The following is a 51,292-nucleotide window of genomic DNA, read 5'->3' as shown; positions in this document are numbered from 1 at the left end:
CTGGTGAATATGAGCCTTGCTCTATTTGATCACCCTAGATCCTTGATTTTAATCATCATTCTTTTATTTTGTTAATTTTTTTGCTAATTTGACCTAGAACTGGAAATCTTGCTTTTAGGTCCTGAGTGCTGGGATTACAGGTGTGCACCACTATGCCTAACTTTGATGATTATTCTAATATCCCTAGGTCCACAGTGCATATTAACCTCTACTGTAAACAAGGCTGTAACATCCAAGGAAGCTGGAGTGAATACTAGTTTTCTTGGTTGAGAATAACCCCAGTGACCCCTTGGCCTCAAGCAGGTGCACCTCAAGACTCCTTTCTAGCCCCCAGCACCTGTGAGTCAATTAGTCCATCACTGGGTCCTCACAGCGAACTAGCAATCTCCGGAGACCACAAATCCTCTGAGGTAGATCCCCTTCCCAAGAGGCTTCTCACCTCCCTGTGGTGGCATGGGATACAGGAATGAATTCAGTTTCCTGTGATAGCCTTACATTCTAGTTTCCGGAACTTTCCATGTACAGGACTATCACAAACTCTCCCAAGTAGGTACTTAGTCTTAGAACTGCACATCGTGCCTGAAAGAGTCCCAGGATCCAAAGCGCGGATATGTGCTATCCTAGGGCTCCAGCAATGGCCCTTTGCTTCTGTGCTCAGTGACATGAGAGAAATAATAGCAGTAAAAATGCACAGGAACAGCTTATGTGACAGTGGTCTAAGCACTGAAGATGCATTATTGCATCGGGTCCTCACAACCATCTTGTAAGGGAGGTCCTAGTTTTATAAATGAATGAAATCAGAGGGTAGCTGACTTGCCCATGGTCATGAGGTTGTGATTGGATCAAAGGTCCTAGGTTTCCATCTTACTATCTCCTTAGTGTCTTCCCAGCAGTTGCTAGAAGAAAACACTGGGAGGCAGGGCTGTCAGGCAGCTCACTCATCTTCCAAGGCCAGGGAGGGCCACTCAAAGGCCTCTTCAAAGTGAGCCCACAGTCCCCTCTACTGGCAACTGCCCCTCACTGCACCTTCTGTTTCTGACCTCGAATGGCCTTTATTAGTTAAGATGCCTTTGGTCTCAGGCCATAAGCAAACCAACCCTGGCTAACTTAAAGGGAAAAGGGTTGGAGGTTGAGTGACAAAGGCAGGAGAGCTGGGGATGATATGTTAGAAGGTTTATGGGATATCTCTAGGAAGGGCTGAGCAGGCAGGAAATTGTCGCAGAAGAGAAGCACAGCAAGAGATCTTAGGACTTCCTAGAGGAACACCATCTGTGTGATTCTGTGCAAATGATGAGACTCTGCCTCCCATTCAAGTTCCAGACTCCTACCAGGTAACTTGAGGGGACAAGTGGGGTTGGGAGAGATATGATGGAAGGGGTGATATCAGTCAGGATGCATTGTACTCATGTTTTGACATGTTGAGTTGAAACCCCTTTTTACAACTATGTTTTTTATTTTTTCTTTTTTTTCTCTCTCTCCTCTCTCTCTTCTCTCTCTCTCTCTCTCTCTTTCTCTCTCTGTGCTCTACCACTTGAGCCACAGTTACACTTCTGACTTTTTCCTAGTTAGCTGGAGATAAATCTCAGAGACTTTTCTGCCCAGGCTGGCTTTGAACCTTGATCCTCAGATCTCAGCCTCCTGAGTAGCTAAGATTACAGATGTAAGCCACAGCTTACATCTACACCTACAACTACTTAAATAATAATCATTTTTTTAAGTTCTAGACTTCCAGGACACAAAGTCTAATCTGTCCAGCTTGAACCAAGCTGGCCTCTATGTATTTGATCTACTCCTGGATTCCGAGAAGCCCTAGGGAAGTCTTAAGAGAACATTATGTAACTGTCACCCCTATGTATAGCACCTTTATAATAATAATAATTTTAAGAGCTGTCAGACAAGCTAGGGTGTGTGTGTGTGTGTGTGTGTGTGTGTGTGTGTGTGTGTGTCTGTGTGTGTGTCTGTGTGTGTGTGCACAGAGATGGCCACCATCCATCTGAGGCTAGGATAAAGGAAGGAACTAAGTCAGAGACTGCCACGGTGGGCAGGAAAAGGAGTCAGCAAGGAAGTCTGCACCAGGGCCAAGCAAGCTTACCCATCCCCATCCCAGTCTAACATACATAATTTCAATGTTGAAGTATACAGAAATATCCAATAAGTTTTCAATTTCACATTCAACTACAAGTTCTTTCCTGTACCCATCCCATGAAGGGCAGACTTGAGCTCCTGTGGCTGAGGACAGAATGGGGTTCTTCCACATTCACCCCAAGTTGTAGCTGCTTCTCTGGTGTGGGTTTTAGGGAGGAGGGAAGAGGCGAAGTGTCCGTCATGTGACTGCCTGCCTGTGGTGAGTCGGGACAGATGGCTTCCTGTAGGTCATAGCAGCCTTCTCCTGCATGACTAACCACATATCCCAGGCTGCACTTGCCATACTCAAGACCAAAGATGTTCCAAATAGTTAATGACCAGAATGGCACGGGCACCAACACATCAGAAGTCACTGGCCTGCAACAGTCCTGAAAGCTCAGTGCAGTGCCAGATCCAAAGCAGGGTGCTGTAGAGACTATTCATTAGCTCAAAAGTCCAAGGAGTCCTGGCATAGGAACAGAGTGGCTGGGTAGCAGGAGACATTTGGAGAGGTAGGTGCTTACCAAGTACAGAAGTGCTTTCAGGACCTTAAAAATCAATGTGACTGGTTTGATGGGAATTTCAGCCCCCTCACTGTACCCACTAATCCCAATTTATTATCTTTACACAGAGCCAGCCATGAAGTCTTTGTAGGCCCTTCTCATAAAGAGATTAATCCCATGCCATTCTCTTAGGTATTGATGATCCCTTGAAACGTAAATATATTTATCTGTAGATCCTTAGTTGGCACTACACCATATGCTCCTTGCCAAGGGTTCCAGAAAGCTGACAGCTCCTGATCTTCTCTCTCTCTCTCGCTCTCACTCTCTCACTCTCGTTCTCTCTCTCTGTGTCTGTCTCTGTCTTTCTCTTTTCTCTTCATTGAACTCAGAACTTCACACTTGCTAGGCCAGCACTCCATCACTTGAGCCACACTTCTTTTTGCTCTCATTTTGGCTTTTGATAGGGTCTTGCACTTTTTTTTTTTTTTTTTTTTTTTGGCCAGTCCTGGGCCTTGGACTCAGGGCCTGAGCACTGTCCCTGGCTTCCTTTTTACTCAAGGCTAGCACTCTGCCACTTGAGCCACAGTGCCACTTCTGGCCGTTTTCTGTATATGTGGTGCTGGGGAATCGAACCCAGGGCCTCATGTATACAAGGCAAGCTCTCTCGCCACTAGGCCATATCCCCAGCCCCGGGTCTTGCACTTTTGCCCCACTTGGCCTTGAACTTCATCCTCTTATCTCTACCTCCTGAGTAGCTGGGATTACAGGCTGGTCCTACCATGTCTGGCCTTCCAATGTTATCTAGACTCTGTACCCTGCCTTTAAGGTCTTTTGCTACACTGTCCAAGCTGATAACCCAGTCTATACATGACACCTATTTGGCATCAGCATCCTGATGATACAGTACGTTTGTATTTCTGTAAACTTAGCATCTCCATGTTTTTGCCACCCAGCATTAGTTCACCTCTTTGCTGATAGGAGAACCTGCCTGCCCTACTCTGACTACACAGGCTTCGGGAAGAGTTGACCCAATTCTAAGAGTAGGCAATGGGCCCAACCTGGCTAATCAGGACAATACATTCTCCTGTCTTTAGTGATGGATTTTGAGTTCAGCATGGATCCCAAATCAGGGCAGTGAGAACCAACCGAAGGCTTTTTGTAGTTACACTGGGAAAAAGAAGTGTCGTGTGTGTGTGTGTGTGTGTGTGTGTGTGTGTGTGTGTATCCAAATTGTAAGTATGCTGGCCTAGAGTTGCTGGCAGATATGGTACCTTCATATAGCTCCCAAGAATGAAGCCAGTGTTCCAGAGAGTAAAGCCAAGCCCAGCATAGGTCAGATATTAATCACATTGGTTAAGCCCCTGAATCCAACAATCCTTAAAGTCTTGGAAATTTTTTCCTTTCTTTCTACCCCTCCCTCTTTTTCTTCTTCACTTCTGTGGGCTGGATTTTCTGTCACTCGTAACCAAGAGTGACAACTGATAGAGAAATTGATCAGTAAATTAAAATCATGTATGTTCTTTGCAGGCAAATAGAAACCACCCCTCCATAACCTTGGGGAGGAGGGGGGAATGTTTGAGAAGCATATGGAAGTAGCTCACAAAAGCAAAAGAAAGCCAGAAAACCCAGGTTTGGGAAAGAACATGTGCCAGAGTGACCCGGATGAATAAATGGTGGTGTCATTAGGGCACTGTCCTAGACAAAACCAACACGAAGCACCTATTACCCTTGAGATACTTGCTTGCGGCTCAGATTGGGCTTGGGGGATGGGGGATTTTCATAATCACATTTTCAGAGACAGAGTGATTGACTTTTTTTTTTTTAAGGGAGCCAACAGGGGAAAGAGAAGGAATTCAACTCTGATAACCTGACTATCCCAGCCCCCAAGGTACAGTGAGGTTTCTAGGACCCTGGGGATTTCCAGCTGTCACCAGTCTGTGCAAACCAAGGTGGAGAAAACCCAGGGAATCTGATAGAAGCATTATCCATCATACAAGGCTGGACAGCAGCAAGGAGGACAGAGCCATGCTAGGCCTTTGATGAACTAGTCGAAGAATTGGCCACAGCTTTGTCCTCACTAGAACCCTGCTGGGCTCAGTTCCCACCGTGACCCTTTTGGCGATCTCCTGCATCACAATCCTTCCACACTGCCCCCCTCATTCTACAGGGAAGAGACGGTGGCCAAAGTATAATACTGGAAATAGCAAGGCCCTGATAAAAAGCCCAGAATTTAAGCCACTGTCCTCTGTGGTTTTGCCTTCAGCCACATAACAATAGGAGCTCAACCAAGTTATGACTACTACTCCTTCCTAGATACCCAGGCCAGCTAGTGGCTAAGTGTTTTGGCTCTGGAATCAGACTTGGTTTGGAATCCCAGGTCTTGTTGCTAATAAGCTCTCTTACAATAGATAAGTTGTCTAACCTCTGTATCATGAAATAAAATAATGATACACAGAGCTGAAAGCCTGCCCTTGTGCAGATATGGGTGAACTGATTGTAAAAACATCCAAGTATTTCCAGATTGATTGGCAAATATATAACCTTAGCTTTTAGCATTCACTTCCCTAGCTTCTCCCTACTTGATCCAATAATGTGTTAACTGTAGCAGAACAGAGAGCTCTTAAGGCCTTGAACTAACACTAAGGCCACCAGGTTATTCTACTGCCTGAATGTTTTAGATGGGGGTGGGGGGCACATGTGTGTGTACCAGTCCTGGGGATTGGGCACATCCCCGAGCTTTTTTGTTAAGGACTACCACTCTACCACTTGAGCCACAGGTCCACTTCCAGCTTTTTTCCCCCTTTTGAGAGTTCATTGGAGATAAGAATCTCATTGACTTTCCTGGCCTAGCTGGCTTTGAACCACAAGGCTCAAATCTTAGCCTCCTAAGTAGCTAGAATTACAGGCATGAGCTATAGGCACCCAGCCAGTGTTAGATATTTTTAAGATTATCCCTAGCAGTGGTCATTTTGGGGTTAAGTGAGAAGACACAGAGAAAAGACCTGGTGGAGAATCTGGTTCACAGTGAAGCAACTTAGGTGTGGTCAGCTGTTATTGCTTTAAACATCCAGCCTTAGGGGCCCCAGGTCTCAGAGTAAAGCACCATAAACACGTGCAGATGGGTTATGATTGGCAGTCAAGGAACTGCCAGGTGGCATGGGTGGTCCTGACTTGGTAACAGGGATGGAGGGGTGGCCAGGAGAACTATATACCAGTCCCCTTGCAGTTCAGGACTTAAAATTTTCACTACCATCCCTACTGTGATGCTGGTATCCCATGTCTTGTTTCCCTGGGACAGAGAAGCTGCTGCCGGCCTTTACTTTTTTAGTGACTTAAGGAATCAGAAATGGATATTCCAACCTAAGGACAGGTTATGGGTAAGATATGAAGTGTTGAAGGCTAGGTCCTTAATGTAATGTTCAGAAGTGGGAAATAATTAGAGCATGAAGACTGTAACTTAATCAATGGATCGATCTATTGATGTATTCATAATGGAATGGACTGTTGGGAAGTGGTGGAAACTCTAGATGGTAAGCTCTGCTCGAAGGACATAGATCACTGAGAGAGAGTCTTTGAGAGATATAATTTGTCCCCCGTCCTTTCCTTGCTGTCTTTCTCTGCTTCCTGGCTATCATGAGCAGAGCAGCTTTGTTCCAGCACAGACTTTCTTGCCATGATGTTCAGACTTAACTTAGGTCCAGTACAATGGGGCCCAGTGGCCATGGACTGAAACCTATGAAACAATGATCCAAAATAAATCTTTCCTCTTTATTTAGGCCAGGTATTTTATCACAATGATGGAAAACTAACTTATGTGCTAGGAACGTAAGTTCTGGAGTCAGATGATTGGAGTTCAAATCTCAGTGATGTAAATTTACTTGCTATGCAGACTTGAACCAGTCACTTAACTACTCTGTGCCTCCATTTCCTCATCTATTAAGTGCCTCATAGAGTTCTTATGGGAATTAAATTAAATAATACATATTTAGGTAATACGTTAGGTAATGCAATCCTTGGGGGATGTATACTAACAGTGCTCAATGGATACCTGAACCTCAGATACTATCAAATTCTGCAATGGAATGTCTTTTTCATGTTAACTCAGTCATGACTTTAGTAGTCTGAGGTATGAAAGTAAAACTAGCGCATATTCCTTTTTGTTTTTTATAATTTTCATGGAAACAAGATAAATTCTTGGGCTGGGGATATGGCCTAGTAGGCAAGAGTGCTTGCCTCGTACACATGAGGCCCTGGGTTCAATTCCCCAGCACCACATATACAGAAAATGGCCAGAAGTGGCGCTGTGGCTCAAGTGGCAGAGTGCTAGCCTTGAGCAAGAGGAAGCCAGGGACAGTGCTCAGGCCCTGAGTCCAAAGCCCAGGACTGGCCAAAAAAAAAAAAAAAAAAAGATAAATTCTTACTATAAATCCTAGCAATCAGCATATACTTTTTCTTCTTTATGTAAGTCAAGAGCTTTCATCTGTTTCACTTAACAGAAAGACTTTTAGTACTTCTTTTCAACCCACCCAAATTGCCAGCATTACTACTCTGGTTGGGGTTATCATTTAGTAAGATGGGGGCTACTTGAACACAGTAAGTGGAAGAGCAGTATAAGAGCAACTGTAAGCCAGGTGTTGATGGCACATGCCTGCATCCTAGCGACTCAGGAGGCCAAGACCTGAGGATCATGATTCAAAGCCAGCCCTGGCAGGAAAATCCATGAGGTTCTTATCTCCATGTGGTAGAACACCAGCCTCAAGCACAGAAAAGCTAAGGGATAGTCCCCAGGCTTTAAGTTCAAGCCCCAGTACAGGCAGCAAAACAAAATGTCATACCCAGTAGAAGATGGAGGGTTGAAGAGGAATGGTAGGAAATTTTATCAGGCTACTCAGAATAGTCCACAATTTAAAACTTACAAATTCTTTATCTCTGGAATATTCTATTTAACATTTTTGGACTGTGACTAACTGCCAGTAACTGGGATTGTGGAAAGCGAAACCACAAAGAAAAGCAGATTATTATAAAGTTCTAGACAAGCCGCCAGCATAAACTAAGCACTCAATATGTAAGCTATTGCTAGTGGCTCAGGAGTCTAGGTGAAGCCATCTGATTCATGCCTACCTCACTCTACCACACGTGATGGCTTCTTTATCCTTCTTTTTGAAAATGTTTTCCCCTTCTCTACTGCATCTCCTGTACCAGCTCCCACATTTACAGACAGGGAGATCCAGAGTGAGAAAAGGTGTTGCCTAAGGTCATGTGTGGAAACACCAGCAAAAGTACCACTCCCTTTTACAGTTTCAGATACAGCTTGCAACAACCCACACCTTGTGCCTTGGCTTGGAAAGTGTAAGCAAGATAGTTTCTCTACTCCCCCCCTGCACCGCACCCCCCCCCCTCTGTCCCCAGAGCTCAGAACAGAGAATCTGCTTCGGAAAGTTTGGGCTGTCAAACATGTCTCTTGAGGCATGGTTCAGATGATCCAGTGCCAGCCAATGAGCGAAAGCGTCCGATACGAGTTCGAGTCCTGGTCTCAGACAAATAAAAATCTCTCACGAGTCACCAGCCAAACATGTCAGGAATGTCTATCTGGAATGGTGGGTGCCATGGGTCACCCCCTGCCAAGATCCCAAAGGGGAAATTAAACCCTGTCACCAGGAAGGAAAATGGAACAGCAAGATCGGTGCATAAAGAAGAGGGACACGCACTGTTTGCTCTCCAGCGAGCCTAACCTAGGAGTTTCTGGGACCAGACTTCCAAGCCCGACCTTCCTGGGTAACAAACAGGGCTGTCCCCAACCCCCGGTACCCGGGCCCCCAGTCCTACATTTGTAGCTTTGACAGAAGGCCCACCCACCTCTCCTCTGTTGCTCTACAGCATCCGTGATCCCATCGGACCCATCTGCAGGTGCCCCGCCCGCACCCTCGATGCATCCCGTGCGGCCTCTTCTATACACACACACACACACACACACACACACACACACACACACACACACACACACACGGACCCCGGATGTCCGCTCCACTTTCACCAGAGTTTGGCCTAAAAGCCCCCTTTTCGCCGCCCTCATACACCACCCCAGCCCCGGCTGCAGGGCCGGGCTCCGGGGAGACCCCCAAGTTGCCTCGAGGAGGTGTTGCTGGGGCCCTGAAACCTTCCAGACCCGCTCAGTGTAAACCGCCTCGGGTTTGTGTCAACATCCGAGGCCGGAGTCTGGCGGCGGCTTGGGGACCAGCTCCCTCTAGGAGACACCCGCGCGGGAGGACCGGGAGTGGAGGGGTCCCCCGGGGTGGGGGTATGGACGGATCCTTCCGGGAAGAACCCGAAAGCCCTACTGGGGATCCTGGAGAAAGAAGGGCAGGGTCTGTCTGAGAAGGGATCCGAAGTAAGGGCCCTAGAGATGCGGGGTCGGCGCCCACCCTCCTCCGGGCTCCCGCGGCGTGAGGAAGGGGGACGGGCCGGGCGTGTGGAGGCGGGAGCGGTGGCCCGCCGCCGCCCTCCCGCTCCGGGTTCGGGTGGGATATGGGTGTGGAGGGGTCTGAAGCGGTGAGTCATCCCCGCTTCCACCTCCACCGCCGCTGGGACCCGCGAACAGGAGGCTCGGCGCCTCGGCGGTGGTTCTCCCGTTTCCATAGCAACGGCGCGTTTGTTTTCGTGAATCCCCCCTCCTGTCGTCGGTACTTTGGGCCCCCAGACCGTGGTTGGTTCTGAGCCTTAGAATTGGGGGACAGGGTGGGGGGGAGGGGCAGTCCTGCCCACATCCTGGGGACTCGAGGAAGGTTGGCGAGGGCGGGCCGGGAGCCCTCCCTCACCCCTTCCCCACCTGAAACCCCGCCTGCCACTCAGCCCCAGAGCAGCCAATCCACGAGCAAACTCCCTGGGATGGGGCGGGGCTTATGCAAATAGGCCGCCTGTGAGAGACACTTAGTGATAGCCGAGCTGGGAGGCGGCTGGGTCTCGGGCGCGGACCTGGTAGAGCACAGCCTCCCGCCCGCGAGACAGCTCCATCCCCGCCGCCAGCCGAGGCTCGGAGCCTTCCAGCAACCGGCCAGCGGCCTCAGGTAACGCGGGTGGGGCTGGACCCTAAAACCAACCCGGCAGGGCGGAAACCCAGGTCCCTTCCCCCCTCCCTCCCACCCTCATCTCCTAGCCCCTGCTCCATCCTCCCGACGGATCTGGAGGGCCCGTCCCTGGACAGAGCTTTCCGTCCACTTCAGGTAGCGCTCCCAAGTCCAGAGAAGAAGATAGGGTCTCCTTCTTACCCTCAGCTCAGGTAAGAGCAACCAATGCTCTGCTTACCGCCCCCCCCCCCCAAGGGTATGGTGTCTGGGGCTAGAGGAAACATCAGTCGCCCTCCCGCCTTGTTGCCCTCGGAGATGGCTAGTCTGCCGAGCCCCAAGGCATCCTCCCACATTGTTCCTACTTCCCACCCCTCATGCTGACAGATCGCAACATACCTGAGGAATGGAAGACAACAACTCCCCCACCCTCAACCCCGAAAGATTTCAACTCATGGACACCCCACAACCAGGCAGAAGCACCATATTTGGTCTCCCTGGCTAGAGGATAAAGCAGAAACTCCACTAGCCAGCAGACCACCCATATACCCTCTTAGTGGCTGCCAAGGCTCCAGCCTTCACACCTACTTTCTCTTCTTTTCACTGCCAAAGCACCAAGTCCTCCTTGCAAACATCTTTTAACCCTTACTGTTTGGACATTCTTAAGCCTAGTTGCTCCCTCTCTCCCATCTTCCTGCTGTTCCCCCTGGATTGTACTAAAGCTCCATGTGGACAATGGAGTTCTTTTCTCCAAGGTGGCCTAAGCTTGGAAACTGAAGAAGTGGGTGAAAATCTTATCTGTGTCGCCAAGGCTATTTGACTTGGGCCACATCTTTTCCTTCTCTGGTTCCTTGTGAATGGGGAAGAGAGCAGGACAGCATGGTATAGATGTGTCCAACACGGACACATTCTGGTTGGATGCTTATGGGAAGACAAAGCTCCGAACTTTTAGGACATTTCAGAATGGGGCTCCAGGAGCTTCAGGCCACAGTGAAGAAACATTGCTTCTTCTCCAGTCCTAGATACAGGCTACCTCTCCTTCAGGCCCCTTCTCTTAGGAGTCTCTCCTAGACCACCAACCCACCCTTGCATAGATGCTCCAAGTTGGAGGTAGTCAACAGGGCTCACCCTTTGTCACTCCCACTCTCGCTGAAGATGGGGAGAAGATCTGACTGTTATTGAGGCTGCTTGGAGAAGAGCAAAGGGAGGAGAAGAAAGAGAAAATCTCCTGACCAGGGAGCTATTGTCACCATGGCAACTGCCTCAGCACCAGCTCCTCCGAAGCTGGGCGAGGGTGTGGGATTATTGCCTTTTCAGTCCCTCCCACCCTTGCTGCTACCTCCCCACTCAAAGCCCACATCCTTGCCCCTTCTAGAAAACCCCCTTGAGCAGAGAGGGCAGAGATTTTGTGCCTGGTGTCATGCCAGCTCCTTCTCAGCTGGAGGACAGCCCTCCAGAGGCTACTCCAGAGGCTAACAGAACATGCCCCTAGCTACGTTCTGGCCTTCCTTTTGCTGCTGCTGGACTCTCGTTGACCTTGGGTGAACTCTTTCTTTCCCTGGCTCTTGATTCCATTGTCTCCGAAGTGGTTGTGATAGAAAGAGAGCACAGATAAACAAAGCAAAGCATAGTTCCAAGTGGTGGTGGGGGTGGAGAGCACTGTTCCTCTCAGAATCCTTGAGACAGTTACTGAACATGGCTGAGTTCTAGGCTCTGACTGTGGCCTTCTTGCAGGGTGCTTTTGTGTTGGTACCAAGGAGGGAGGGAACAGGTGGGTAAACTCAGAAACAGTGGGACAAGCACTTTTCCTAATGTCCGCATGTTTGAAAGTCTGAGCCTTGTTAGGAGAAGAAAGCTGCTCTTGCCATTGAGCAAAAAGGGCTAGAGAACCCCTGGTTCTGGCAGAGCTTGAATGCACAGGCCTCTGCTGGAAGCCTACAGCAACAGGTGAGGGGCAGAGAAGTATGTATTTGGGGAGTTCCACATGGTTTTCGGTGCCCAAGGTTTTGAGATGTGCTGCTTGGCTAACTACTCAGACTGGAAAAGGTTGGTTACAGGAAGCAGAGGAGAAAGGATGAGCTGGAGGGGAAACTAAGCAGATCGGTGAGGGACATTCTGACTGTGAGAAGAATGGCTTGAGAGGAGGAATAGGTAGCCGTTGGGAAACCAGTTGGAAGTGAGACTTGATAGATTGCACCTTCAGATCAGATTCTAGAATATTCTGGAGTTTCAGAGGGCCCACAAAACTGTAATTCACAGGAACAGGGGCAAGCACAAATCCTCTTGGAATAGAGTGATCAGAGGGAAGGCACTTTCTGTGGAGGAGGTAAGCCCCGTAGGCCTGGTCCTTCAGCTTTGCCTTGGCCACAGACACAGTATAGTTTCGAGGAACACTTCAAAAGAAACTACAGGACTTTCTGGTGAGTTGAACTTGGATAGTGAAAAGGGGAAGGAGCATGTATATTTTTAGAGTGTTTCCTTCCAGCTCCTGGGATGAGGAAGAAGATGAAGGGATAATGGAGGTACATTGTCTTGGGTTGAGGGTGAGTCTAGCTGTTCACATGCTTATTAAGAGATGCACAAGCATCAGGTATACAGGCAGCAGGATGGATATTTCCTGGGTATCTGGCTTTGGCTTGGTACTCAAGTAAGATGGGACCACAAAGGCCAAAGGGAGGTCAGAGTTATTTTTTCCCAGAAGGCCGGGTGGGTGGAGAGAGACTTTGCTAAGCGAGAGCCATGGGGGGAGCTGTGGCTCAAGTGGTAGAGTGCTAGCTTTGAACACAAAAGCCCAGGGACAGCACCCTGACCCTGAGTTCAAACCCCAGGAACAACATCAAAATAAGTAAATCATCAACCATCAAGGCTGAATGTAACAATTAAAAAAAAGAGTAGCCATGATGTGGATTTTCCAGACAGGTGGCAGAGATTCAGCCTGGTGATCATCAGAACCCCTCTACTGACTTGTTGCGTACACCTGAGCCACTGTTCTTCTTTCTTTCAATTATAGAATGATTTTATAACAACTGCAACTCATGAGAATTTCAACAAATATTCTTAATAAATAATGAGAATGCCCTACCGCTGATAGGTCTAATTCTAGCAGCTACTGGTAAATCAGCTCAGTTCGGTCTACACCCCTGACTGCCATCTGCCATAGAAGGCCCCACACCTGTATCTGCCCTACTACACTCAAGCACTCAGTTTTCACTAAAATATGGGGATATTCTCAAAGGGCACTGCTGACTTTGGCTTTCTTATTAAGCGCAATAGTGGGGATTAGGAGAAAGCAGAGGGGGGCTGGGACCAAATAGGGACAGGTAGCTGGTTAGGCCCCAGGAAACAAAGTGTGGGGAAGACAGAGTAGGGTAGGGAGGAGAAAGGGGATAGAAGGAGAGGGCCACACAGACACCACGGCACACACAGACGTGCGCACGCTGACAGATTTGCAGCCTCACACGCTGACACCCTCCCACACACAGACCCAGCCCTTCATGCAGACACGCAGGCACATCCCACAAAAGACACTGCAGGAGAGGCTGTTCCTTCCTCCATCAGCCCCCTCTGCCTCTGGGTTCTGCTGCTTCCTTACAGATATACCCTGGGCCTACAGAATCTTGCACTTGGGGTGGGGCTGGCTGGGATAGACCCTGCCTCCTGCCCCTAGGTATTGTGGAGATACCATTGACTCTTCCTCAGGTCCTCCCTCCCTGACTTCTCCCCAGAGGATCAAATTCCTGATCCCCTGAGAGTACACGGTTCTGTGATCTTCCTCAAGGCCCTGTGGCGGAACCTAAGGCCCAGTGATACACAATATCCTGTACCTAGCTTAAGGCGGATGGAACCAATCAATCCTCAATCACATAGTTTAGGATGTTTCCAGTAGTAAAGATTAGGAAAACCACTGGCATAGAGTCAAAGGCAGCTCCTAGGTGTCCTGGAAAATCAAACTCCATGGGAGCAAGTAAGAGTGTCTCTCCAGCCACTGGTTTTTCTAGTCAGGCTTCTGGATAAGAGCCTGTATCACCTTCAGCAAGTGTTTCTCCTGGCAAAGGCCAGGAGGGCTCCCATTCCAGTAGGAGGCTACCTTGATCTTCCCCCAAGCCTCCTTTTCAGTAACAACACCTCCATCCACTCAGCCGCAAATCTGGATGTCTACCTGGACTCCTGTTCCACTCTTTCCCCTAGATCTGGTCATCCAGTTATGCTAGTGCCCTCTCCTAATGCCTCGTCCATCTGCAACCCAGTCCTAACAGGATCATCTGGCACCTGAAACGTTTAGCAGTCCTGCCCTATTCCACCCACTTCCTCCTTCCCAAGTCATCTTGCACACTTGTAGCCAAAGGGGAAAAAAATTCCAGAACCTAGATCCTGTAAGTGCTGTGTAAGTGCTATGGGATGAATGCTAGTGTCAAAGCCCTTGCTTTGAAAAGAGCCTGGGGGTTCTGTTCCTGTGGGTGAAATTCAATCTCCTTGGTGTAGGTGCAAGGCCCTATGTAGTCAGTCATCTGCCTCTGACCCTCTATGAGTTGTGGAAGGTTGGCTTGTATTGGCATTATGTCCATCCCTAGCAAAAGCTCAGAGATGCTCAGGGAAATAACGAGTTAATGAAAAGCAGAATGTAATCAGGGTCATCAGTGCTCCCGGCTAAGATTTCTACTTAGATAGAGGAGAAAGGCTTCCTGTTGGAGCAGCCCTGGAAAGACCGGAAGAAGAACTTGGGAGACAGCACCTGCCCAGGTTCCTGGTAGGAGAAGAGCCTAGCCGGGAAGGAGAGGGCTGAGTGCAGAATAGTGGGACTATGGAAGGAGGGAGTGGAGAGAAGAGGATGAAGGGGCATGCTGCAGCCACTGAGGGGGTGCTGGAGATCCCCTGTGAGGAGGGGTCTGTCCAGGATGCAGGAAGTTGTGAGGAGAGAGGAAGTCCTGTTATGGGGGAGGGTCTTGAGAAGGGACTGTCCTGTGTATGGGGAGGGGCAAGGCTGATTCCTATGGGAAGAGGTGGGTGAGGGAAGAAGAGCCCTGCTTAACAGTGGAGGGTCTTGTCTGGGTGGGAGCCCAGAAATGGGGGGGCGGGGAGAGACACCCAATCTGGAAGGAGGGATTCTGGTGGTATGAGCATCATCTCATTAGGAGAGATGGTGGAAGGTGAAGAGGAGTTGGGGAACCACTGCTGAGATGGCACTTTGCCCTGGGCTTTGTTGAGGGAGCTCCTTGTCTCCCAGGCCCTGCCATGGGGAAGACCAATAGCAAGCTGGCCCCCGAGGTGCTGGAGGACCTGGTTCAGAACACGGAGTTCAGCGAACAGGAGCTGAAGCAGTGGTATAAGGGCTTCCTGAAGGACTGCCCCAGCGGCATCCTCAACCTTGAGGAGTTCCAACAGCTGTACATCAAGGTGTGTGGTGGGGACAGGTCCTGGGATATCCAGGTGTCACAGTGGGACAGGGAGGGGGAGGCACTGCAGGAGGTGGAGGGTGGGGAGGCGGTGAGATTGCAGCTTCACCCCAACTGCCCATGCTTGCTTCAGTTCTTCCCCTACGGCGATGCCTCCAAGTTTGCCCAGCATGCCTTCCGCACCTTCGACAAGAATGGAGATGGCACCATCGACTTCCGGGAGTTCATCTGCGCCCTGTCTGTCACCTCTCGTGGCAGCTTCGAGCAGAAGCTCAACTGGGCCTTTGAGATGTATGACCTGGATGGGGATGGGCGCATCACGCGCCTGGAGATGTTGGAGATCATCGAGGTGCGGTGGGAATCGGAGCCTGCAAGGGCTCGGTGGCTGCCCCGTCCTGTCTCCCCGGGTTCTAGGAGCCTCCTGGATGCTCCCTTGCTCCTCCCTACACACCAGCTCCTGGGATTCTAATGCAGGCCCACTGCTCAGTGTTTTGTCCCTAAGGTAGACACTGTCAGAAACCCTATTTCTCAGATGAGGAAAGGATAGAAAGTAGAGGCTGATTTAAGTCCAGGGAGCTGATTCCAGAGCCCAAGTGCACCAGTTCAGGAAACCCTTTCAAGAAATAAGTATTGGCCAGACACCTGTGGCTCATGCCTATAATTCTAGCTACTCAGGAGGTTGAAATATATAAAGGATCAGGGTTGGGGCTGGGAATATGGCCTAGTGGCAAGAGTGCTTGCCTCATATACATAAGGCCCTGGGTTCGATTCCTCAGCACCTCATATACAGAAAATGGCCAGAAGTGGCGCTGTGGCTCAAGTGGCAGAGTGCTAGCCTTGAGCAAAAAAAGAAAAAAAGAAGCCAGGGACAGTGTTCAGGCCCTGAGTCCAAGCCCCAGGACTGGCCAAAAAAAAAAGGATCAGGGTTTAAAACCAGCCCAGGCAGAAGAGTCTGTGAGGCTTATCTCTTACCAGTAAAAAGCTAGAAGTGGAAGTGTGGCTGAGGAGGTAGAGTGCCAGCTTTGAGAAAAAGCTAAGGGATAGGGCCCAGGCCCTGAGTTCAAGCCTCAATACTGGCACACACACACACACACACACACCCCTCGCACACACAAATGAAAGAAAGAGGTAAAGAAAAGAAAAGGCAAGTGTTTACTGCCACGTGTAGGGCATTGTTTAAGGTTCCTGCTTGAGATTCTTCCTGGGAAGGAAATAAATGAAACTATCCCTCCACAGGCAATAGACAAAATAAACAAGGGGAGGAGAGAGACCATGATGAAGGAAAAAAATTTTATACAAGGTGGAAATGAGTATCAGCTTGAATAAGGTGAGGGAGCTAACCCCAGATGCCATTAAAGGGAGCATAAATGCCTGGAGATTGAGTCTGCAGGGTTCAAGGAGGGCCCCTAGGCAAGGGGAATAGGAGAGAGTGACCCAAACCTGGTCTGATAGGGAACCAGGATGCTTCACTCAGCATCTCAGCCTGGGGTATGGAGACTTGGAGCTTAAGCTGGGTGTGAATAGAAGACAGCAGGGCGGGACCAGTGAGGAAATGTACTTAACAGTCCGGGTCAAAGCTGGCGATGGCTGCCTTGGTGAATAAGCTATGGAAGTGGTAGGAAGCATGTGACTATGGGATCTACTGCAGAACTGAAGCTGGCAAGTAGAGTGTGAGATGGTGGGGGGAGACAAGAATGGCAGCACGTAGGAGGTCGAGACCGGAGGATGGGGCCTTTTAAACTAGCCTGGACTATACACACAGTGAGATACCTCTCTCCCACCCCAAGAGGACATGAGGTTTCAGTCAGAACTATAGCAGAATGAAGTTGTTGCTTATTGAGAGGGAATGCCAGAGGTAGAGCAGGCAAGGAGCGAAGACTTGGGCTTGAGACATGATTCATTTGATGCACTCATTAAATAGCCAGTTGTAATGACCATGTGTCACCTTCCAATATCCACATCACCTCCACCCCACATCTCTCTTATCCACTTACATTCACACCCTACTTCCTTGCCCCACCAGGCTATCTACAAGATGGTGGGTACCGTGATCATGATGCGCATGAACCAGGATGGGCTCACACCCCAGCAGCGTGTGGACAAGATCTTTAAGAAGATGGACCAGGACAAGGATGACCAGATTACACTGGAGGAATTCAAGGAGGCAGCCAAAAGTGACCCGTCCATTGTATTGCTGCTGCAGTGTGATATGCAGAAGTAGAAGCTGGTGAGGGGCAGGGCCCCTGGCCAGGGGGGCCACACCACTTCCCAACCTGAGGCCCTCTCTGGTTGGCCTTTCCCCAGAGGGAGGGGCACTCCAGCCTCACTCTCTAGCCTACCCCCTTCTCTGCCTTCCTCCCTACAGTCAAGTTCCTCGAGGGACTTTCTCAACCCATAGAAGAGACAGGTCCTCAGTAGCCTGTCATCTCGCCCTACCCCTCAGTCTTGACCTCCAAACCAACACCTACTGGGCATAGGGGAGTTGGCTTTTGCCCCAAGAAGCAGGGTTAAGGAGGAAGGCTAGGGTCTAGGTTGGAAATGCTCTTGATCATGTTTCTGTGGTTCCAAAGAGCCAAATTGGCTCTGTCCTCTCCTAAGGACTCAGATCTCTTCAAGGTGGTCGGTGCCCTGCCCCTTCAACTCTACCTGGCCTCTCTGGACCCAGCCTTTGGAACATTTACTCACTCTTTTCTTCAGCTAAGGTTTTGTGAGCACTTGTTCGATGTCAGGCACCTTCAAGGTGCTAAGAATATGATTATTTTACAAGCCCCATACTGTGCCCAGTGGAAGTTCATGGGGAGGTAACAGAGCAACTTCCAGTGGGTCTCACATAGGGAGACAGGCACAGCTGAGGAGAGGGTGTAGGCAGGTTGGCTAGTTCAGGGAGCTATTGCTTTGTCCAGCTGAAGAAAAATGAAATGAAAGCACTTGGAAGGTTAGGTGTTGTGTGAGTGGAATTTTTAGGGAAAAAAATAGAAGTTTTATGTAATACTTATTTTTTAGCACCCTTTAAAAGAGCTAACGTCATTTTATTAGGTTAAAATATTAAAATATTCTCTGTATCACTTGGTTTCTTATATTTAAAAAAAGGATTAAATGCTAATTATCGGGGGGGGGGGGAGGAGAAGAAAAGCTGGGATCCAAAGGGGAAAAATATCTCACCAGGCTTAACAGATATCTCCTTTTTTCTTGTCAGGCTGAGTCCTGAGCTGTCACCATTTGCAGTTTTCGCTGCTTCTGCTGCTTCTTTCATTCATTATTATCTTCTCCAATTCAACAAGAGATTCTCTATATTGCACTTACTCAGGTCAGATGCTTACTTCCAGAGGCACAAACAACAGGTTTGCCAAGAGTAAGACAAGCCCAAGTTCCCACATCTTGGTAATTTCTTTCTGTGCGTGGTTTGGTTTTAGGGATGGGCTTAATCTTTCACTGCTTCAGATGCAGAAGGAGCTAGAAGAAAAGGACCACCAGGCCAGGGTCACTGTTTAGGCTTTCAGGCTGCATTTGTTGGACCAAATACCTAAGTATGTACTGGGCATGCTCCATTTGAAAGGCTCCTTCCCCACCCCACCCCCATCCTAGGTATTACTTTCTAAGCATTGCTTTCTGATTTGGGATCTGTGAGCTATACAGCTGCATGCTCTGACTGCCGGCAGCGGGGGGCGGGGGGGGGGGAATCTTGCTTCTTTAAGTTGTTCCTTTTCCTTTTTCTTCTGTACTTGTGATAAAAAACAATTGCTTTGATGTGCAGTGATAAGTGACTTCCTTATGAACTGCAAGTGCAAACAGTATTGTATATAGGTGCTGTCAGCCCAGGGTGAGACTAAGAGGATGATTGCAAAGCCAGGACTTGAGGCAGTGGGAATGGCATCTGCAGGAGAGAGGTGCTGTTTGCCGCTTATGCTTGAAAGCTCACCTGTCCTACCTCTCCTCAGGTGGGGACTCTTGGAGAAGTTAACCTCTGGTCCCAGCTCTACTAGACCATCCTTTCTGTGGCCTATCCTGCTTATGACCAAGACACATGGCGAGGCTGGAGAATTCACATTCTCAGGCAGTAACCAGCAGGAATTTATTCAGTAATGCCTTGTAGGATGCTCCACTGCTCCTTGGCAAGGCATGTCATGTGCTACCAGTTGGCATCCATAAATGCTCCACCCCCTAGCTCAGCTGGGACCTGAGTCTTCTGGTAGAAGGCTCTTCACCAAGTGGGGCTCCTTTCCCACAGAAGGTTGAATCTAGCCTATTGCACAATCACACAGAATTCCATGGCTTCAACGGCTTGCCATCTACTCCATCTTATTCTGTCTTCACAGCCCTGGGAGATGGGATTTTCATTCCTTTTTTCCTGAGTTGGATCCTGAGGTTCAGAGAGATGGAGTTCCTTGTACAAGAGTACAGAGTCAGGAGGTGAAACAATGCCAAAACTTGAACCCAAGGCTCTTGAAGAGAAGGGAAATGCTTCTCTGCTCTGCTCATTTCATGTCTGATTGGTGCTGAGGTTGACTGGGGGACAAGCCACATTGACTTTTGCCTTTGATATGTATCCTGCTGAGAAGTTCCCGAGGCTATGGTCTTCCATACAGGAGGAGGAGCTTGAGTGAAATCCCTACATTTCAAGTATCATGTTTTTTGCTTCTAAACAGTTCTGCTAATGGGTCAATGCTATCCTGGGAGCAAAACCCTGAACCTGATCTAGAACCCAGAAGCATCTTACATTGTCTTTACCACCATTTTCTTCCCTTAGGAGAGCTAGGTCTTTATAGGCCTGCACGTAAACCCTGCCTATGAAAGCATGCCAGTATATCCAGGTTTCTGGATATACCCAGGGGTGATAGCTGCTGGTCAGGCAAAGCGCTTCATGTCATGCTCAGCCCAGCAGAGCAAACATGTAATGCCAGGCTAGGACCTGGGACTTCATTTTTGCTGATGAGAAGAGCCACAGGCTTGGCTCCCACATTCTCCTGAGTGTCCCCAGGAATATAGGCTTTAGGAGCCCATGTGGTAGAGCACCGGCTTCCCCTGGAGAAGAAAGAGAGGTCTCCCACCCTGCCCCAGACTTGCTACAAAACACTAAGTTAGTATAGATGTATGTATGACTTACACACACATACACAAAATGTACACACAGTTAAATCACTGACATATTTTTGAAATCCAGCATCTTCTTGTAGCATCTCTGGATTGCGAGGCTCTAGGCCTCTACCTCCTGACAAATTCTTCCCTCATTCATCCTTTTGGGCTAATAAACCTCTTATTTCTGAAAAGAATCAGCACAGGCTACTTCAATAGCTACTCCAGTCCTCAGAGCTGTAGTAGAGCTTATTTAGCTTACCTTTAAACTAAATTTAGGAAGAAGTAAATTCATAAGCAAAGGGACCAGATCCTTTTTATTTCTTGGTAATTACAACAGAGTCCCTAGTGGTGGCAATTCATCCTGCTGCCTAGAGAGAAGGTAGGGGTGGGAGAAGGTAGGGGAGGAAAAAAAGAAAGATCAGAAGGGAAGAATCTGGTCTTTCTAGGTGGAGAGTAAGCTGACACTGTACATATTTTTACACAAAAAAGTTATTAAAGCAACAACAATTTCCTGAAGATCCACCCTGGGTGAGGCTTTGTGTTGACTTTAGAGCTCACAGTAGGGGAACAAGAATTCATTTCTTACATAGTTTATTCACTGTTCTTAAAGAAAGAGGCGGTTCATGGTGTCAATTTAAAATTTTCAGAAAAATTGGAGATTTTTCTTTCTGATATATTCAGAGTTTTCTTTTTATCTTCGTCAGAGTGTGGAGGCAAGATGGGGGGACTCCTGGGATTTGTTTCTGCTTGGTTGAGGCTGGCCAGCCCCGGGGGCCTTCAGAGCAGCCTGGGGAGGGAGGAGAGCTGGATGGCAGAAAGGTCTGTGATTCGCCACGGGTTCCCCAGCGTAGCCCCCGTCCCCTCTAGACATGCTGCTTCTGGCTGTGCCCACAGTGACTGTCCTCACCGTTCAACCCTGTGCTGTGTGGTGTGGTTTATTTTTCCCACTGACAATGAATAAAAGGTGTGACCATGCGGTGGACTCCTGCTCTTCCCTCCTCTGGGCTCCAGTTGGGGAGGAGAAAGGGAGAAGGGCCCTGGAGGCATCTCAGGAACCTCCTTGGGGCCAAGGTCCTTGCTCTGGCAAGAGACTGTTCACAGGCAGGAACCAAATCCACTTAAGGGGAGCAGATAACAAGGAACCTAAAAGATGGAAAATAAAAAATGATTGGGCTTCAAGAAATGGACCTAGGTGCTCATCCTCTGGGCAGTGTGGGTTCTTTCCCTTGGTTTCTCCTTTCTTTCTTTCTTTCTTTCTCTCTCTTTCTCTCTCTCTCTCTCTCTCTCTCTCTCTCTCTCTCTCTCTCTCTCGTGTGTGTGTGTGTGTGTGTGTGTGTGTGTGTGTGTGTTGGTGCTGGTACTGGGTCTTGAACTCAGATCCTCACTCTCTTGCTTTGCCTTTTCTACTCAAGGCTGGCACTTTGCCACATGAGCCACAACTCCACTTCATTCCCACCTTCAGACTCCTTGATCTTGCTGCACAAGGTGGCTACCCTCTGTATCAAGACTCATCAGTGACTGGCATTTCCCCTCTGTCTCCCCCCACCTCTCTCGCTCTCATTCTTTCTTCCCTCCTCCTCCTCCTCCTTCTCCTTCTTCTTTGCCAATCCTGGGGATTGAACCCAAGGCCTGAGCACTGTCCCTGAGCTTTTTTTTGCTCAAGGCTAGCACTCTACTACTTGAGCCACAGTGCCACTTCCGGCCTTTTTTGTTTATGTAGTGCTGAGGAATTGAACCTAGGACTTAATGCATGCTAGGCAAGCACTCTACCAATAGGCCACATTCTCAGCCCCTCTTTTTCCCTTTTTCATTCCCCTCCTTGAGACAAGGTTTTTCCATAGAGCCCAGACAAGCCTTTAACTCAGCATCCTCCTACTTCATCCTCCTGAGGGCTAGGATGAAAAGTATGTACCACCATACCTGGTTCTTAGTTCCAGTTCCTGAGACAAAGGATCTATCTATTTGGTTTAACTTGGCTTCAGGGCTCAAAGGGAGCTAGGTTGGGTGTCTTCCCTTAACCTAGTGACCTAAAGCCAATACTGAGTGCCAGTGGCTCACACCTGTCGTCCTACCTACTCAGGAGGCTGAGATCTGAGGACTAATGTTTGAAGCAAACCAGGGCAGACAAATTGGAGTGATTATGATCATCAATTAACCAGAAAAAAGTTGGAAGCGGAGGTATGGTCTGAGTGGTGGAGCACTAGTCATGAGTAAATAAACAAGGAAAGAGTGAGACACTGAGTTCAAGCCCTGGTATGAAGCAGGAGCATGGGGGTATAACAGTCAGCTTCCAGACCAGACAGAGATACGTGGAGCCTATGAACAACACACTTCCTCCAGATGAAGCTAATCCCAGCGTGTCCCTCTCTGTCAAGAGAAAGCATACTAAAAGCTCAAGTGAGTGGCCAGTGGCCAGTACAAAGGAAGGCCAGGGTGATAATTAGTGCATATGTTGTCCTCTGTACAGACTGGGAAAACACATGCTTCTCAGAGGCCTCATAAGTGTGTGGGTAAGTAGTAGATAGCCCCTTCAGACTAATTAGCAAAATATACCTCTCACTTCTGTAGAACTACAACCCAGAGTGCTAAGCTTAGCAAGTAGATTTCACCCCCCACCTTGCCTTGCTGGTCAAAAGATACTGTGTTTCACAACTGCAGAAACCCAGTGCTAATCCTGAGATCCTCTAAACTGACCCAAACTTGAGAATGAGAGTTAGTGAAAAAGTGCTCCTCACTGGGCATGGTAGCTCATGCCTATAATCCTAGCTACTCCAGAGGCTAAGTTCTGAGCATCACAGCTCAAAGCCAGCCCAGCAGGAAAGTCCAGGAGACTCTTATCTCCAATCAACCACCAAAAAAGACAGAAGTGGAGCTGTGGCTTAAATGGTAGAGCACTAGCCTTGAGCAAAAAGTTCAGGGACAGTGCCCAGGCCCTGCGTTCAAGCCCCAGGACCGTGTGTGTGTGTGTGTGTGTGTGTGTGTGTGTGTGTATGCATGTGTATGCATGTGTGCACACGTGTGCAAGGAATTGGAGTTGGGGGCTGCTGGAGGTTCCTGCTTCTTCTGAAACGCTCTGTTGCTTTGACAAGGATTTTCTCAAGGACACTGGGAGGGAGCAGCTTGCTTGACGGGAAGCAATTAGGACAGAGGAGACGAACTGGGCCTCCGGGTAACCATGAACCTGAGGAGGTGACTCAGAGGCCTGAGAAGTTGGGATTCTGTTCCCAGCTGAAGCCTTGTGTGGTGTGGGCGGGTGGGTGGGTGGGGGGATCAGGGGAAGGGAAGTCTCACACCTTTCTATCTTGGCATGCAAAGGTACTGGGGTGCCTTCTCCCCAAATCCCTCACAATCTCTCACTTGGCCGGCCAAGGGGGTCACTTCCTGCTTTCAGCCGTGCCCTCTGCCTCACCCACCTGCCATTAACAAGCCAGGACTGGGGGCTGGGAATATGGCCTAGTGGCAAGAGAGCTCGCCTCGTATACATGAAGCCCTGGGTTCGATTCTCCAGCACCACATATCTAGAAAACGGCCAGAAGGGGCGCTGTGGCTCAACTGGCAGAGTGCTAGCCTTGAGCGAAAAAGAAGCCAGGGACAGGGCTCAGGCCCTGAGTCCAAGCCCCAGGACTGGCAAAACAAACAAACAAACAAACAAGCCAGGACTGACCATGTCAGCCTCTTCAAGGGCTCCCTTTCCTCCCGGGATGACTTGTGCCTTTAATGTCCTTCAAAGCCCTGCACGGTCTGGCACCAGCTAACCCCAGGAGCCTCATTCTGCAGCTCACATTCTCCTCCTGCACCCTGTACGTGAGCTACCTAGAAGTCCTCTCCCTTGTTTTGTTACAGGGGCTCTTAGGCTTCTGTCTCCGTATACAAGTCATTTCCCTTCCCTGGACTATCTTTTCCCCTGCCTCAGTGATCTTCTCAGTGAAGCCTTCCCAACCCTCCAACAGCTGGCCCTCAGAGTCATAGTCCACTGCAGTCAACAAACCTTCTGTGTGTTTCCCTACCTACCCCCCCCCCCTTCCTTTCTGAGATAGTCTCGCTATGTAGCCCAGATTGTCCATTTTCCTGCCTCAGCCTTTAGGATGCTGGGATTACAGGTATGCACTACTATCTATACCCAGCATTGTGGGTTGTTGTTTGTTAGTTTAGACAGAAAGAAAGGAAGTCTCACAGAATAGTAAATCTGGGACTTGAACTCAGGGCATCTCCTACATCAAGGTCATTGCTTATTGTGCTTTCTCAGTCATGAGAGTGAGTCATTTTTGTTTCTCTCACTCTCTCTCTCGCTTGCTCACTCTCGCTCTTTCTCTTTCACTGTATTTTTTTTGTCTTTTTTTTTTTTTTTTGGTATTGGGGATTGAACCCAGGATGTGGCACTTGTTAGACAAGCACTTTGCTACTGAGCTACATCTCAGTCCTTCTCTCTCTTTCTTTCTCTCTCCTTCTCTCCCTCTGACTCTACTGTTCTTCCATGTTCTTTCACCTGCCACAAGAAAGATGGGTCTCCAGCTCATATCAACACCACCACCATATTCTGGTCAAGGGCCAAGGGGCCCCTGGCTCCATGAAGAAGGCAGCATGAACTAGAGGATTTACTAAATATATGTCAACAGGGCCAAGAATGCTGCAACAGTTTGCTGTTGAGCTTGCTGTCAAGGCAAACTCAAAGGCAAAGGGGTCTGCTCCCGGCTTCTTCATCTGAAGAAGTGTGGGACATAGAAAGTGTTGATTAGAATCTAGAAATGCAGAACCGAGGAATCCCTGAACCTAACCAGCTATCAAGGAACAAACTGCAAGCCAGAATGAGTGGCAGAAACTCGGAAGGGTGGAAAGAACAGCTGGGGATCATTGATTTCTAACTCTTCCAGAGTGAGACTAGGGAAAGTTCTTAGAGGGAATAAATCATGAGTCCGGGCAGAGGACAATTTGATGGCAAGACACAGAGGCCTACTCCTGTCACAGTGAGGAAAGGGGAATGGATTAGGCAGGACTTGGTTATAAGTGGGCAAAACCTAACTCTAACAAGCGGAAGCAAACCACTGTGCCTTTGGGTTCACATCATTGGGAATTTCATGCCCTGCGAGATCCAGAAGGTCAGTGTTGTGACATCTCTCCTTCGACCCACCCTCCTCCCGTCTGGTTTTCGGAACTTGTAACTCAGTCACCCCAACTCAGCGCGTGGGACCCGAGGATGAGCGCCCCTGGTGGCCGACGAGAAGGCCGGCAGAGAACGGGGTTCAGAGTCCTGGAGCCTCTGAGGCCTGCGAGGAGGGGAGCTACAGTCACCTCAGAGCCCCCCTCCACCTGCGTGTGCCAGGGCTTGCCGTTGGATGTCGAAATGCCGGGTCCAGGTTGGGGGGCAGGCCTCGCTGATCGTGGGAACTGGCCATCGGTCCTCGCGATGGAGGCGGATCCGGGTCCCAGGTCCTGGCATCCCAGGGGCCAGAGAAGAGCAGTTGGCTTTCTTTCTTTTTTTGGGGGGGTGGGGTGGGGTGAGGGGGTGACTAGTTTTCCACTCTGTTTGGGAGGTCACCGTGGAGCGGGGGTCGTTAGGTCTCTCCTCCCTCGGTGCCCTTGAACGTCATCCGCAGCAGCCTAGGAAGCCTGGGCGCACACCCCTCTCCTCCAGGAAGGTGGACACACGCACACGCGCGCACACGCGAGCACACACGCACACATACACACACACAGCCCTAGCCGCTTCTGGCGTGCGTGGGGTCCCCCCAAAGCACCGCGGCCGCGGCGGCAGCACAGCAGCAGGGAGCGCGCGAGCCGCGGCTCCGGGGGCCCCACCCGGGCGCGCACCCCGCCCCCAGCCGCCCGGCCCTCCGCACGCCGGGGCGGACGCGCCTCCCTCCGCAGCCCGGCCCCGCCGGCTCCGGGTCTCCACCGCGCTTGCATCCCGCCAGGACTGGGTCCGAACCCGAGGAGCATGGAACCTGGGGAGCCCCGGGAGGTCCGGGAACCCGGACCCGGGGCAGAGACCACCCCGGCGCCTCGTTGGGAGGAGGCCAAGACTTTCTACGACAACCTTACGCCCAAGAAGAAACCCAAATCGGTAACAAGTCCGGCATAACTGAGGGAGGGTTGGAGAGGGGGTCATTCCCAGGAAGGGGGGCGCAAACCCTTTGGGAAGGGGATCCGTGGCGCCCCTCCCGGAGAGGACACAGCTCTCAGCCCCAGAATGCAGCCGCTCGGTCCCTGGCGCGGGCTCGGGGTTATTTTGGGAGCTCTGCTCTGGGGCTGGTGGTGTTTTGTTTTGTTCTGGGGCTCGGGTTCCATGCCAGCATCCCCCTCCCCCATGCTGTCAACAGGCCCCAACCCCCCACCCCCACCCCCCAGGCGAGGCGGGCACCCGGGCGCGCAGCCCTTGGCAAAGCTGCTCTGTGGCCCCGAAGCAGCGCCCGGGCTGCCTAACCCGACTCTGGAAACCCAGCGCCTCGCGTGGCTCCCGGGCTCCACGATCCCGACACCCGGCTCCAGTCTCCAGCCTCTCTGGCTTCCGACTCTGGCTGTGGCCCCTGCAGCCTGCGTCCTGCGCCTCTGGTTCTGGGCACCCCATTCTAGGCTGTGCACCCCAGATCTGAGCTCTGCCTGCCCAACTTTTCAGTGGACATTAGCACCCCTGTGACTCCATGGTGGTGTTAGCCCTGTAGAACTTTTCACTGGGGAAGGAACTTTTGGGCATCCTCCATGGTGGCCTGGTCTGCCCTTTGCCATGTTCATTTCAGCATCCCAGATCTCAGATCCTAGAAAGGGACAGAGCCCCCGCCCCCCCAGTAGACTTCCAGTGTGACCTTAAAGTATCCAGCTGCTTTTCTCCTAAGACCCTTGGGTCCCTAGGAGACCTTGTCTGCCAACAGTCTCTAGTTGGCTACCTCTAGACCTTGGCTGATCAGTGGGGTATGATGTGCTAACCACTGTGCCCACTCTGAGGAGTTCACATGTGGACATGAACTGGAGGTGATTCTGGAGATGGTTGGTGCTCAAGACAAACAACCCTATGCTCCCTCTGTTCAGGGGAGGAGAGGGGACAGGGTAACTGCCCACCAGTAAGGCTTTTCAGAGATGGCATCTGAGCTGATCTTAAAGCCTGAGTAAATGGCAAAGGGCCAGGGGGAATGTCACTGGAGCTAAGGACTGTGCTCCAGAATGCATACTGAGTACTGAGGGGGAAAAGGAAGGACTGTTGGGGGGAGGGGGTGGGATATGTGGGAGGTCTGGTGTTCCGTGGACAGTAATGAGTGCCAGGATTGAAACTTCCAGACTGGGTTCTGTGCAGTCCAGTGTTTCGGTAAGTCTCGGGACATGTGATCCTATTTGTTTTCTTCTCTTTCAAACTTTATTTTAACTGATTAAAAAATGTGTAATAAAATCCAACTCAAGCAAGGCATAGTGGGCCATACCTGTAATCCCAGCTACTGGTGAGGCAGAAGTGGGAGGATGGTAGTTTGAGGCCAACCTGGAGAAAAGCTCAAGACCGTGGCTGTAAACAAACTCTGGAGGTGTGGTTAAAGTGGTAGAGCACCTGCCTAGCAAGTATGAGGCCCTGAGTGCAAACCCAAGTACTGCCAAACCAAACCAAACCAAACAAAAAACAAGGCAAAACCGAAAAAACCCATCACAGAAATGTGCCTGTTGGACATTTCATCACTTTGGAGACCACTGGCATACTGACTTATGCTGTGGGTTGATGATTAAAAAGTTGTGTTTTTTCTTTTAAACAAACCTCAGAATAAAGTTTTTCCCTGAGGTCTGTTTAGTAAAAGAGGATCTTGAGATTGCAAGGACTGTAATTGAAAACAAAACAAAAAATAAACAAAAACATCTCTTCTCATTTGTTAGTGGGAACCAGGCCATTCTTCGTACTGTGAAACCAATCAACCTGGAGGGCGAGCCTAAGTTCTCTCCCCCCCGCCCCGCCCCCATCTTCACCTCTGATTTCAAATTTGTTGTCATGGAAACACCAGTGTTGTTTTCATCATTTGACTTTGTAATACATACATTTACATATATAAAATGTTTGAATTTTTAATGACGGACTGGTACCAGTTCTATGTGGCAATATCTGGCTTGTATTACATATTGAGATTCTGCCTAAGAGTTCATTTGAATAAAAGGTCAACCTACTTTCTAAAATCTACAAACCATTACTGGAGCTATTGAAGGATTTTTTTCAGCAGGGATTAACCTGGTCCCATTTTCATTCTAGAAAGATCATTCTGGGCTGTTGGGAGGTGGATTGGAAAGGGTGGGTCTGGCATGGGGTATACCTGTGGGAAGGCGAGACTAGATTGTGGCTTGAGAGGAGAGGGGTGCTTGGAGACAGGCGCAGTGAGTGCTTCAGTGCTCAGAATCCATTTCTTCCCCAGGCACCAAGGAACCGGAGCACTCTGGCCTAGGGGTCAGCCATGATCGCTTGGTCAGTCCCTGACCCTCATAATTCTCTAGGAGGCAAGGAACCTACAGGCTTCCCAGCTTCCATCCCTCCCTGCAGTAGCCCCTCTTCCCACAGGCTATTTTGGGGGCTTCAGGCCTCATGGGCCCCATCAGGGTCTAGCCTGGGCTTCTGCTCATTCCCAGGAGCCTGAGTGAAATGTTTAAGCCAGTGAAGGCCCATCGGAGGTCCTCCCTCCTGGGGTCAGAGGACTTCCTCCATCAGAGCTATCCTGTTCCCTTCTCCCTGAACAGCTCTCACTCTTACTCTCCCCCCACCCTCCTTTCTCTCATCCCTCCTTGCAGAAATGACAGCTTTGCTTTTTTGTTGTTGTTATGTTCCTATGTTGGTTGCAATAAGCAGAATCATGCTGACCTAAGCAGGAACTCTTCAGGCAGGCTGTGTGGGGCCAGGCTGGAGTGATAAGCCTGTGCCTTGGTCTTAGGGAAAGCAGAGAGCTGGCAAGACCCTGGCTCCCATAGTCAAGTGCTCCTAGGCTGAGCCCCTGGGTGGTTCTGACCCAGTTCTAAGTGTGGGGTCTGGCATCGTTCGGATTTCGGTGCATCTCACAGCCCATTACTCAGTGTGAGTGACCCGGCCAGGCATAGGAGGGTTTCTAAGCAAGCTCTGGGCAGACCTCTTTGCCTCTTCCTCTAGATCTGCCTGGAGCTTGCACGCACAGTTGTTTATCTTCTCCAGCTGGAACCCTCATTTCCTACAGTCATTTGTACCCTCTAGGCTCACCCATTCCATTTCATTTGTGCTGTCAGAGCAGAGGCAGGGTCCTCCCCCTGAAGCCTCCATTCTCAGAATGAATGGTGCCCTGCGCCTAGACACTGCAGTCTGAAGGTGTTGACTCAGCATTTCTCCCAACTCAGGAATAGGAGGCTAAAGAAGGTATGCCAAGTTGGGCACTGGTGGCTCATGCCTGTAATCCTAGATACTCAGGAGGCTGAGATCTGAGGATCGTGGTTCAAGGCCAACCAGGGCAGGAAAGTCTGTGAGACTTTTATCTCCAATAAACTACTCAGAAAAAGCTGGAAGTGGAGCTGTGGCTCAAGTGGTAGAACACTAGCCTTGAGCACAATGAAGCACAGAGACAGAGCGAAAGCCCTGAGGTCAAGCCCCAGGACAAGAGAAAAAAAAGTATGCCAGATGTACCTTCTTTTTTTTTTTTTTTGGCCAGTCCTGGGCCTTGGACTCAGGGCCTGAGCACTGTCCCTGGCTTCTTCCCGCTCAAGGCTAGCACTCTGCCACTTGAGCCACAGCGCCGCTTCTGGCCGTTTTCTGTATATGTGGTGCTGGGGAATCGAACCTAGGGCCTCGTGTATCCGAGGCAGGCACTCTTGCCACTAGGCTATATCCCCAGCCCCCAGATGTACCTTCTTCAGCACTAAAATAAAAGAGGTTGACATCTTCTAAAAGCTATTGAAGAGGGCCATTTGAGAAGGACTGCTATGTGGGCAAGGGTAAAACTGGAACATCTTGACTCTGCCTTGACTTTGATGTGTGTCCTAGAGTGGTATTCTGGCCCTCTCTGGGGGCCATTTCTCCTATCTGTAAGAGAAGGAAGTAGAGCTTCCCTGGGCTAAGGCAGAAGGCTTCTTAGATTTAAGTAGATTTCCCCACCTTCTCTAACCCCATCCTTGCTATCTTTGCCTCTGCTCCATCACCCCCTCATATATACTTTTTGTGTGCCAGCTGGTGCTTGAACTTGGCCTTACACTCTCACTCACACTTTTTTTGCTCATGGCTGGTGCTCTAACACTTGGTCCATGACTTCAGTTCAGGCTTTTTGCTGGTTAATTAGAGATAAGAACCTCTGGATCTGTGGGCTTGGGCTGGCTCTGAACCTTGATTGTCAGATCTTAGCTTCCTGAAGAAGTAAAGTTACTGGTGTGAGCCACTCGTGCTGTTCAGTGTCAATTCTTTTCTTTCTTCTTCTTTTTCTCCTCTACCTCCTCCTTCTCCTTCTTCTTCTTCTTCTTTTTTTTTTTTTTTTTTTTTTGGCCAGTCCAGGGGCTGAACTCAGGGCCTGAGCACTGTCCCTGGCTTCATTTTGCTCAAGGCTAACACTCTACCACTTGAGCCACAGCGCCACTTCTGGCTTTTTCTATATATGTGGTGCTGAGGAATCAAACACAGGGCTTCAATGTATGCTAGGCAAGCACTTTAGTACTAGGCCATATTCCCAGCCTTCAGTTCTTTTCTTTAGGGCTTTTGACTTCAGCCTCTTTGTTTGAAGGCTCCCATGTGCTGGTGGGACTAGGAGGTGCCTACAAGACACACAGGACACACAGGCCTACAGGACACACAGTAGGGCCCAGATATTGAACTGAGCCTTGAAGGAGGGGCACTTGCTCCTGCCTCCCATTGACCCTGCTGGATACACATATACTATCTGAGTTGCGGTTAAGTGTCAAATGCATTGTGCACAGCCATTAGAAAGAATCATATGTCCTTTGCAGGGAAATGGGGTGACCTAGAACAAATCATGTTAAGTGAGGTAAGCCAAGCTCAGAGAGACAAATGGCACATGTTTTCTCTCATGCGAGGAAGCTAGATCTAAAATAGACTGGGACATGATAAATGATACAGGACTCTAGGCATTCACACACCGCAAGACCAAAGGAGGCTCTTTGTAGAAGAGGAACACAAAGGCACAATGCCTGTGTGCATCTGATCATATAAAATAATGTTTATCGAAATAAACTCCAGGAAATGGTGGGGGGGGGAGGGGATCCACATGCAAACTGAGGTCAGCTGCAGGATTTTCGGGATTCTTTGATTTTCCCAATCCTGTTTTAAGGTTCAAAAGCCAAGTAGCCACTAGTCCTGTGAAATGAAATGGGAATATCAGGTTTTCAGTCTCACTGGTCATATTTCAAGGGTGTTCCAGAGCCCCCCTGGATAGCACAGGTCCTGGAATCTTTCCGTCATCATAGAACATTGCCCTAGACCATGGTCTTTTAAAGGATGGCATGAATCTCTGCTTTGGCAATGGGTCATTAACTCCCTAAGGACAAGCATCATTCCTGTACGATTTCCTGCCATGTCTCCAGCCAAGTGTCTCTCAATGCTCTCAACTAGTTGGAGCCCAGGCTTGACCCACAGAAATAAGTGGGGCTGAGCACATGGCCCTCAGGGCTGCTGGGAGAAGGCAGATGCGTCGGCCCAGTTATATATATATATATATTTTTTTTTTTTCTGTCAATCATGAGGCTTGAATTCAGGTCCTGGGCACTTTCCCCAAGCCTCTTTGTGCACAAGTGCTCTACCACTTGAGCCACAGCACCACTTCTGGTTTTTGAGTGGTTAATTAGAGGTGATAGAGAAGGGACCAGGGATGGGGTTTGGAAGTGGAGAAAATGGTGAGAATTCAGCTTCCAGCTTGGTAAAACCCGAGTGTCTGTTAGTGTGACTTGGGCGGTTAGATATGCGTGTCTGGAGCTCAGGAGATTTCCTTATGCAATTTCCATGTTTCTGGGGACCAGTTTCTTCCTACAGGCAGAGAGCTCTCATTTCATAATGGACACCATCTGGAGACCATATCATGCATCCCATCAGTCATTTGCTGTCCTCATGCATTGTATTCATTTTCCTGTTATGTCCAGATGGACAACTAGACGGTACACTCCCTGAGGGCATGGCCCTCCTTCAGCCCTCCCCCCTGACTGGAGGGAGCCCTCCTGCAGCTCAGCCCTCAGCTGAGTCCTCCATGATTCGGTCCTGCCGTACCTTTCTTGTGCCCAAGGATGAGCCTTTGAGGCAAAGAGACTGGATCCAGGCCTTTGCCACACCTCCAGTTCCCAGAGGGCCTTGCACAGGAGTAGCTGTCCCAGGGTAGGGTCTCTGTGACAGTCTCTCCGCCTGTCCTGCAGCCCAAACCTCAGAATGCCGTCACCATTGCTGTGTCCTCCCGCGCCTTGTTCCGCATGGACGAGGAGCAGCGGATCTACATGGAGCAGGGTGTGGAGGAGTATGTGCGCTACCAGCTGGAACACGAGAATGAGCCCTTTAGTCCTGGGCCGGCCTTCCCCTTTGTGAAGGTGAGTGGACACTTCCAGAAGCAGCCCACACAGTGCCTTTGGATGCCTAAGTAAGGAGATGCACCCCACCCTGGCCCCCAACAGAAGCAAGGGATTAACTGGGAGGCAGAGTCTTGTGAGAAGAAGAGGCCATCCTGGGAGAAGGACCCTGCTTGCCACTCTAGTGGTCCCCTGAGCCAGGAGCCATCCACAGGACAGAAGAGCAGAACTCAAGAGGAAGTGTGTGTGATGTGTCTCTTCCCAGCCTGCCTGCCTCCACCTCCTCTTCCTCCCTTATTGGATCTGGGGCCACCAATTCCTGAAACCCATCCTTGGGGGTCTGAGCTGAAGGGTGCCCTCTCCTTTCCAGGCCCTGGAGTCTGTGAACAAGAAGCTTCGGGAGCTGTACCCCGATAGTGAGGACATCTTTGACATCGTCCTCATGACCAACAACCACGCTCAAGTGGGAGTCCGTCTCATCAACAGTATCAACCACTATGGTGAGCAGGAGGGGTCTGACCACAGGATGCCCTTATAGCACCCCTGGGGCACAGGCCATAGCCCTGCAGGGTCAGGTTGTGTGGATTGGGCTGCTGCTAACCTCGGGTATGGGGTGGGTAGCCTGGCACTTTAAGAAAACAAACAAGCCAGATGCCAGTGGCTCACACCTGTACTCCTAGCTACTCAGGCGGCTGAGATCTAAGGACCGGCCACACGAAGCCAGCCCTGCCCTGGCAGGAAGGTCCGTAAGACTCTTGTCTCCAATTAACGACCGAAAAGTCAGAAGTGGCGCTGTGACTCAAGTGATACAGTGCTATTCTTGAGCAAAAAAAGCTCAGGGACAGTGCCCAGGCCCTGAGTTTAAGCCCCAGGATTGGCACAAAAACAAAAGCAAAGAAAAACAAATAAAACTCTCATTTGAAGTATTACCAGTTTTCAGGTATAAATATTCCTACTATGGTTGATTTCAAGCTACTAATGATTGAACAACATAACTGGCTCACAGAATGTCTGAATCTTTAACCCCTGGCTCTTACAAGCTGGCACAAACCAGCTCCTGCCCACACTTGGCCCCACTTATCATATGACTGAGGCAAGCAGGATATTTACTGCCTTGATGCCTCAGTTTCTCAACCTGTAATGGGATAACAGTTCTCATAAGGTTGCTGACAGTATCAGGAACAACTGTCAGAGTCAAAAGGTTCTGTGTCTCATCCAAGCAGAAAGTATTAGATCCTCCAGAGTGAGTTTGTGACAAAGGATTTCTTTTTACATTCCAGAGTGGCTCAGAATCACAGGGAGGGGAGTAATTGCACAGGACAAATAAGTCCTAAATCCAAATATTGAAAATATCTTTTTCTTTCTCTCTGAGCCTTATGGGCCCTTATTCAATCCTTTCCACCCTCCCTTTCTCCAGAGTGGATCTCTCTGCTTTTCTTGTTTTTATATTCATAAAAGCAGAGAGATCTGGTTTGAAGAGAGAGAAGGAGAGAGAAATAAAAATCTATCTTTATAAGTTTACAAGACCTTGTTTTAAGCAACTAAGAGAGGCCAGCTGGCTTTATTTTATTTATTTTGGGCACTGGGGATTGAAACTAGAGCTTCACATTGGCTTATAAGTGTATGCTGTGCCCCTGAGCTCCACCCCCAGCCCTCAGCTGGCATCTTAAAATACTGATTGCAAGTTTCTGGAAGCAAGGGCGATAGTAACAATATTTAACCACCTGCATGATGAGTACTGAGCTATCAGGACAAAATGCTTGGTGTAGCTGGAGCAGGACCCAGCGGGGCCAGACATTACCCACTTTTGTGGTGGCATTGAGGGCATGGGTACTGCAGGTAAGGGGCTGGGGCATTTAAGGGCTCAGGACAGCAGTCATTTGCCAACCAGCAATTATTTCTACCACCTAGGCAGCCATGAGGACTTACTGTTGTCCTGGGTGTGGGGAGAATCTGGTTGACTCAGCTAGGTCAGAGTAGGCTCCTTTCCAATGAGCTATGGTCAGAAGGGTGGGGTCACCAGCTGGAGAACCTACCTTTTATTGTATTGTGATCCCCTGACAAAAAGGGCTTCCAAGCAATTTCTCTAGAGACTTGATCATGACTACTCTATGGATGAAGAATGGAGGGGCTCAGAGGGGGAATACTGACCTAAATCACAGACTCACTGGGCTTCCTCCTCCACCACTCACAGCTGAGATGGCACTCGGTAGGCACAGAGAATCAATTCTTCAGGGTTGACCCTGGCCTCACCTGAGTACTCTCGACCTCCTTCCCAGACCTATTCATCGAGAGGTTCTGCATGACAGGTGGAAACAGCCCCATCTGCTACCTCAAGGCCTACCACACCAACCTCTACTTGTCAGCCGATGCAGAAAAAGTGCGAGAAGCCATTGACGAGGGTAAGTCACAGTGAGGAGAGAGAACACAGCAAGTCCAGCAAGGAGTCCCACAGGTAAAAGGATGAGCCTCTCAACAGGTGCTGGGGGGTTGCCAAGGTCACAGGATGGCAAGCTTGCGTAAGTTCCTATGATCTGTCATATACACTGAAAACAAGACCCTACCTAGTCCATTTTCCTACCTCCTGCCCTACTGTGTTAAGGATGTATTTATTCATTAGCATTGTGCAGACTTCTGTTTCCATGGAACTCCTTTTACAACCTAGAAAGCTACTATTTTCTAAAATTTGTCTAGGTCAATATGTAACCAGGAGTTCTAGGCCAGGGACTCCAACTCCAAGGATTCCACATGTCAGGTCTAGCCACTTGCTAAAATTCACCAAGTAAAGACACAAGAAGTAGTGAAAGACGGGGAAAGCAGATTTATTACATGGCACTAAAGGGAGAGGCAAAGTAACCATTTCAGCTCATCTTCAGGACACAGAAGGTTTAAATAGAAGAAAACTAAGGGCAAAGGACGAAAGTGTGCATAATTACTAAACAGTTCTGGTCACAGATGTGGCCCAGTGGTCAGAGATGGTCAGAGGTATGGTCCAGTTGAGTATCATCTATGTCAATACTGGGCAGGAAAAGCCTGATCATGATAAGAAAATCATTGCATATGGTGGCTCATTCTTGTAATCCTAACTACTCTGGAGGCTGAGATCTGAGGATCAAAGTTCAAAGCTAGCCCAGGCAGAAAAGTCTGTGAGGATTTTTTTTGTTTGTTTTTTTTTAATTTTTGCTGGGGGCAGAGGGGAGATCAGGGGGCTTGAACTCAGTGCCTGAGCACTGTCCCTGAGTTCTTTCACTCAAGGCTAGTGCTCTACCACTTTGAACCACAGTGTCACTTCCTGTTTTTTGGTGGTTAATTGGAGATAAGAGCCTCATGGACTTTTCTGCCTGGGCCTGGCATCCAACTTCAATCCTCAGATCTCAGCCTCCTAAGTAGGTATGGAGGTGTGATCCACCAACACCTGGAGATATTGTTTGTTATTTGTTTGAGGATTTGATGCTGGTCCTGGGGCTTGAACTCAGAGCCTGGGCACTGCCCCCTGAGCTTTTCTCCTCAAGGATAATGCTTTGCCACTTGAGCCACAGCTTCATTTCAGGCTTTTTGGTGGTTCATTGGAGATAAGAGAATCATAGACTTTCCTGCCGAGGGTGGCTTTGACCATGATCTTCAGATCTTAGCCTTCTGAATAGGTAGGATTACAGATGTGAGCCACCAGCACTGAGCAGTCTATGAGATTCTTATGTCCAGTTAACCAGCAACAAGCTGGAAGTGGAGCTGTGGCTCAAGTGGTAGAGCCTCAGCCTGGAGTGAAAAAGCCAAGTGAGAGTGGTACTTATTAATAAACAGTAACTTTATAATTAAAGGGGTTGGGAATAGGGCCTAGTGGTAAAGTGCTCGTCTTATATACGTGAAGCCCTGGGTTTGATTCCTCAGCACCACATATATATAGAAAAGGCCAGACATGGTGCTGTGGCTCAAGTGGCAGAGTGCTCACCTTGAGCAAAAAGAAGCCAGGGACAGTGCTCAGGCCCTGAGTTCAAGCCCCAGGACTGGCAACAAAAACAAAACCAAACAAACTTTATAATTTAAAAAAAAAAAAAGGGGCTGGGGATATAGCCTAGTGGCAAGAGTGCCTGCCTCGGATACACGAGGCCCTAGGTTCGATTCCCCAGCACCACATATACAGAAAACGGCCAGAAGCGGTGCTGTGGCTCAAGTGGCAGAGTGCTAGCCTTGAGCGGGAAGAAGCCAGGGACAGTGCTCAGGCCCTGAGTCCAAGGCCCAGGACTGGCCAAAAAAAAAAAAAAAAGCCAACTGAGAGCATGAGGCTATGAGTTCAAGCCCCAGGACCAGCACAGAAAGAAAAAGAAAGAAAGGAAGGAAGGAAGGGAGGAAGGAGGGATGAAAGGAAGGAAGGAAGGAAGGAGAGAGAGAGAAAGAAAAATAGGAGGGAAGGGAGAAGAAAGGAAAAGAAAGAAAAGAAAAAGATAGTCAGCGTGACACGTGTTAAAAGATGTTACTAAACAGAGAGAAAAAGAAAGTATTTGTTTTAATTAGGAATTGCAATTCCTATGTGACCCTGGGCAGCCTCTGCCCCTCTTTGGGCCAGTGGAGAGGAGGGTGCATAGCTATCCCAGCCTGAGCGATGGCCTCTGAGCAACGACCAGCGTCTCTAACAGGTGGCTGGCCAGTGCTGAGAAGGCTAGGAGCCCCGGCTGCAAGGACTGGCAAAGCAAAGTCCCTTCTATATGCCCTTGTTAAAGGCAATGGGGGGGCGGGGGCGGGGAGCTATTAACGCAGACAAGACAAGGGCAGCCTGAGATAGCCTCTCCGATACCAGGGAGAACACCCCCCTGTGTGGCCTGACGGCAGATAATTCTTGCCTCTCTCTGCCCAGGGATTGCAGCTGCCACCATCTTCAGCCCCAGCAGGGATGTGGTTGTGTCCCAGAGTCAGCTGCGCGTGGCCTTCGACGGGGATGCCGTGCTCTTCTCGGATGAATCTGAGCGCATCGTCAAGGCCCATGGGCTGGACAGGTTCTTCGAGCATGAGAAAGCCCACGAGAACAAGCCTTTGGCCCAGGTGCTCTACATGGTCCCAGACCCCCTGAGTGGAATAAGGTGGTTCCCCAAAACCTGCCCTTGACCTGAACTCCCAGCCTACAGCCAAACCCTGGGCTCAGTCCAGACCCTCACCCTCTCCCTGGCCCCTGGCTCCCCTCAGTGAGCATCCACCCTTCACTGGTCCCCACTCCCATGAAGTCCAGTCTTCCCCGTGAAGCTTCTAATGTCTCTCTAAGCCCCTCTTCTGAAGCCTTTCTCCTCCTCTGCATCTCCAATCCTCTTTCTGAGGTCTCAATCCCCATTCTGTAGCCCCACCCTCCTTTGGAGACTCTTCCCGCCTTCTTGGAAGCCCTCATTCTCTAAGTTCCCGCCCCTTGGGTAAAGTCTGTGTCCCTCTTGGGAAAATGTCACTTTTCTCTCTCTGAAACTATTGCCCTTTCTCTGAATTCCTCACCTCCTCTCTGAGCTCCCCCACCCTGGGAGTGAGCCCCTACCCCTCAAGAAGGCCCTGTTTCCCCTCACTAGACAAGAGGAAGAGCTGGACCAGTTAATCCCACTGGTGCAGCTGAGCATGGGCTTTGGGAAAAACCATTTTGATTGGGCCACTTCCTACTATGCCTTGGTCAGGGGGCCGAGATCTTCACTTGCCCTCAAGTAAGTCAGTGGCTCTCTGAGAGCAGAGTATGTTTTAGAATTCGGTGGTGAAAATTCCACGCAGTTTGGAGCTGTGGGATTATCTGAGCCCTCCTGAGAACCCTAATTGGAGTTTTTCAAAAAAATCCATGTGTGGGGGCAGGGCAGTTTTTCTCCCAAGGGTCTGGCAGTACTGAGGGACCATCGCTCTCCCTAGACCTTCCCAACAAGGGCGGGCCTCCAAGATCAGACACCCACTTTGCCTTCTGTGCAGCTGCTTCTGAATCACTGCTCTGGCTCTTTATGCACATATCTTTCATTGAGCATCATTGTGTTGAGGGGCTGTGAGATTAAATCCTTTCCCTGATCCTAGCGACCTTTAGCTGGGGCCATCTGTATATCCACAGGCAATTGCATCTTCAGTAGTTAGATACTGGCCCATCTGTCCCACATGTTTGCAGCTGGCATCCATTCTGATTAGCGGGTGCTCATGCCATCGTTACTAATTTTAATATCTTTTGTGTTGCTGTTGTTGATGGGCACAGAAGGCCACACTTAAAGAGCTGCCAGAGATGGGGACATGAGTGGGTATGCATAGCAACAGTTGTCCTGGTACGGTTATTCTGACACAGCTCAAGTGACAGGAAAACAGACCCCAGAGTGCCCAGGATGCACACAGAGCAGGCAGAGCAGTGCTACCCAAGAGAAGTTTCGCACTCCAAATGGCAGGACTCATGCCGGCAGGAGGGAGAGTATGTGTTTGGCAGGGCCAAGCTCACAGTGTCTATTTGCCTTCTTGCAGGGCCCCCTGAAGGGCTTTCTGGAAGCACTGGGTAGGCTACAGAAGAAATTCTACTCCAAGGGGCTGCGGCTGGAATGCCCAATTCGTACCTACTTGGTGACAGCGCGCAGTGCAGCCAGTTCCGGGGCTCGAGCTCTCAAGACCCTGCGCAGCTGGGGCCTGGAGACTGACGAAGCCCTGTTCCTAGCTGGAGCACCCAAAGGACCCCTCCTGGAAAAGATCCGCCCACACATCTTCTTTGATGACCAGATGTTTCATGTGGCTGGGGCTCAGGAGATGGGCACTGTAGCCGCCCACGTGCCTTACGGTGTAGCGCAGACACCCCGGCGGACTGTACCCACAAAGCAGGCCCCGGCTGCACAGTAGCTGAGCCACCTTGCGCCAGGCTCTCTGTTACATACTTCAAGGCCTCATCTGGTGAACCCCTCTAGCTCCTCACTGTCTGCCTTTCTGCATGTCTGCTGTTATCCCTTTCTGTGCAAGGTTCTTAGGGGAAATTCTGCAGACTGGGCCAGCCTTCTTACCATCCCTCTTTCTGGGCAAATACTGTGCCATGATTCTAAAATTAGGCCATGGGACTGTGTAGGACAGGGTGCTTGGATTTCAGAGAGATGTTGATGGGTCTGAGAGTGGGCCTGTTAGAGAATCCAAGATGCCAATAGGGGCTTGGGATAAAAGTGAGCTCAGGGTAGTAAAAAGAATTGCCATAAGGGCTGGGATGTAGCTCAGTGGCAAAGCACTTGCCTAGCAAGTGCAACGACCTGGGTTCAATCCCCAGTACCAAAAAAGAAAAGGCAAAACAAAAAACAAAAAAACCACTTCAGACAAGAATTGCCGTGAGAGAGGAGGGACCCGGTATCTAAGCTCTTCCCTGACATGAATTGAATGACCTTCAATGTGAGTTCCCCCGTTTCATGGGCCTCAGTTTCCCCATCCTTTAGAAAGATTTTCAAGCTCTTCTTTAGCCAGAGAAGCTTGGTTTGTATAAGGTTTCCCTTTGAAGGAAGTGTTGGTCTAGATGAATGAATTAGGACAAGACAACCCTTCTGTCCTGACCCAGACCCCTGCTGAGTTACAGTAGTTTGGTTAACAGGACATAGCTGGATTTCAGCCCTTACCTCCTCTCAGTCCAAATAGGGAAACACACATTATTCCACAGCAGCCCTGTTTGTAACTTTCCATGCTTGGAAGCCACTGGACAAGGTGACCCATCTGCTTCCTGTGATTCAATCACCAGAGCCATCAGGGAAGTGGAAGGGGAATCATTTAACCTGCATGCAAATTCTCCACCCGCCAGCAGGGGGCATTGCAAGCTCTTCCTGGGAAGGGGAATTTAGTGGTTGCCCATCCAAGGTTTCCTTTGCTTCAGCTCTTGGCCAAAGTTTAGCTGCTTTGCTTGCCAAATCCCTCAGTTACTGCATCTGCCTGGGGAGTTCCATCATTGGGGAGAAGACAGAGCATATGTAGCCCCAAAATGCAGGGAGAGAAATCAGTGTCTGAAGGGAGCAGTTGTCCAGGTAGTGACAAGTATTTGGAGAAGTCTGATTGGAGGAGGTCTGACCGGACACTAAAGTACCAAAGCAGTGATCGCTTGGAGTGGAAGAAGCTGGATGTGCGCTAGCAAAACTCTCCCACTGTGAGTAGTGAGCAGGAGGCCGGCCAATCAGAGCCACCCTGGACAGCAGGGAGCGGCCACTGGGACGCGATGCAAGGGATCCTGGGATGGAGTGTCCTCCCCGAGATGCAGCAGGGACTCCTTGGCCTTTGCAGGAGCCTCTGCAGCTCCTCCTTCCCCACTCCCTGCCCTCTCACTCGCCGGTGGTCAGCCTCCTCCTTTACCAAGCTCTTGGAAGAAAGGTCAGTTCCCTGGAAGACCAAGAAGGGGCAAGCAGACCCCTGGGTGCACACGGATTGCTCGACTCTGCAAGGATTCTGGCTGTGCAAATCACCAGAGGGGGCAGCAGGAGGGAGATGAGGTAGGAGAGTGAAGGACAACCTGGACAACGGCGACCTTTGTCCTTCCGGGCGCTCAGCCCCAGGTCTGACTGTGCTCAGGCCCCATGCATTGTGGCATAGGGTAGCAGTTGCCGAGAGGGAGGAACAGGAAGAGCCAGGAGTGTCTGGAAGCGAGCACCAGTTTGGGCCAGCAGAGAAGTGCTAGACTCGACCTGCGCTCCATGTTGAAGGCCCACATAGGCCGTTCCTGGGGAGGCAGGGTGAGATCAGGCAAGAGTGTGAGGCAGACACACACCACTGCTGCTTTCTCAGGGGCCACTGGCATTATTGCACGCAGCAAGACATGGATGGAGGTGTTCTTTACATCAGGTCACGTCCATTGCAGCAGGGACTCTCCTGTCTACAGAGGAGGCCTTGGGGCAGAAGGCCTGGTCTGGAGCTGCTTTTCTCAGCAGTGCTCCAAGCCTGGCCAGAGATGCTGCCTGGCCTAACAACAGCTGAAGAGGGGAGGTAAGAGAAGAAGCTCAGCCTCAAGGTCACCTTCCATCTTGGCTGGACCTCACAAAAGCCCTGGGGCCATAGTCACCCCTTGGGAGGAGCCTCGAGGACTCAAGAGTCAGTGGCCACCAAAGACTGTGCAGAGCCCAAGTTCACAGATGGCAATAGGCTGCCTAAGCAGGAAGGACCTGTGGCCAACATCAGATGTCACCTAATTAAGATAAACTCCAGGGATTCTGGGGCCTGTTAGGTACAGCCCCCAGGGCCTCATGATGAACACTACAGCCCCTTTTAGGTCTCTCAGAAAGCTGGGAAAGGTGATGCTAGAAGCAGAAAGATAAGGGGCAGTAAAAACTGTGGGTTTCACTGGATCTACTGTTAATCAATGAAGACAGATTGTGCAATGGAGAGACAACCAAGGTCCAAATTCTATTACTGAGGCCACAAATGAGCATCTCATGTCTAGGGGGAGGGGGATAGTTTTCAGGGGCTGGAATAAAGGGCCACAAGGCCTAAGGGCAGGCCAGCCTAGCCTCCGGATGGTCTCACCGCACTAAGAAGGAGCCTGACAATGAAGAAGGTTGTTTATTGTGTGTTCCTCCAAATTCAGAGGATGGATGAGCACCAAAGCCTCAGGCTCAGCCTCAGACTGAAGGACCTGGGAAGAAGAGGCATGGGAGTGAAAGGTCCCCTCCCCAAATCCAGTAGAACACTGACTCCAAGGATTGCATGCCCACAAAGTCCCAAATCCAACAGAACCGCCATTCACCAGAAAGAAGACTTGTTCTGTGAAGCACGGAGATTTGTAGCATTGCAAAACAATCCCTTCCCTGACACAGATCGGAGTCATGGGACTGTCTTGGAATTTGCCAGAAAAAGAAAAGACAAGAAGCCAGCAAGAAAGTCCTATCCAAGATGGACTCCACATTACAATGATAACCCACTTGGTGTGCATCTTCAGAACACACTGATGGTCAAAATATTGAATTGCCTCCATATCAAGCTGGTCAGTGGCCCTGCCCTGAGCCCCAAGTGTCCCTTGGTGACCTGAGCTGCTCTGACCCTCCACTGGGAATGTCCCGTTTTCCTACAAACCAGCCTCCTGGAGTGGCACAAGCACTGTAGCCAGTGTCCACATCCATAGTGTCCTGTTTATACTGGCTCAGGGAGCTAAAGCCACTTACCCAAAGCCACCCAGCTAGGAAGTGGCAGCCCTGGGACTCCAGCATGATGCTGTGGCCAGGCTGTCCCTGGTTTTGCATCCTGCTCCTACGCATGCAGGGCAATGAGAAAGACGCTCCATTTGAAGTCTTCACCTCCCTACCAGCTAACACGCTGCTTTCCTGCATGAACAAATGCCAGGACATATTTGAATGAATGTGTCTTGGTTAGAGATTCCTAACCAGCTAACAACTTCAGTTAGAGTCAAACATTTGCAGATCCCGGCAGCACTTCCAAACAATCCCGTGTTCTGTGGAGTTCAGTCTAAAGACCCCTGATTTAAGCTAATGCAAGATTTGGCAAACTAGAAGCCCTGGGGTCAAATCTAACCTACTGCTTATTTTTTTTTAAAAGAAAGAGGTGTGTGTGTGTGTGTGTATGTGTGTGTGTGTCTGTGTGTGTGTGCACGCGCCTGTACTGGGGCTTGAACTCAGAGCTTGGGCACCGTCCCTTAGGTTTATTCACTCAAGGTTAATGCTCCTCCATTTGAGCCACACCTCTAAGTCTGGTGTTTTGCTGGGGACTTTCCTGCCGGGGCTGGCTTAAACCATGATTCACAGATCTCAGCCTTCTGCATAGCTAGGATTACAGGCATGAGACACCAGTAGCTAGCTAGCCTTGTTTATTTTAACACAGCATGTCCACTAATTTACAGATATCTGTGGCTGCTTCTGTCATGGCAGAACTGAATGCAACAGAACCTGCAAAGACAAAAACATTTATTAGCTAACAAGAGCAAGGCTCTGAGTTCAACCCCCCTAGAAGACTAGGGACAATAAAAAAAAAAGTTTGCTGATAGGACGGGGGGAAGAGGCTCAGGTGGTAGAGAATTTGTCTTGGAAAAGTTTGTTGAAGGCTGGGAATGTGGCTTAGTGGTAGACTGCTTGCCTATCATGCATGAAGCCCTGGGTTTGATTCCTCAGAACCATATAAACAGAAAAAGCTGGAAATGGCACAGTAGCTCGAGTGGTAGAGTGCTAGCCTTGAGCAAAAGAAACTCAGGGACAGTGCCCAGACCCTGAGTTCAAGCCCCAGGACAGGCAAAACAAACAAACAGTTTGTTTTTTATTTTATTTTTTTGGCTAGTCCTGGGCCTTGGATTCAGGGCCTGAGCACTGTCCCTGGCTTCTCTTTGCTCAAGGCTAGCACTCTGCCACTTGAGCCACAGCGCCACTTCTGGCCGTTTTCTATATATGTGGTGCTGGGGAATTGAACCCAGGGCTTCATGTATACGAGGCAAGCACTCTTGCCACTAGGCCATATTCCCAGCCCCGGTGACTTCTTTTCTTTTTTAAAAAAATTTTTAAAACAGTTTGTTGATCCCTGATCTAAGGCAAACATCCTCAGGCCCCACCTCAGTGGAATGAGCCATGACATCATGTCATATCCTTGGGGTGGAGGGTATGTCATATCCGTAAATATGGGGGACACTTGGCTTCACTGTTGAGGGGGAAGGCCAAGCAGGCACCATGCCCACCAGACCCTTGCCTGACATTTTGAGGGTTGTTTGGTTTTTTTTTTTTTTGCAATCGTCGGCTTGAACTCAGGGCCTAGGCGCTGTCCCTGAACTTCTTTGTGCTCAAGGCTAGCGCTCTACCACTTGAGCCACAGCGCCACTTCCAGGTTTTGAGATTAGATAAGAGTCTCATGGGGACTTTTCTGCCCAAGCTGGCTTCAAACCTCGATCCTCAGATCTCAGCTTCCCGAGTAGCTAAGATTACAGGTGTGAACCATTGGCACCTGGCTACATTTGGAAATTTAAGATTCAAAGTTTTAACTATTTTTCAAGTGACCTGTGGCCCACTGTTCTTTGCAATTTAGTTGATGCAAAATTTGACTTACGTCAACTTGAGTTAACCCTACCAAGTTGCTGGGGGATGGGAGACCCCATGTCTGCTCGGTGTAGCTCTGGGTTCCCAGCCTGTGATTGGCTTCATGGGATCTTTGGACATGTGCTGGTATATGGATGGCTGGGATAACATGAAATACTCAGTGTCGACTTCAGTGGCTCAGCACTAACAAGTTACCTGTATGCATTCCCTTAAAGCAACACGTTCTTCATGAGGAGGGTCCTGAGGAAGCTTAAAGTGGCTCAGAAGTTGATCAAGAGAAAGCTTTCTTATGGTTATGAAGGTATGAACAGCAAACAGCCTCCCAATGGAATTGTAGATCAGAAGGTTCCAGAATCCATCTTGCATGATGGCCCATGCCTATAATCCTAACACTTGGGAGGCTGAGGCAGAGGATCACAAACAAATTTGAGGTTAGCCTGGGCTATATAGTAACTTTCAGGCCATCTGGGGTTATGTAAGGGAGACCCTGTCTCAAACAAAAATAAGGACATAAAAAGAAGGCTCCAGGGTCCACTACAAAAGTATCGAACAAGGAAACTGTTGTTGCTACTGCTATACCAAATTAATCTCTGCTAAGCCCAGACCTGCTTGGCCCCAGAGTCCTCAACCTCCATTCCAGGCATGCACTCCCAGTTGGTAGGAGGTAGCAAAAAGGTGAATGCTATTACCATCTCTCTATGTGAGTATCTAACATCCAGAAGGCATGCAAGGGGGGAGAGGAGAGGGAGAGGGAGAGGGAGAGGGAGAGGGAGAGGGAGAGGGAGAGGGAGAGGGAGAGGGAGAGGGAGAGGGAGAGGGAGAGGAGATAGTTGAGGATTTCTGAAAAGCAGTGTTCTGGATTTCACAAAGCGAAGTGCAAAAACCCTCCTCCTGCCAATAGGTGGCGCTGCAGGATGGCTCTCAGCTACTGCCACGATTCTTGGTTTGCTTTTCTTTCCATGCTATTTGGTATTGTACTGGACTTTGCTGTTAAGTAGCTCTAGAAGCCAGAGAGGATCTCAGGTGCCCTGCAAATGTTTGCTTAACAGATCTATGTGACGAACTGACTGCTGCTACCAATCATCCCTGTGATGGTGTGTCAGATGTACATGTGAGTGTGCAGCAGGATAAAACCTGTGTTTGTGTATGGGATGTGTGTGAGGTAGTGATGACTCTGTGATGTGTGTGTGATCGCATGTGCACGCGCACACATGCGCGCATGCGCACATGCACACATGTGCTGCTTGCCAAGAGTATGTACAGGTCGTTATCCCTGGGTCTTGGGACTGGTGGTATCTATTCCCATCATCTATTCTCATACACTCTATGTATGTAACTGGGGGGGGGGGGACATTCAGACCAGTCCCCTTAGTCTTCCTCTCCACCTTCCAGATTCTGGTCTCTTAACCCTGTCTCCCACTGATACCCTCACAGCCTTGGGAGGGTAGGAGTACCTCCTCACTATCTCTCCCCCCCTTCCTAACGGTGCCTCTGCATAGTACAGATGGGCACATGATGCACTGCAGAAAATCACATGGGTGGTACCTACCAACCGTCCCCAGATGCCCTGGCCATCACAGAGCCATAGCTGGGAAAGTTGCTGTGCTTCCTGTCCCCCTGGTCCAGCCCCAGCCCAGGCTGGGATTCCTTCCTCTGTTTGGGTGTTCTAGTCTAGCTAGAAGCGACTTACCCATTTAAGCTCTGGCTTGGAAATGTCTTCCTGATGGGCCATATCCCACTGACTGGGAACCCTTCAATTCATCACCTTTACCCAGTAGGAGGCCCTCTAAGGCCAACCAAAGCTCTACACACAGGGGTCACTGACTCCCACTCCTGGCCTGAGGTTACATAAATATGGACAGTCTACCATTAAGTAGGGTCAAGACTCAAGGTACACTTGTAGCTGCCACTAAGCAAAAAATCATGGAGGCTGTGGTAGACTGGATGCATAGGCTGGGGTCCTCCCCACCCCCACCCGGGTGCCTCCGGGGGACTTGCAGGGTCTTGAGTGAGCACAGGGGCTGTGGAAGGCAGGCTGCGGCTGCCGGGTATTCCCATCCTATTTTTTCATGAGAAACTCCAAGTTGAGACTTTCAAATGTTGGCAACTATTGCAAATTTAGAAAACAAGCCAAAGAAAACATATCTTGTAGACTAAATCCGGCCCTTGAATCTCCAGTTTGCTCTGTTGGCTCTGGCCCAGGGACAGTGAAGTAGGATTTCTTTCTTTCTTTCCTTCTTTCTTTAAGACCCATAAAACTGAGAGTAGGAGGTTGACTCTCACTCAGATCCATGGTTTGGAGTCTCTAAGAGACCTTGGAGGTATTCCTTAGTGTTTTTAAAGCATAGGTATCAATGTTCTTAAGGGCCATAGCCTTAACTTCTGGTTTCTCCCTAAAAAGCATTCAGAACTACATTGTGAATGAAGCCCTCTCATATAAACAGTGTGCTCAGAGCTCCCTGCTTGAAGTCCTTTGCTCTATGCTATTGGCTGCCCTGCTCTCCCGTGTTCTCTGACCCTGGTGGTGGGTGTTTGTCTTGCACCTAAGTGCCTCCTTTGAGGGCTGGAGCATGCACTTCATCTCTGTGACTCTGTGACTCTGTGGCTGGGGTAGGAGTGCGCACACCTTGCTCAGCTTCTCCCTCCTATCCTCACCTTCACCTGCCCTTGCATGCTCCACTACTCTGACTCTTTGCCACACGTCTCTGGTCATGTGATAAAGAATGCTACATACTTGACCGCATAGACCCCTCTCTTCATGTGGTCCTAGGTCTTCATGTCGTAACATGGGCTTTTGCTTTTTAAAAGTGGCATTCAAATAAATGGAAGAGGTTTTAAATAAATGCATATGGGCTTGACCTTTTATTCTCCTTCCCTGCCTCTGGGGAGCAGGGACCCTGGATCTTAATCTAATCTCTGCAGCTGACTTCCTTTCTCTGGGCTGGGTTGACTTCACCTACACAGTGGGACTGTGGTTTGACTGGCCCCGGGGGAAGAAGGGCAACAATGGCTGCACTGTGTTCTGGGTTTGAGAAATGCCTTGGCCAGGCACAGTAGTGCATGCCTGTAATTCTAGCACTCAGGGAGCCTGAGGCCCCAAACCAAAAATGTTAGAGACCAAACCCCAAAAACAATCAGAGAAGGAGAAGAGGGAAAGGAGAAGGGGAAAGGAATTGCTCATTGCCCTTCCTCTGCCTGTTTAAGACCAGACCAGGCCCTACGGGGAGCTATCTAACAGTGCCAGGGCTGGGGCCAGGCCTAGAACCATGTACTGATTGTGCTCCAGTACTCACAGGGTGAGACTGTTGTGTGTGAGCTTTGCTTGGTGACCAAGCAGCCCAAGAAAGGTCACTTTGGTTCAGCCACGGCTTCCAGAGGCATCCCCAAGGAGCCTACATAAGGGGCACCCAGCCTTCATTGTGACCTTGGGAGGGAGAGGCTGGTTTTCTTCTTGTGTGACAGAGGAGGAGGTGGAGGCCTAGCTCTGATGGGACTGGGCTGCTCAGCATTAGGGCCCAGTTAGTTCTGAGAGCTGGAGACCAGGCTGTCCTCTTCCTTATTGTGTGATCCGCACCAGGACCTGTTCACCCTCCATCCCCTCCTCCCATCCAAATAGCCATCTGCCTGTGAGGAGCTCAGCCCCTCCTGGCTTTCCCTGTGTCCTTGCCCGGCTGACATCATGCACACATGGAAGAGAAATTGGTGAGATTCCAGAGGGGCCAGAGTGTGGGAACCAGGACAGATGCTGCTGGCGGGGGCGGGGGGGGGCGGGATGGCCAGGGCAGAGACTCCTCCCGAGCCCCAGGGTGCTGCCAAGGGGGGCTCTGGAATGTATTGGGGCCTCTGGCTTCCTCCATGTCAGGCTGTCCCCCAGAGCCTGGGAAAGCCAGGAGGCTCCAGACACCCAGCCCACCATCGCATCCTTGGCAGCCTCTGTCAGTCTTGTGCTACCCAAACATGGGATGGGAGAGCCTCTGGACCCCCGAGGGTCGCTCCCAGAGGTTCCCATAGAGAGAATAAATGTTCCTCAAGATCTCTGCAGCCCAGGAAATGGGAACCAAGTAAATATTGTTCCCTGCATTACACAGAAAAGAAGCTGGGAGTGTGTGTGTGTGTGTGTGTGTGTGTGTGTGTGTGTTAGACAAAAAGACACAGACAGATGGTCCCACTCCCATCCCTGCCAGTCCCTGTGGGAGCTGTGCACCTCCTGTTTCACACATGTGGCTTCTAGCAGCTGCACATTCCATCAGTGGCCAGCTGTGGCAGCAGCTGTAGAGGTAGGGGGTGAGCACTGCTGATGGGTCTCAGGGGAGCAGGGGAGGACAGGAAGGGCCTGGGATGAGCAGGGTCAGGGGTGAGGCTGGGAGTGTTCTCAGGCGGGAGCTGCTCTCCTGCTCCCGGGAGGTCTTGGCACAGAGAGCCTGGGGAGGCCAGGGCATTGCCCAGCTCACCCTGACTGGGACTTGGTGTGTAGGGAGCTAGTGTATGAGAGGAAACACAGGGCAGTGGACAGAGGAGGCCCAAAGCACCACAGTTTGGGGATACCAGGCTTGTGGGAGATAAGGCAATGGTAGTAGAGAAACATCTGGGGAAAGGTTAGGTAGACAGACAGAGCCCAAAGGCCCTCGGCTGTCAGCAGACACTTGCTATGTTCTGCTTCCTCCCGTCCCCAGGGCAAGCGCGAGGAAGTGGAGCTGTGTCATTGTTTCATTTACAGATGAGAAAACCAAGGCCTCACTGTGTGGCTCTAGGGATGTTTCCACCCCACTCTGGGTCTCCAACGCCCCAGTTAGCAAGGGAGGAGCAAGACCCTGCAGAGGGAGGGTAACTGAGTGGCACCAAGATGCGGTGGGGCTAGCGTGGGCCAGGACAGTCCTCGCTGTGACTCTGCTAGGTTCCCAGTGGCCAGAGCCCTCCACAGACAAAGTAGAGCCCGTGGGAGACCCTTAGCTCCCACACCAGACCCTCAGCCAGCTCTGACCCGATGCCTACTGTATGCCAGATGCTGCCAGACACTGGGAGATGACAGTGACCAAAGGTCACAAATTTCCCGCTTTGATGGAGATTACAAACCAGTGTCAGAGATGGACATAAATGATTGCACAATTAATAACAACCAGATGTTGCCAAAACATCTCTAGCCACCCCTCCCCCCATGTCTCTCTACTCTTAGAGGCCCAGTGGTGGCCCACAAAGGTCTCTGAACTGCTGACCCAGCCTGGGGCTCACCAGAAGCATTTGGAGCCTAGGCCTTGGAAGTGAGTGGAATACCAGATGTGAGAGAAAATGGAGGCTGACCCATTGTGGGGGCCAGGGATAGAGGAAGCTCCACTACAGCTGAAATCTGTCCCTGAAAATCTGCTTGCTCCATTAACTGTGGGGCATGGTGACAAGGAGGCAGGGATGGTAGGAGTGCCCTTGCCTGCCTCCCTTTGGATAGAGACCCCTGAGTCCCTTGCCTCAAGCAGCAGCAGATTCTTCCTGTGGGCCTCTGGAGAAACCCCGGCTTCCCCCCCTCGCCAGGCCCCCAGCTGTGTCTCCTGACACTGGCCAGCCCAGGAGTCTGGCCCTTCCTAGCCTCTAGAGCCCTGAGAGCTTATTCATGCCAGGACCTCTTAATGGAAGGTTTTACTCTTGGAGCCCTAGGACTGGTAACAAACCCTTTCTTGGACTCTCTCCTGCCTTGGCTCCCGGTACCCTATCCCTGCCTGACTTCCTGCTCCTCCCCAGAGTTTCTTTGGCTGCTATTTATTCCCCAGGGTACCAGCCTACAGTTCTCACGAGCATCTCATCTATCCCATTGCTTCAGCCACCCGGTGCCACATCTGTACTCCAGCCCAGATTTTTCTGTCCGGTCTCTTCCTCTCTGTCCCCAGATCTCCACAAAACATATTGTGTGGTCTTCCTGCTTTCCACAGTGTTTCCCACTGGTGCCTATCACCTCTACCTATGCAGTCAGGAGCCACACAAGAGCCCAGACTCACTAGAGCAAATCCACTCGTCTGCTGGTCTAGTGTAGGAGTCTAATGATAAATCCATTCCACTCAAATGCCTGATGCGGCCTTAGTTAGCACGGAAGCCAGAGTTGGCCTGTCTGGTTAAAATCTACTACTTCCTAGCTGTGTGAGCTTGGGTAAGTACTTGATGTCTGAGTCTCTATAAAATGGTATAATAGAATTTTCCTGTTACAGGTTGTTGGTGAAGTTTCTATGAGTTTATGTATGTCAAGACATCTAATACAGGGCTGGGAATGTGGCTTAGTGGTAGAGTGCTTGCCTCCCATGCATGAAGCCCTGGGTTCGATTCACATAAACAGAAAAAGCCAGAAGTAGCACTGTGGCTCAAGTGAAGCTCAGGAACAGTGCTCAGGCCCTGAGTTCAAACCCCAGGACTAGGGCTGGGAATATGGCCTAGTGGCAAGAGTGCTTGACTCGTATACACAAAGCCCTGGGTTCAATTCCCCAGCACCACGTATATAAAAAATGGCCAGAAGTGGCGCTGTGGCTCAAGTGGCAGAGTGCTAGCCTTGAGCAAAGAGAAGCTAGGGACAGGGCTCAGGCCCTGAGTCCAAGGCCCAGGACTGGCAAAAAAAAAAGACTAGCAAAAAAGAAAAAAAAGGCATCTAGTACAGTGCCTAGCAATGTTAAGTGCAATAAAAATATTATATTTATTTACAAATATTTTGGAAGGCTTTCTACATACTAGAT

General features: G+C 50.1%; 2 protein-coding genes across 2 annotated transcripts; both read left to right on the top strand.

Annotated features, from left to right (window-relative positions):
- The first annotated feature begins 9,607 nt into the window (after positions 1-9,607).
- Positions 9,608-18,729, top strand: Hpcal4 (hippocalcin like 4). The gene is made up of 4 exons (XM_048349884.1): positions 9,608-9,691; positions 14,913-15,082; positions 15,215-15,430; positions 17,105-18,729. Exons 2-4 carry the CDS (start codon positions 14,921-14,923, stop codon positions 17,300-17,302), a joined length of 576 nt encoding a protein of 191 aa, XP_048205841.1. The 5' UTR covers positions 9,608-9,691; positions 14,913-14,920; the 3' UTR covers positions 17,303-18,729.
- Positions 18,730-26,026: 7,297 nt separating this feature from the next.
- Nt5c1a (5'-nucleotidase, cytosolic IA) lies at positions 26,027-39,788 on the top strand. Its single transcript, XM_048350975.1, has 6 exons — positions 26,027-26,218; positions 32,479-32,646; positions 32,996-33,125; positions 34,905-35,027; positions 37,478-37,662; positions 39,079-39,788. Exons 1-6 carry the CDS (start codon positions 26,093-26,095, stop codon positions 39,442-39,444), a joined length of 1,098 nt encoding a protein of 365 aa, XP_048206932.1. The 5' UTR covers positions 26,027-26,092; the 3' UTR covers positions 39,445-39,788.
- Positions 39,789-51,292: the final 11,504 nt, after the last annotated feature.

This window comes from Perognathus longimembris, chromosome 7, assembly GCF_023159225.1.
Source record: "Perognathus longimembris pacificus isolate PPM17 chromosome 7, ASM2315922v1, whole genome shotgun sequence".
Classification (NCBI taxonomy): Eukaryota; Metazoa; Chordata; class Mammalia; order Rodentia; family Heteromyidae; genus Perognathus; species Perognathus longimembris.
Note: the sequence above shows the minus strand (reverse complement) of the source record. Positions and strands in the feature narration are given on the sequence as shown.

Coding starts and splice junctions, on each gene's coding strand:
- Hpcal4 (XM_048349884.1), top strand. CDS start 14,921: ATGGGGAAGACCAATAGCAAGCTGGCCCCCGAGGTGCTGGAGGACCTG. Junction 15,083..15,214: donor TCCAACAGCTGTACATCAAG/GTGTGTGGTGGG, acceptor TGCTTGCTTCAG/TTCTTCCCCTACGGCGATGC. Junction 15,431..17,104: donor AGATGTTGGAGATCATCGAG/GTGCGGTGGGAA, acceptor TTGCCCCACCAG/GCTATCTACAAGATGGTGGG.
- Nt5c1a (XM_048350975.1), top strand. CDS start 26,093: ATGGAACCTGGGGAGCCCCGGGAGGTCCGGGAACCCGGACCCGGGGCA. Junction 32,647..32,995: donor CGGCCTTCCCCTTTGTGAAG/GTGAGTGGACAC, acceptor TCTCCTTTCCAG/GCCCTGGAGTCTGTGAACAA. Junction 37,663..39,078: donor AGAACAAGCCTTTGGCCCAG/GTGCTCTACATG, acceptor GCCTTCTTGCAG/GGCCCCCTGAAGGGCTTTCT.